Raw genomic sequence first — 72,089 nt, 5'->3', positions numbered from 1 at the left:
AGAACTTGTCTATCAAGAGGGCCGAAAGCCACTGGGGAAGTTGTGATGAATTCTCCTACTGCAACAAAATTCATCAAACCAAAAATCATCAATTAAACCATGAAAATTTAAAGACTGGGTTACACTGAGAGATAGAAATTAAACCCACCATGTTCACTGTTCGGCGTTCACACTAATCGCTTCGAAGGGTTTCAACGAGAAATGGATTTGGAGGCTTGGACAATCTGTTGGATATTGGTTTGGTGGTAAATGGTAATCAATGTAATATATACGATTTGGGCTAATATTTTAAACAAATAAAAGGCCCATCAAAAAGAGGAAAAACCCAGATACCCAACCTAGGCATTTCATCTTCCTTGCTTCTTTTCCCTCTTTCGAGTTCCGATTGCGACTTCAACAATGGCGATTAAGGAACAGTTAACCCTTTTCTATTGGTGCTAGCATGAATTTTGAGGCCCTGGGCCCAAGCCACATTTTTGAGGCCCTAGGTGTTTGCCTAGGTGGCTTGGCCTCATGGCTGGCTCTGAGTAGGTGGAAAGGGTGATTTAGAGAGAGAAGATATAGGGAGTGAAGAAAGAGAAGATGAGGTTTAGAAATGAAAATTGGGTTTGAACGAAATGGGGGGAGGGAGTGGGGGTGGGGGTGGGATGTGGTTGGATATGTAAATTAGATTTTAATTTTATAATATTTGTTAATATTTTAAAGATGAATTAACCCATGATTTATGAAAAGAAAATTTTAAGGTTTGATATTTGAGATGTATGCTTAAAATATAGGTTTTTGGTATTTTTCCCTAATTGGAATGGTAGCGTAAATAGAAAGTTTTAGGTATTCTCTATTGAAATGTGCATCTACGTGGATCAATGCCACTCAATTTATTTTTGGTAAAATAAGGAAATCAAAGTAAATAAGAATGGAGTGTTCTTTGATGACCTAAGATCTATTGTAATTTTCATGTATTAAGAGATGGAGTCCTATTCAAACAGACAATTTGCATGACACATTATGTTTTTACCATAAATATTTATTGTTGATGAAACTTGAAAAATGACAACATTCACGAGTTGTTATAATAGTGTAGCGCCAAACTTTTTTCCTATCGTTGTGATATAATAGAGGAAAGAAAATTAGTGTTGCTCACGATTTAAAGGAATAACAAGCACACGCTCGTGCACACCTATACACACAAGGCACTAGAGATTCATCATAGTTCACGTATTGGACACAAACATGAAAAATTATAATCAGGTGAGACAAGTATATTAAGATTCCTCAACTGGCTTCACAGTCTATTAGTTGAACTCGTGGGATACAATCCCCTGCATCTATCTTCTTCTTCTTCTTCTCTCTCTCTACAAAGAGATTCAACTTAAAGTGGCTCGTAAGTTGGGTTTTGAATATCAGGAGATAGTTTGGTTTTACCATCCAAGCACAAAAAGAAAAAGGAGAGACTTCTGCCATGAAACACTAAAAAAGGACCACCATTTCTATATATATTAGCCCCTATTTAGTTTTGCTAAAAAAAGTTTTTAGTAAATTTTGATAAACGTTGATAAAATAAATAGTTGAAAGTTAATAAAAATTGTAAAATTCATTAATTTGACTTAGATATTTATCAACTTTTTTAGCTAAACCAGCTGTCTCTATTTGCCTTCCATTTGAAAGATTATTTTTATTTTTATTTTTTTTAAGAGAAAATGAATTTTTGAAAAAAAAATATTTTTTGAAGAATATGTGTTTAAAAAGTACAAATTTTTTTTTATTTATATTCAAAATATTTTATTACATGAATATGTGATTGAAAATGAGTTTGAAAAAAAAAAGAGTTTTTATTTAATGAAAGACATACAGGGGTTAATAATACGTTCGACTAGATAAATCCAAAAAAATAAAGAGGAAAAAGATGCATGAATAACGGAAGCAAGATTGCCTTAGCTACGTAAGTTATTAGGAAATAAGGATGACATTATAGGGCATTATATGAAGTACCAATCACAATACAAAAAGAACAAATGATTGACAAATGAAAGAAGAATTCACTATAATATGGAGAAGAATACAAATACACAGTGTTTACAATGTTGTCTAACTTATTTTAATTGTAAAGAACAATCATAGATAGAACATGTCAAAATCATAATTAATACAATTCCTAAAAATAGAAACAATATCAAAAAATGCATCAAAACACGACACGGATCATGGGCTGGAACATAACAACAGTCGAGCTCCATTCTAGCGCTGAGTGAGCGGCGAATTGGCGATGAGTGAGCGCTAGGCTCCTTGCTTTGAGCGCTCGATTGGGAGCTTGGCAAGTAGCAAGTGGAAAAAGGTTGAAATCATTTCTTAGTCTATATTTTGACCTCTTCAAGACGCAATTCAACTGATCAACAGAAACCTAATCGAATTTGGATTAAACTTTAACATATTTCTACCTTGAGCCAAATCCCATGCAATTAATCAAATTTCAAAAAATTCTCCATCTGGAGACAAATTTCAGTGCTTGGCAAAATTGAACTCTTCAATAGGAACTTCAACTAATTCTCTAACGAACAAAATGCTTCACCTCTTCCACAAAATCCAATTAAAAATAAATAAATTCAAACACCACTTAGCAAAATTATCTGAGTTCCCAAAATTTTCTTGAATTATCACCACGAGCAACAACATCACAAATAATTCAAAAATTAGCAAACAAGGTTGAAACATGCCATGAAACAGAATCAACACCACAAAATGCTTTTGTAGAAGGTTTTTCGCTAGCTTCAACACCTTCAACTATACTTAAAACATACACAACTAAATTAGCTTCCACGTACCTTTGTAGAGGCCTAATATTTCATTTGGATCTGCCGCTAGCAATCGAATATGATGGCACTCTAGGTGGTATTGGTAAAGCGGCATTATTCATAAACTTCTGTACTTGATTGAGATGTACTCTTCAGAAATGGCCCCAAACCAAACTCTAATAGCACTATATCAAACTGAATATCCACCAAAGTGTAAACCTCTGCTAATTGATCTTCAAAGATTGTGCACAACCTTACAAGACATATAGTTGGGAATTTCTACCCCTCCAACACAACATAGACAATGTTACGAACTTTCAAGAGTTCATCTTTACCAATGAACTTGTACCCTTTTAATCAATAGTCAAAGAGATAAGATTGTTCTTAAAATCTGGAACGTGTCTCATTGCATCAAGTGTTCTAACCGTCTCATCTAAAATATTAAGTCTAACCATTCCAATACCAGCTATCTTACATGGTTCATTATTGAGCATTACCACAACACCATTTGAAACTGTTTCAAATGTTGTAAACAAATCTCTATTCGGACACATAAGAAAAGTGCAAGCTGTATTAAGAATTCACTTCTCGTCAAATTTAGAGTCGCTGTTAGAAATAACCAAAAATTCTACATCATTTAAACAGTTCCCTACAACATTGGTTTCACCTGAAGTTTCTGATTGCATTCTCTTCTGATTTGCAACCAACTTTTTTTATTTTATTTTGCAATCTATAGCAATTCTTTTTAATGTGCTGCTTCTTCTTACAATAGTCACAAAATTTGATAACTGAAGTTAGACTTCGATCTACCCCTCTCATAACCAACATGAATAACAAGGCTTTCTCTTTAAACCTCAAATCCAACAAGATATTTCGTCTTCTCTTTTGATAACAAAGCATCGTATACTTCTTCAGTCACGAGAATATCACGACTATATAATATTATGTCTCTAAACGATATATATGAAGAGGGCAACAAACACAACAAAATCAAACCCAGATCATCTTCATCATACTTAACCTCCAAAGTTTCCAATTAACGACAATTTCTTTAAAGACAACAAGGATGTACCTTTTATCATATGATGAGAAAACAAAAGCTGCTTCAAATGCAATTTGCTAGTTAAATTTTTCGTCATGCAGAATTGCTCCAACTTTAACCACAATGCGGTTGCAGTTTTCTCATTCAAAACGTTCTAAAAAATATGATTTGGAAGATGAAGATGAATCTGTGATATGGCTTTTCGATCCATACGTTTCTTCTCTTCTATATACCAACTTGAGGATATCTTGTTAAATCCTAACAAAGCACCGTCCAAATTCATCTGAATGAGCACTGCTTGCATCTTCACTTGCCAAAAAGGAAATCTAGTGTTGGGATCCAAAATCATAATATTATGCTTCATAGTTGCCATCACAAGAACAAAAAACCTCAAACAAATCAAACCTTAAACTCTGATACCACTTTTAAAAAATAAGGACTAGATTGCACTGTGCAATATGAAGTAGCAATCACAATATAAGAGGAAAAAATGATTGGCAAAGGAAAGCAGATCACTATATTATGGAGAAAGAATACCAAAATATTGTCTTTATAATATTATCTAACTTGTTCTAACTGTAAAGAAGAGTATACTATTTATGAAGAATATGTTAAAACCTTGTTACAAGTCCTAAAAAGAAAGATAATATCAAAAAGCGTCAAAACATGAAATGGATCACGGACCAGAACATAACTACACTTGAGCTCCAGCAATCGGTGCTGGTTGGCGATGAGTGAGCATCAAGCTCCCTACTTTGAGCGCTTGAGTACGAGCTTGGACCGTAGCGAGCGAAAAAATGTAGGATATATGGTACAGAGTATGAGTGCGAAAATTTTCTAATTCTATATATCGACAATTTAGCAATTATCAAAATCGCAAATTATTGTGAAAAAAGGAGAGATCCTAAGATGCAAGATGAACGTCACTAGCAATGTGAATCGTGTTGTCATTGGTGTGACACGTAGTTGGAAAATTCTGAAAATTAATTGAAAGATGTGTGTGCGTGTTCGAGGAATACTATTTTTTTTTTCCAATTTAATTTTCAAAATCAAATATAAATTTTAATTATACATTTCTCCGAATCCATAATTACTTTAACAACTTATAATTTTATCAAAGCAAATTGAGTAGGATTTTGTGGTCATTCAGTGGCAGAGACAGACATTTTAAGTTAGGGATACAAACTTGCAAAAAGGTTGTGAAAAATATAAAAGTATTTGATATCTCATAATAATTGTTCTCTGCATTCTCAGTCCTAACGTCCTCGATATTAGTTTCAATCGAAACATCTTCAAGATTAATTTCATCAATTTCATTATTTTCATCCCAACACTTGATTCATTACTAAGTCTTTCATCCCTTTCATCTCCAACATCATTTTCATTCATTTTATCTTGAACATTTCTTTCATTAATATTACTCATAACAAGAAAAATGCATATTTATGTTTAAAGAATTTGTCCATAATCAATACAAAAAATCAATTAAAACAATCAATTCAAGTAAACGAACAACAATTTGATAATGCATCCTTGTGGTAATTGGAGTGTATTGAAAGAGGTTTAAGCGTTGGAAGCATCGAAATACATAGATGATTAACTAGAAAAAGTTAAAATGTGTTGTAATTAATCTAGAAACTATCCAGTTTGTAGTTTCCATAAACAATTTTATTTATTTTTTATTTTTAATTCTTAATGAGTTTCCAACACGTCCTATAAAGAATTTCTAATGACGAGAATGATGGTAATTAGTGTTGAATTAATTTCTAAAACGTACTTTTCTTTAGTTTTCCTGCTTAATTAGTGTTTTCTCTAATTATGATAATTTCTTAGCATCTGGTTGAAAAAAATTATAAATAGTTTATAAATTGTCAAACATATTTAGCCATACATTTCAATAAATTCAAAAATACTATTAACTTATCCATTACTCATTTGTATCTACTAGTCAAATTGAACGTGCATTGCACGTTATTCTAAAATTCTTTATAAGTGATGTAAAAGAAATATTTGACACCAATTTTTTGGAGGATTTGATGAGTTTTGGACGAATTATAGAAAATAAAACTTAGCATAAAATGTAAGAGAAAAAAATTGTACTCAAATTATACTCTAAAAACTCAATTTCTATGATTCAAAGTTTTTGTAATGATGAAATATTATAAATGAGCAATGTTTTTATATTACATTTGATATATAAAAATTAATTATTAACACATAAATTTAAACACCCATTAAAATTTATAGATACATAAATATGAATAAATTCATTTATAATAACTCTAAATTCATGTAATTGCAAATTCATCAAGTAAAAATTCATTGAATCTAAATTAATATGAATGTTAACTAATTGAGAATTAACAATACAAATTTGATAAATGACAATAATTTTACAGTATTTACTACATATCGAAAAATGAAAAGTAAAGTATTATTGAAATAATTGAATTGTATGGGTTAAAATCGTCCAAAAAATAATTCTCTCTTGATGTGATATTTTAATATATTATAGATGATGAAATACTATAAATGATCAATTTTTTTATATTACATTTGCTACACAAAAATTAATTGTTAATACATATAAATTTACACACCTTTTAAAATTTCTAGACACATGAATATAAATAAATTTATCTATAATGACTCTAAATTCATGTAATTCAAGATTCATCAAATGAAAATTCATTGAATCTAGATTAATGTGAATGTTAATTAATTAAAAATTAATAACACAAATTTCATAAATGACAATAATTTTATAGTATTTATTACATATTGAAAAACGAAAAGTAAAGTATTATTAAAATAAATAAATTGTAGGGTGGTTAAAATTGTCTAAAAACTGATTTTCACTTAATATGATATTTTAATATATTATATATTATATATATTTCTATCTATTTATCATGTAAACTTTTTTATAAGTTCTTCCCAAATTGAGGCTTAGAAGAATCCAATTCCAGACAAAGGCTGGGTCATTCAATCTATATCTTATATGGCAAGTCTCGGAGTTTATTCGTTATTGGATCTTTAGCTTTTGCAACATTCGTGTTTTTAAAGAACACCAATATTTTTAAATCCCCGCCATTTTTTGTACTTTTTCTTTTTAACCTTTTTATAATTCCCAGAAAACTTTATGTTCAAAATATTATGCAAATATAAATAAAGTTGTGACCCACCCAGTTGCAGTAATTAAATCTTCTAATAATAAACTTGTTATTTTATATATTTTAATTTAAGATCCCATATGCGATGACGCTTTGATAAAAGAAACTGATGAATATATCTCGACCAGACGAAAAAGAAGCGCTAAATCATTATCGTAATCAACAGCATAAGTCTAGAAACGAACTCCAATCATAAATCCTCCATTTTTCCTGGGATTTGATTAATTAGCAGAAATCTGTTGTAAAAAATCCCACATAAAATATCCAAAAGAAACTACCTTAAAACACGCTTATACGCTGATTTTGTCTCCATAAAACCAAGAAAATTCATATTCACTTAATTTGACTCTCCTCTCCCCTCTCCCCTCTCCCCTCTCTAATGAGAACAAGGAGAGAAGCTGTCTGTCCCTTGAGGATACTGGAAAGAGCCAAGCATTAATTGGACTGCACGTTATCAATTTTCTTCTTCCTTTTTTTAATATATGCAGCAGCAATTTTGATTCAAATTTGAATGTTCTTCTATAGGATAATAATTATTTTTATTAGTTGTCTCTTGCATAACAAATTCTGGGATTTTTGTCAAACCGAAGGAAGATCCTCATTAAAATTCCTTCAGGGCTCTATAAATCTTGGCCTCGGCCATGGCTACCGGGGCCTTCTGTGGGGTGGCTCCTTTCTTTTTCCGTAGGAAGATTCCTGGAATTGAGGTACGTCTATTTCTATATTTTCCCAAATTATAGTTCATTGAGACATATTTTCATTATGCAATAATGAGGTTTTGTTATCAATATCCGCACGTTTTCTCTATATTTTCATGCACATAAATAGATGGGTGTACCTAGAAATTTGATAATTATCTTGGTAAATGCATATTTCAATTTTCTTATAAGCATAGGGAAATCAAGCAGAATCTGATTAACATTTTTAAGTTGTATTCAATATTTATTCGTAATTAGTTAGTTTAGTGCATTAGAATTCTGAAAAATCAAGGCCCCCAAACCCAAGTGAAAGAGGAGGGTTGTGGTAAGGTAACACACAACGTAGAACTTTTCCAAATCTTAAGGAATAAAACCCAACACACGCTTGTCCAGCGTGATTATTCATTCTTTTCAATTTCTTCTCGATTTATCGAGGAATGGGAAAATAAGATTTGTGTACCTTTTCGTTTCAAGATATGAATTCTAAGTCGGGGACAATTTTTTCACTGTATATTTGGACAAATTTTTGATGGCATATGTTATAAACGACACATCATGCTAAACATTGACAGGGAAAAGCAGTACCTCATGCAAATAAATCAATTAATGCACCAAAGAATATGAAGGCCATGAACACGGAGCTCAAGAACAAGATTTCTACCTTCAGAGACTTGCTTGATCTGCCTCCTTGTGTTGGCTCTGCTTCAGTAAATGAGGTATTCCAATCCTTCCTCAAGTTTAATCTTCTTCTCGCGACTGAAAATATAGATGAATGCAATGGCTTTAACATCTTGTCTTGTTCGACAGCTGCTGATTTGGACTCTGAAGGATCTCTTCAAATTGTATCCTAGGGTCAAGCCAAATATAACGGTGTCAGAACTTGAGGAAGCCTCAATACATCAGGTTAGCTATTGATCACAACAAATAGAAACCCACATATTTTCGAACATGCCATGAAAGGTTTACAGCACCATCGATATAACATTTTTAGCTTTTAAAATGATCAAAACAGTGTCTCAATTTCTTCTGTGATGCTCTGAAATCACTTGGAAACCTGTGGAAAAATAGCGGAGAATGGATGGTCAACTTGAAATATGATGCATCAATAAAATTAGACCAAATTGGCCTGGAACAAATTGGTATGTTGATTGTTGTCCTCAGACCATCAAGAAAATATTTTTCATATTTGATCTTAAGTTAATAAACAATCTTCCTTTGTTAGCATTGGCAATGCTTGAAGAGATGATTAAGCTGGCAAGAGAGAGGCTGTTTGATATGATGGATGATGATGAAGACATGAGAGACTACGGTTCCCCAACAAATGCATTTGGAAAGGCTTTCTCCAAATCTTATTCAGATAACAAGAATTCCCATTCTAGCTCTCCTGCAACCCCAACCTCAGTCCTTCCAGAAATTAGGAAATTCTCGAGTAAGGGCGAGAAGATGTCTTATTCTCCACCTAGGCTCCTATCATTGAGAGTTCAGGCAGTTGAAAAACTGAACCCCATTGACTTGAAGCGCTTATCGTTGCACATGTTCCATCACACAGATGCTCAAGATCCTAAATGCTCAATCCAGGTAAGGACAGACAAGCAACAGCTAGAGTTACAAGAAAAGTGGCCTTCTGAAGGGAAAGAGGGTGATGTTGAGGTTAATCAAGATTTTGAGATGCTGGATGATATGGAAAAGATTGATGAAATTAACCAAGAATGTGAAATGAAAGATGATGTTACAAAGATTCTGGTTACTAATTCAACTGGGGTGACAGTGAGTAAAGGAAGAAATGGGCTTGGCTCTCCACGTCTTCAAATAGTGGCTGCTCCTGACACTCCGACAAACGAAGATATTAAAATGGTTTCGCCACAACCATCCTCTAACTTGCAATCAAATGATGCAGAGCCAGAAGGAACTTCTCTAACATCACCAACCATGTCACCACCAAATGCAGTATTGTATCAAATATCAGAACCAGCTCCACTGCCTCCTCCACAATCCACATCCCCAGATAAAAAAGAATCAATTCCAGTGGCTCCATCACCACCGCCATCCCCTAACTTGCAGTCAAATGATGCAGAGACAGAAGGAACTTCTCTAACATCACCACCCACGTCACCACCAAATGCAGCAATGTATCAAATACCAGAACCACCTCCACTGCCCCCACCACAGTTGACATCCCCAGATAGAAAAGAATCAATACCAATGGCTCCATCACCACCACCCCTACCACAATTATCACCCATTACATCGAAGAGCATAGTATTGTCAGCACCTCCACCTCCACCACCATTATCACCCATTATGTCGAAAAGCAAAGCCATGTCAGCGCCTCCGCCTCCGCCTCCGCCTCCGCCTCCGCCTCCACCACCACCGATGACTCCAAGAAAAACAGATGCAAACCTTACACCATCACTACAGGTGATATTGGGAAATATGGCATCTCCACCCCCACCGCCCCTACTCCCTGTTATGTCTAAAAATCGGGCATCTCCCCCACCACCACCGCCACCACCCATGTCATTAAAAAATGGTGCACCACCACTGCCACCCATGGCGTCAAAAAATGGTGCACCACTACCCCCACCTCCACCCATGTTGACATTGAAGGGAGTTGTGCCATTAACTGGAGCTGCTCCGCCACCACCTCCAGGGCTTGCTGGTGCCAAAAACCTCCTTCCCAAGAAAGCAACAACAAAATTGCGGAGATCCTCTCAGATGGGTAGTCTGTATCGACTTCTGAAGGGGAAAGTAGAAGGATCAAATCTTGATGGTAAATCACCAGGAAGAAAGGGTAAGATTGGAGCTTCTGCCTCAGGAAAGCAAGGAATGGCTGATGCATTGGCAGAGATGACAAAAAGGTAATCTTTGTAATCGTATAGCCGATTAATTAGTACGCATGTAACTTTGGTAATTAAAAGAAATTATTTCATCCAAAAATCATCGGCATTAATTTTACAGGTCAGCATACTTCCAACAAATTGAAGAGGACGTGAAGAATTATGCCAAGTCAATTAAGGAGGTGAAAGCTGCAATCAATTCATTCCAGACATCTGACATGCATGAGCTCTTAAAATTCCACAACTACGTAGAATCTAACCTCGAGAAGCTGACTGATGAAACACAGGTTTAGTCGAGCAAAATTCTTTGTGATTCTTGTTCTTATTATACTATGTCAGCGATCATGTCCTAAAAATCCTCATGCTTTAGGTACTAGCAAGATTTGAAGATTTTCCTCAAAAGAAGTTGGAAGCATTGAGAATGGCAGCAGCACTATACTCCAAACTAGACTCAACTGTCAATACTTTACAGAACTGGCCAGTAGTGCCCCCTGTTGGTCAACTCATAGACAAGGCAGAGAGTTACTTTAATAAAGTAAGACTTAAGATCGTGGAACCCCATAATGCTATATTGATAATTTAGTTTTAAACGAGAACCTTGTGCTGTTACTAACAAAAGCAATTGCATCCAGATCAAGATAGAAATGGAAGGACTGGAGCGGACTAAAGATGAAGAATCCAAGAAATTCAAGAGTCACAAAATCAATTTCGATTTTGGCATCCTTATACGAATCAAGGAATTGATGGTAGATATTTCTTCAAGTTGCATGGAGCTCGCACTTAAGGTTAGTCTGGACAAAATTAATTCTACAATGTGAACGTACTTTATCGTACTAGTAGAAAAGAGCTCGTTGAACTACACTGAAAACATTTATTGGATATTAACTCAGGAGAAGAGAAATGCCAGTGCAAAAGAAAATCGGGGGGGGGGGGGGGGGGAAAAAAAACATGCAGCAACAAATTTACAGACTTGAGGCATTTGTTATACTGAAGCATTTCTTGGGGAACATTAAGCTAGACTCTGGCTTTCCTCCACCGTGTAGGTGTAGATAAATATTGTATTGTCATTTGTACAATCCGTGTGTTGTCTCTATTCTACAAGTTAGACATAGCATCTGGCAAGACTGAGACCGATATCATTCCACATAATTTCACCACTGAACAAGGATGTTTGTTTTGGTTAGAGTGTAAAGGCTTGGTTTATTGCATCTCAATCTTTGTTTCGGATTCTTTTTTATAATTTTTTAACGAGTTACATGGTAGTCATATTTGCAATTCGAAAGCAAACTAGCATATATAAAATCATAAAATTGAAGGGAAATGATATTATGTAAAATTATGAAAGAAAATATGATTTTCGCACCAGATTTTCGTACATCAGAATGTAGGTTTCTATCTTCTTTATTGAATTCCTCGTTTTCTTTTCTTTGTATCAAATTAATCTTTAGTTTCTGGTATTTCTTATCAGCTATATACCATTAGCAAAGACAGCTAAGACTTAAATAAAAAGAGAGAAACCAAAGTCCAAATCATCTCATTATATATCAAGCAAAAAACCGAACAACTGGTGGGCGCCTTTAAATCAGAGGCAGACGTAAGCAAGTAGCGAAGCGAGAAATTTCCAGCAGTGTGGGACACTTAAGACCGGTTTTTCACAATCACTCCGCCTCGAATATGGGTGATGGGTCCAAGCACTTCTCAGTGTAGCATGTTCACTGCACAAAGAACCCTAGCGTTGGTTTGAATATATAAACAATGCACATAATGAAAAATTTGACCGATCGGAGGAGCACAAAATCTACTGATGTTCAAGTTTTCTTTTTTTCTTTCTTCTTCAGCCTATAAGTTTCGACCACTTCTAGGTAAGAAATATTTGAAAATCAGCCATTCCTACCATTTGAAGCTTCCATAACCTCCGAATAGCCGGTGGCAACGAAATGCATCTTCTGTTGTTCAAATATTGTGAATCTACGTATACATACACAGCGGAAAATTAAAATTATTTCGATTCTGACTGAGGATTCCTTTTTGTTTAGATAGAAATCGTCATAAATATTGTACCTTTGAAAAATTCTGCAAACCTTTTGCTTTTCTTTTCGTTCCAGCAATCTTGGTTCGACACCCACAACTGTCCAATTGTCCAGCCTTCAACGATGATCCACATAAAGAATAAGATTGCAACGACTAGAATTTTCTCCTCTTTTACTAGCAAGAATAATTATGAAAAACCATCTGAATTGAAAACTCTAGTCATGCATTTATATAATCCCAAACGGGCCTAGTTCGATCTGGTCCAATATTTAATTAATCCATTTAATTAAATCCGGTCTGTGAATTAATTCGGGCCTATAAATAATCAAACCAATTAATTAATTTATCCAACGATTGTTAAATCAATTAATTGACAAATTGCAATTTTTCAATTCTCTTTTGTGTGGGACCCATCAAGTTCCTAATCACGATGCCTAATAACGTGAAATATTATTTTGATCTAATCAAAACTAATAAATTAAAACACCCCTTTTAATTTATCATCAATTCACACTCGCCGTCCCAGATTGACATCTAGTAATGTGTCAGAGCAATACATGTGACGGGAAATGTCATGTGGTATGACAAAATCAAACTCGTTCGTTTATCGTGAAACTATAATCCCTTCGTCTATATGATCCGATCAATTACGAGATATGGAATTGTGTCAATCCCGAATATCGATCATATCTTTCACTCCACTATTAAGTCAATATAAGTTGAAAACTCCTTTTCGATTTATGAGTACACCTTGGCCAAGGATTTCATCATCGACTTAATTGAATGAAACGCAGATCATAATCTCCTACTATCTAAGAGTGACGAATCATTTATTGATCAATCACAACCTTCATACGATTCTTGACGTACCCGAACGATGTCGTATTAGCGGCCCTTTGTAGAGCAACATCCAATACCGCAAAGTATGACTGTCCTCATATAAGGTATCATGACGACCTCAAGTCAAATGACCAATTTCACTACCGAACGTTAGAGATTAATCACTGACACTCAGATAGTTATCCATGTGGAATCTCTCGGCGGATCTCTAATGTTTTGTTCTATAACAAAACATCCACGTGTTTATTTAAATGTCACCACACTTTAACTTGTGAGATCAGCTACTTACTTCACAAGTAAAAAATACCACACGTGATGGTCTATCCGTAATAACCATATCTGTATCTCATTATTACTTAAGACCATGGACGATTTAAGATTCAATCAGATATAATTTGTATCTCACAATCACAACTTCTTGTGATTAACAAATTATGAAGTTTTGAATCTACGAACTCTATTATTTATTTAATTGTCTATTAATTAAATAATAGATCTGTCATTAAATTGTATTAATTATATATCGAAAGTATTTATGTCCAAAGTTGATTGGATCTAGGGCATAATACTTACAAACTCTCATTTGCACTAGATCCAATCACTTATGTATCCAATATCATAAGTCTACATGACGATCATGTTTATGCCACGACAACTCTTTGTCAGTGGATCTGCAATATTGTTAAATATGGAAATTTATTTTTTACTTTACGTTATTTTTATGTATTATCTCTCTGATGAGATTATACCGTATTAATACATGCATTGATGAGACCTTAGTTCCTTTACTTTTGCAATGACTCTATTGTTATCACAATACAATGGTATGTGATCAACAATATCAGGAACTGCTCCAAGTTCATTTATGAACATCATGATTCAGATTGCAACTCTTTGCTACTTTTGAAATAATCATGTATTAGGTTTCTACTATTGAATCAACGGTTCCTTCACGTTTGGAACCTTTCCAACAAACCGTTTAAGAGTAAACTAGTTTCTCCATATGAAATCTTTTCAAGATTTCATCTATGTAAATTGGGATGAGTTAAGCAATCTTCTAGATCTACCTCTATAGATCAAGTTGCTTTTCCCATATCATTCATGAATAAATCATTTAACAACCATTATTTCAACGATTGAAACATAGGGATGCTGTTTTCTATAATATTAGGAATATGACAATGCTCCCACTATCTTCTTGTAAACACACAATTCGTCTTCAAATTTGATAAAATCAAACACTTTGACTTTTTCATCAAATCTAAGATTTCAGCTCCAAGAGACTTCTCTTAACCTACAATCACGGTATGCAACTGTTGTAAGCAAAACTCGAATGGACTTCAACAAGGCTACAGGAGAAAGGTTTCACCAAAGACAACACTTAACTTTTACTTCTAGCCTTTCTTTGTATATATATGGATATTTCCATCCATATTGACTTTTTCTTTGTAAACTATTTACAAAAACTTATGAGTTTTATTCCATCAAGAGGCTTGACCAAGGTCCAAACCTTGTTCACATTCGTCGAGTTCATCTCGAGTTTCATGGCCTCTTACTGTCTCTTTTAAGTCAACTCTTGACTTTATTTTAGTGCAACTAGCAGGTTCATTATCCTCGATCAGTAATACCTGATTAGTAATCATGGATTCGCACCTTCTTGAAGGTCGAATGATCCTACTGGATTCACATAGAGCTGACATGTCCTCAGAAGTCTTTACTTCCTGATCAAGAGTATGTCCCATTTCAGATATGGGATCAGACTCGAATTTATCTACTTGGTTAACTATATCTGTGGACTCTTGAACTCTTTCAAGTTCTATTTTGCTCCCATTGTCCTCCTCTAGAATAAATATTTTCTCTAAGAAGACGATATGTCATGAGACGAAAACTTTCTTCATGATAATAGAATTTATATTCAAATGTCTGTTTTGAATATCCCCACAAATACGTATTTATCAGATTTAGTGTCAAACTTATCCGATTTAAGGTGCTTCAAATAAGCGTCATGGCCCCAAACTTTCATATGAAATAAATTGGGACTACTGCCTCTCCATAACTCCTATGGAGTTCTACTAACCAACTTAGGTGTGACATGATTTAGTGTGTTCCACACTACAATCAATGCATGACCCCAAAATAATTTTGGGAGATTTGCATGGCTTTATTAATCGCATTATATCTAATAGTTAACGATTCCTCCTTTTAGATATACCACTATACTGCAGTGTATGTGGAGGAATCCACTGCAAGAGAATCTCATTCTCTCTTAGAGAATCTAGATTTTTATTTTTAAGATACTCTCACTTGATCGAATCTTAATGTGAGGGTATCTTTACCTATTTGTTTCTCTACTTCTAGTTTGAATCCCTTGAACTTTTCAAAAGTTTCATGTTTGAGTTTTCATCAAATATACATGATTATTGATGAACTAAGAGAAACATTACCTGGCATTTATTGACACGAGTCCATATACATCACTATGCATTAGACTAGTAATTATACTGACCTTTCTTCTTTTTTAATTATTCTTACTAACTTAATTATCATTTTTTTCAACGATCCTGTGAACTAATCACAGATATCAAAATTTAGTCGTCGCTATATATTGAGCTCAGATTGTAATCGTTCGACAGAAAATACTTAACTAGTCATTCCACCCATATTTTAGATGATGATTCTCGATATGAATTCATGTTTTCTATTTAACTTATTCTCAGGCTCCCAACTTACCAGGATATTTGACTAATCAAATTGATCTCATCCATTGATTAATCAAATATCTATTAAAATTACGAAAAGATATATATAACCATATTAAGGGATTTAAATAAAATATACAGTGACCAAGTGGAATATAATTTTCCGCATGGTTTTGCTGTGGAATTAAACTTGACACATGGTCTGTTCAATACAATCAAAATGTACTAGTGTCATCTTTAAATATTTCTGAAATAAGAACAAATCACAAATATGAATAATGACTGGATTAACGCTGCAATATTCCAATATAAGGTGTCAGCTTTTATACATTAGCTATTTATCTCTGAACAAATTATAATCATCAAAATATATATTTTGTCATATTGTACTTCTCACCGCAAGTACCTAATTTATATTATCACAAGTGCTCATATGATTTAATTTGCGTACTAAATAATAAATAATACAATAAATATTGAAAATCACAATTTATTCATTATAGTTTATTATTTTATCATAGCAAAAATATACTATATGGACATGCAACCCAACAACTCACACTGTACCCATCTCAAATAACTTTTTTAAATTTTTATTATAATATAATTAGTACTTATTGTTTTAATTTTTACTAATTAAATCAATATGTGAAATATGTCAGTTGTTGTAATTGGAATATATATGGTTTATAGATAATAAAAATTTCAAGGTTGATTCATCCATCCCACAAACATAGACTTGATTTCTTTTTTGTCTGTTCCAACTTATAGTATACTTTACATAATGAAAGTATAAATATTTTTTTTAATTTTCTAATATGCAAATATTTTTTTTAATTTTCTAATATGCCCCTATTTAATGTACCTTGTTATCAATAAATATAAATTAATCTTATTTATATCATTATTTAACATAGGGACATACCAGGAAAAATGTATGAAAAATTTATAATTTCATAAACATTAATTACATTTTCTTCATTTGTGTGAAAGTAAAAATAAACATATTTTTATGAGACGGAGGTAGCTAGTAACATTTATGTTGCTTAAATTATTATTATTATTATTTTTTTTGTTGATTTTCTAAACTTGAAGTTTATTTATTTGCGAAATGCTTAGCATATTTCGTTTGACGCCGTCAGTCAATTGTTTCCAATTTCATTGTCATTGGTCGGTCAATCAAATAGTGTTCATTTGCCACTTTTAATAAAGAGTTCACTATTCCACGGTGTAATGTTAATTCTTTATTGATATTAATCAATCTCAATTTCTACGAACTATGCAACAAAAACGTAGTGTATTACAATCTATGTTATATAAAGTAACAAGTGTGTTATACTATGGGAATTTATGATTTCTAAAATTAATACTTACATTTTATATTACGTACAAAATGTTTTAGAAATTTCTAAGAGAGGGGGTTTTGTCGTTGAGAACTCTAAAACTAGAAAGGTTTTCTGATTCTCATGTAGTTATGGGTTCATTTGTCAATTACGGTGGATTTCATAATAAAAGCAATGAATATACATGATTTGAGGTGATTGAGATTCTTGTATCATTGCATTGTACATATACATTAATTCTTTGAATATGCTTTGTTACTTATTCGAATATGGAATGAACAAAAATGGCAAAATTATTACAATATCGAGTTGATAGAAACATGACTATTATGAAGATTACAAATGATAGTTCCTAAACTCGAGGAAGGATCACAATCTAACAAGCTTCAAGTTATGTATTGAGATTAAGCCAATATCTGAAAATCACATTATTTTAACATGAGATCTTAAGACACATGACAGTCATCCATCTTATTTCGATCTAACTGATATATTGTGCTTACAAGCTTATAAAGTCGGACAACTAATTAGCATCGTGCCAAAAGAAACACCAAACATTGATGAAATATTGCATGAAATTCTGGAAATGGGACATATAACATATCATAAATTATTATAATTATTATTATTAGTAATTTTGCAAAATTTCTAGGAATATTTTGGAGCTTTTAAGAGCTTAGATGTCTAAAACGTAAATTTTTATATTTTACGGGAATAAAGGAACAAGTGAGGTAATTTTTCTTAATTGCACCCTAGCTAAGAGGGTTGGTTTTGTTTGTTTGGAAAAAAGTGGGTTGTTGGGTGGTGAGATAGGGCTAGGGATGTCAAACGGGTCGAGCCGATGACTCGGCTCGTGGGCGGCTTGGGCTCGTCATTTGGGGCTCGATCCCACGAGCCGAGCTGTTTTGACGAACCCACGAGCTCGTCCAAAAATATGAGATTTTAAAAAAAAATGTGCAAAAAAATAAATAAATAAATAAAAATAACAAAAACACGAGCTCGTGGGCTCGGCTCGGCTCACGACCCACGAGCTCACCCTCGAGCAACGAGCTGAGCTCGAGCTCGTCATAGGGCAGATTCAGGGACGAGTAGGTCAATGCTACACCCCGTCCGTCAGCCCCAAATCCCCTTAAAAAATATATATTTAGTAATTTTTTTTTATGTGCAATTTTTTTTTTTTTTTTGGGCTGTATTAGCCCGTGTTCATGCCGTCAACTGGATCCGCCAGTGGTGATGAGGGTCAATCACACGTAAAGGCACGCAATGGAACATGCAAGACAGTCCATACTCGTAGCCAATAATCGAAAGAAGGATGCCACCTAGATGAAGAATCGAAGAATCTAAACGCATTGGATATAAAAGTGGCGAAAAGTTTGACAAAGCTGTGGACAAATGATAATGTGGCCTACGTAACTCAAGCTTTGAATTGGAAACACATTCTAGAATTAAGGAGAAGTCTGCAGAGAACGCTAGTTTAGAGAAATGTAGGCAAATTAGAGAAACGGGAGATAATATTCTAAAATAATTTACGATAGAAAAATGTTAGAAAGTATGTAGAAGGTGACAGAGACTATTTCTACGACTTCATTCTATAATATTAGAGCACCGTAGGATAAAATTATATCCACTATCCATGCTATCAAGGTAGATGTATAAATAGAAGCTCATAGGCTCGTTTGTAACCAATTACAAATTATTTTGAAAACATTGGCAAATATAAGACCATAGAACGTCATGGGATCGCCACATATGACCCTCACTAAAAATAATACCTCCAATCTTGTGGTGCTGTCTCAACTCTAACAAAATTGTCTCTTACATTATCGAGAATTTCATTTGCAGCCTCATTAATTATTTGCAATGTGATCACCCATCATCATTGTCAGTCACACCAATGGTCAACTCATGTCCTACTCTATCATTACCCTATTGGCATTGTTTGCTGCCTAAATCTGATCTTCAATTGCATTTGCATCTATTGTTTCTTTAATAGTCGCCAAAGCATCTTCTATAGTGGGTGGTACCACTACAAAAAATAACCGATTTCGCGACAAAAAAATGTTGTTACAAAAATTAAGATTTTGTTGCAAAAGTAAATTAGCGACGATAATATGTTTGTTGCGGGTATTGTCGCTCTATATGAGTCGCTATATAATTGTAGCAGAAGCTCCAAACCTTTTAAACACTAATAAACTTTTCTCTAACCTTTCATGTGTTGCAGCTATCACCTCAAACCTTTTCAAACGTTACATCTAAGGCCCTTTTGGATAGTTTCCCTTAAGAATTCCGTCAGTTGACTATCAAAATAAACTTTGACCACCTTTTAATCAATTTTAAAATGGCAGAATGGTAATTTCATATATATTACATTAAAAAATAAAAAACCTTAATTAAAAACCCAAAAAAAAAAGTAGAAAAAGAAAAATGGATCTTCTTCTTCCCCATTCAATCATTTTAGTTTTTTCCTCTATGAATTCCTTCCCAAATCCCTACTTTTCCCCAGTTATTTAATTCTTAAGCTCAAAATAGTTCTCATATAAGCGCCCATTTTCAATGGCAGAAGAATTTCAAGAATCTGAAGATATTTTTCATGAAAATATCGAACATAAAGACCGTGAGTACAACAATGTTCCAGTTCATTTGATTTCTGCTGTAATTATCCCTTAAATAAATTACATATTTCTTTCTTGCTTCTACCAAATTCTTCAAAAGTTGAAAACTTGAAATTCAAAAAACCCACTGATTTATCTTTCTCAACGTCATTTTCAAAACCTCTAAACTCAGCAAGATCTTTTTTCTATTCAAACTTTGTTTCTATAAAAAAAAATAAAAATAAATAAATTCCTTTCACATTGTAATAATTTACATTACACTTTACAAAACTCCCATCTTTTGGCAGCCTATAAGCAAATAAAATTTGAAAGTAAAACTGATAAACTCAGATTTTTATTTTTATTTTTTAAAAAGAAGTTGAAGAACAAGAAGAATTCAATTTCGATGGGGTGGGGTAGGAAAGAAGAAGATCCATTTTTCTTTTCTTTTTTTTTTTTAAGTTTTTTAATTGTTTAATGTAATATATAGTAAATTACCATTTGCCCTTCTAAAATTGATTAAAAGGTGGTTAAATTATATTTTGATGGTCAACTGACGGAATTCTTGACAGAAACCATCCAAAAGGGCATCAGATGCAGCGTTTGAAAAGGTTTGTGATGACGGCTGCAACAAATAAAAGGTTAGGGAAAAGTCTGCTGGTATTTAAAATGTTTGGGGATTTTGTTGCAATTATCCCTATTTTTAATAACAAGTAATGTTTGTCGTGAAATATGTTTTACAATGTATTTGATATGTCGCATAATGTATTTAAATATATTCAATATTTATAGTACAATACTTTATGTAACAATTGAGGTTTGTATTTAAATTTATTTCACAACACAAATAGTCTGTCACGCCATCGTTTTTGCATCAAGTATAGTAGTTGCCTAATTTATTTCGTGATTATTTATATACGCCACATATTTTATTTTACGACATATAATATTATTACGCAAAGTATTTTGTGACAATAAACTTTTATTTAGGTGTCAAGTTGTGCTCATAGTTAAACTTATTCTGCAACACAAAGGATTGGTCGCTTCAACGATGTACAATTGTTGCTTAATTGATTCTATTTTTATTTATGTATGTCAGAGATTCTATTTTGAACACATAATTTTCGATTTCTTTCGTCGCAATGGAATTGTTACTATGGTGCACATTTATATGAAAATGTAACTTAACTAAAACTAACTCGTGACTTTATGAAGAGTATGCTTCAATGTACAATTTTGATTAAAAAAAAAAAGAACAAAGATCATACCATTGTCAACCAAATAAATATAGATCAAGGGATTATCTACAAACTTGGTTACCTCCAAAATCAAAACAAGTACAAATAAACTATAGTACTAGTGATTTCAAGGTCGAACTACTTTGAATGATTCAACAAACTAGAAAATTTAAAAATAGAACTAGAAATATGGAAGAAATAACAAAAAAACTCACGAGACACCCAAATAACATTCTTGACTCCAAGATATGCTTGCAACTCACCATCAATATGTTCTTTGATTAAATGAGAATTCCCATAAAAAAAAAAAGCTCCACAAATTTAGTCAAACAAGGACATATAGAAAATAATGTAATATTAGCTTAAAGAAAATATTTCAAATATCTCATATTGAATATTAGCACAAAATCAACAACAATCACAATAAGAAATCAAATATATTTCATTAGTCGATTACTCTAACCTTAAATGTGAATAAAATTTATTATCAATTCTCGGATGATGCGTCGTCAATACTCAAATGTACAGAGGAAAGAAAAAAATGTAGATAGTCATTAAAAAATAAAAATAGAAAAACATTACACCAAATATATATAAAGAATGTTTTACTTACCAATATCACTATCACCATCATCATCTTTATCATCTAGGGCTAGAGCTGGGCATGGTCCAGTTCGGTTCGGTGCTCTTTAGGATCAAACTGAACCGAAAATTTTGGGTATTTTGTAAGTTGAATTATCGGGTCCAAATATAATTATGGAACCGTTCGGGTTCGGTTACGTTCGATCCGATTCGATTCCATACCATAACTACATTTTAAACATTTATAACAAGACTACATAAATACAACTAATAGCATATTCAATCATAATTTTTACAAATTAACGAAGTCCAATTCAAAAACATATAAATAATAAGTTGTCCAATAAGATTAATTTACCAACATATACAAATACCAAAAAATAGATACTAATACTAAAATATTGGCAATTCACATCAATAATTCATTTGCTTCAGCCTTCAAGTTTACATAAAAAAAAATTCTTGAATTAGAAATCATAGAGATAAAATATTTTTAGTATTAGTAATACTTACCAGCTATTTGATTTAATTATAAATTGGGCCAAAAAACTAGAATTAGAAATTGATTAGGTTGGGTCAAGCTAGCTAGGCTAGAGCTTGGGAAATGAAGTATCAATCAATCACCTAATTAGTTAATTTGTTTAGAAAAAATTAAAATAATTTGATTTATTCAATGTAAAGAAAATTAGGAAAATTCAATTCTTATTCGATTTTTAGTCTAGAACCGAGAACCAAATCGTACCCATCGGTTCTCAATTTAGATACTCGTTCGGGTATTTAACTTGAGAAGAACCTTCGAGTTCGGTTTGGGAGTTTTGCCAGCTCTATCTAGGGCTAAACAACGAAACCACCAAATCGCGCAAAATCGAACTGAAACCGCTTTTCTGAAACCGTTGGTTTGGTTCCACGTGGATTCGTCAACGTTTAGATTTTGAACCAAACCAAATCGCTTCGAAGTGATTTGGTTTATATTTCAATATTTTCAAACTGTTTCACACTACCAAACCGTTTATCAAAAAAATCTGAAAATAAATTAGTTTAAATTTTATTTAACCCAATTAAAATTTAACACGTTTCAGTTAAAAAAATACATCCATATTAGACATAATTCTATTGAACTCAATTCGACAGTTTTACATCTCAATTATTTAATTAAATTATATCCAAATACCCGTTAGTCAGCAGAATTATAAGTATAAAATCATTAAATTGGGTAAAGTTTTGAACAATTGCTGCTAAACCATATTCATCGATTCTCTATTACAATTGAGCAGACAATTAAATCTAAATTTTAATTTAAACTTGCATATTTCATTTCCTTCTACTAATAATTTTCTTAAATTTTGCCTAAATTCAAGTCAGGTTATCCAAATTCTTTTATTTTTTAGTAATCTTTTTCTATGTTTTTATTGGTAGTTATATTGTTTTGTTCTAATAATTATCGGGCTTCTTTAGAGTAATTCGCTAATTTTGGATGGAGTAGAAGTACTGAATGATTCTGAAAAGGTCACAGTAGCTAGGTGTTACTATATTTTATTCTTTTATTCATTTGCTTTTATTAGTTATTTTTTATTATTTAACTATAATCAATGAATTCATGTACTATATTTTTATATTTATGAAGAGAGTGAATTGTGTATTACAGTTTAAAATGAATTATGTATTACAGTTTATAATAAATGGATGCCATTAGTATTGACTAAGAGTTTAAAATATTTATATCATGTTATTGCATTATAATAACTATAATTATATAATTTTGATTTATAATTTTTTTAATAATACAACTTATCTTTTAACGTGAAATTTTAGATTAATATTTACGATTTAACTTATTTGATATAAATTTGTTCATTATTAAACCATGGTTTTAAACCGAACCAAACCGAAAAAAATGGTTTGGATTAGTTTGATTTAAAAATTGAAGTCATCTGGTTTGGTTTGAAAAAAATTTCAAACCGGTTTAAATGGTTTGGTTTGAAAATTTGTCTCAATGGTTTGGTTTCAAAATTTGTCTCAAATTGCCGAAATCGAACCATGTTCACTCTACAAATTTCTCATCTTCATTGCAATATTCAATCAATGTATCATCTTCCTCTTCCGAAGTATCATATATAACATTATTCATATTTTTATTTATTGATTCCACATCTATTTGTAGTGCTTCATTTTCAATAATATCTGGATCAACTTCTCCTCTATGACATACTTGAGTGTCAAGATCTTCCTGCTGTATTGATAAGATAATATTTGATGATTTATTTTCCTAAAATATTACTTGCTCGCTATTACCATCATTTTTTAGGAATGCCCCATATGCCTCTATGTTGTACCATTTCCACTACCTTCCATTGTGGGCCTAACAAAAGATCATCCATATAAAATACTTGTTGTGCTTGGATGCCAAGTATATAGGAATCATTCATGTACCATTTACAATTCACATTGATAGGAGTAAGATGGTGATTTACTACTGTTCTTTTTTGTTTTGGATTATTATCATACCAATTACAATAGAATAGAGTGACGCGGTAGTAAAAAAACGTATACCAACTCAATAACATCACACAGTACACCAAAAAAGTTGATATTTTCATCTCCCGGCACCATCATTCCCCTATTTTGTGTTGTACGACAATAATTTTAATATTTAACAAGGAATTGTATCCCATTAGCAATACAACCTAAATAGAAAAATATTCTAAAATCTAGTTTACATGTTACTGCATACAATTCTTTGCTTACAACCGACTATTTTTTATTATATAATCTTGCTATTTGTGCTAATATAAACAAATTAATCAATATATCTTCTGATACGAATGTTATGTTGTATTAATCAAATAAGACATATATTATAACTTACATGTGAAGCAAATCATCCAGAAAACAATTCTTCTTGTTATTTTCCAAATTGTCATGATTTTGTTGTTGCAACAGCTCCATGTGCTCACTACAAAAGGAATATGCAATTAAATACCACAACACATTAGTAATTAATGGCAAAACAATTCAAAAGTTGATTAAGAACTTACTCTAAATATTTCCGAATTTCATTACAATTATTTAGGACATACCAATGTACTTTATCAATTTCCTGTTTTGAAAGTATCTTTGGTTTCGCAGGACCTAATAGTCTAGTATTTTGAGTAAAGACTAACAAGCATATAGATGGTGTCCTACCATCATCATTGCGCTTAGGTCGATTAAATCTTGTTTCAATATCATTTAAATACATCGAGCAAAAATTCAAAGACTCAGCTTTATTCTTAACATACTCTTATATCGACCTAATATTCTGTCATCAAACATTACATGAAATGTTTTTCAAAATAATAATTCAATGAACAAGTATATATGTATGCAATATTAATAATTACCTTTCAATTGGATACATCCATCTAAATGCAACAGGACCTCCTTTGGGTAGGTGAACAGCTGAATGAACCATTATATCAAAAAATGCTAGTGGGAAAATCTTTTATTCATTTTTGAAGTGCTGCCTGCTTGACCAAGTGCCTGATTAAAGGCATTTTTGTGGATCTCTTCAATTTTTCACATTTGTTTGGAATTTTTTATATTGTCCTTAAATATCGTTTGGCTCAATATACATATAAAAATGATAGTTTTATGTTAGGCGGAATACTTATTGGCTTTGAAGTGATGGTCTTTGCTTATTGCTTGGCCAAGTGCCTGATTAAAGGAATTTTTTCTTTTTATATCAACGGCCATAATACTGTCAAAAATTTTAGTTCATTAATCATGTCCTGTACAGCTTATAGTTGGAATATATTTAGGATGGTTAATATAATTTCATGAACATTCTTGAAGATATCTGTGGGTTAGTCATCTTTTAGCTAAATGAGCTTGTCAATGGAAGCTGCAAGACCGCAAATTTCTTTTAGGGGTTGAAAGTTGACATCATTACGTTATTTTGAAGAAATTGTGAATGAAAAAGAGTGGTGCATAATTTTTTGTTTGGTTAATGGTGAAGATAATAGATGGATTTGTCTACAAGTGAAATAGGAATACCCAATTGGGATCAAAGAATAGAATGCGGAAAAAAGCAAGAAAGATGAGAAGAAGTGGTACTATTGTCAGGAAATAAATCATTTTTTTCTAAAAATAAATAAATTTAATTGTCTTCAAGATTTTATTATCAATTTTGTCTTTTGGTAGAGAATGGCTTCTCAAACAAGAATTTGCAAGAATTGAGATACATTTTTTTGGTTAAAAATGATCTCTCTCTCTCTCTCTCTCTCTCGTTTTTTTTATTGGTAGATAATGGCTTCTCGAACAAGAATTGGCAAGAAAAGTAGAGCCACTTTCAGAGGTTTTCTAGTCAAAGACATCATTCAAGGGTCCATTAACCTAGACTATTCTTCAAGCTAATATTTCTTCCTCATTGTCTAAGACTAGTAATGTTCAACTTCCTACTCCATTACCTCAACCTCTACGGGTTCCTGCCCCATTATCTCAGTCACAGCCTCAACTTAATTCATCACAAGCAACCACATTGACACATGAGACCATCCTCAATTCCAACGGTAATAATTTATTTGTATGTTTATGATATAAAATCATCCGAATGTATACATTTAACTGATAGAAATCTCATTCTTTGTTTATATATTCTCATCTTTGAGTAATTTATTTCATAGATTCTCAATCTTTGAAGAGGAAGGGATGTGGTCTTACAAGATGCAAGGGCATTGATGCTATCGTTAGTGCAATTGGAAAAATATCATTGGAGATTTCTAAAAAATTGGGAAGAGCTATTGGAAATCAGCAAGCACGTTTGGCTAGTGAGTGTGACTACGTCGTTCGATCCTTTACTCCACTCTGTTACAAAAGATGGGTCGACATACCCAATGAAGAGAAAAATGAATTTTATGATTGAGTTTTGGTAAGTCATAAACAAATTCATTTTTACAAAATTTTGTAGAATAGTTTTTATTTTCCCATATTTAAATAAATAATATACACATTTCTTTTTGGGTAGGCAAAATTCAATCTTGATTTGACAGTTCAGCATGTCCATAAATGTGTTAACGATACTTTAGCGAGAAGATATCGTGATTATAGATGTAGACTCAAAGAGAAATATTTCAATGGAAAGACATTAGATGATGCAATGAAGAACTGCCCAATTGACATAAAGCAAGTTGATTGGGACTGGTTGTGTCAATATTGGTCTACCCTTGAATCTCAGGTAACTTTTATTAAAATATAGATACTTGTAAGTATTAAGAATAATGTAATTTAAATGTTATCGTAAAATAATTCATATAATTAAAAATAATAAATTATAATAAGAAGTTAATTATATTTATATATAAATTAATTGCAGACACTAGCTACACGTAATTTAGCAAGCCCTAACTACATTAAGTATAATCATCGTGGCGGATCTAAATCATTTGTTGCACGTCTTGAAGAAAAGGTGTTCTTTTGTTTTATGAAGAAAATTTATATTTGTGTAACCTGATATGTATTATTTCAAATAGAGATCAATTACTAAAGACAACGCACAAGAAGAAATAGAACTTTATTATGAGACTCATTACAGTGAGAATAAAGGGTGGATAAACGATGAAGCAAAAACAAGATATGTAAGTATATTAACAATCTATTCGTTGCTATTGACAATTGATATACAATCTGTTATTAATATATATTCTCTCTTCTTTCTCTTTACTTATATATAGGAGAGGATGCTTCAAATTAAAGAGCAACCTATTCAAGTGGGATTTGAGGCCCCCTCCGACCTTGAGATTATGCAGGAAGTTTTAGAAAAATCTAGAGGTTACATTAAAGGACTTGGATATGATCCAAAACCTGCCTTAAGCCACTCTGCTCATTTGACATCAGTTGATACTGAATCAATAGCTTTTCGAGAGCAAATACAAAAGCAGGAGCAAGAATTATTAGATATACATGTCAGAATTTCTCTATTTGAGACACTAATGCATAAGGTCGTATCGAGGCAAGTCAACATGTCTCCACAACAAGCTGAACCAGCAACAATGTTTAGCATACCACCGCTTACTGATAATAAATGAATTATGATTTATTTATTTATTTGCTATCATTGTTAAGACAACTATTTTCCTTTATGGATTGGTTCGACCTAGTATTTCTATTTTTGTAAGTTATTAAATGATTGAAAATTTAATTGTCTAATGCAATTTTCTTAATTTTTTTAGAAATTTTATACAACTTTTATTATGAAAATTTTGTTATTGATAAAAAATAATTAAAATTTTTAAAAATTTGTATTATATATTAAAATTTAGCCAGAAGAAAAACCAAACACTTATTACAAAAAAAAAAATTAATGTTAGAAAAAAAAATGTTAAGACAACAAGCAAAGAATATTACAAAATAAAATAAAATCAACGGATGAGGTAGATCGTAAAAACTTTACAACAACGTACATTTGAGGGCTTTTGTAACTTTCATTGCACGTTGCAGTATGATTCACCTCTACGGCAATATTAGAGTCTACAATATATTGGTGAGTATTGTAAAAAATCTACTATAATATTTTTTGTTCATTGCAAAAAAATTATTTTCTTGTAGCATTTTTCTCCTCCAACTATATAATTTTCAACAACAAATATTTTTATCGCTAAAATGAGATCCTACTGCATCACAAGCATTTTGTTGTAAGAAAAAGATGTTTGTTGCCATAAATTTTCCATCAAAATATTTTGGTGCCTTGCTTCCCCCATATTTTTGGCGACATTCTTTATTATTTGTCGCAACTTCTCACATTTTACGATAACTTTTTATGTCGTCTTATATCTTTTGGTACTTAATTTTCTCATCACAATCTTCGCGACAAACTTTAAAAATGTGTCGCGTTAAGTTACTTATTGCGACAACTTTTTGTATGTCACCCAAAATCTTATCGCGAAATCATAATTTTGTTGTAGTGCACATGTTTCTTATCAAGCTGTAAACTCATAAAGATGTATAAATAGGCGGCAATTATAGTTTCCATAACCTAGTACTTCCCACAATACTTTCAACTTTTACAATGTTAGAATAAACATCCATTGCAAGATTTGCCATCAATATGAACATGTACAAGTAAACAAACTATTCTTGATTTCCAATTAGGAAATGGATACATTTTATTTTGATAGCTTTGCCTAATACTAGACCATAGTACACCAAGACATTTCGAAAAAGATCATCTCTAGACATAATGCTTACAATCCTTTAGCGTAGCCCACTGCGGTTTCCCATGCTGGCTACATCTATTAAATTTTTGTTGCCCTACAATAGATTCTTTAACCACAAATTCTAATTTATTAGAGTTGATCAATATCAACATTTTTCCCCCTTACGGAGAAGACGTTAATGTTGGAAAATTGGAATAAATTACTTGGTTTGACTAACTTTGACCAATTATTTAAGTGGGTCCTGTTAGTTGGATAAATGATTTCTTTGGCCAACTGTATTCTACTCCATGAGTGGAATAGATATATGTATTTATTTCTCAAAACTAATTAAGGGTAAATGAGAAATTAAAGCTAAAAGATAACCATTTGAAGTTGAGATAAATTGGGAATAAAAATTGGTGGGAAATTGGAAAAGTGTCAATCATACATAGGAAAACTAGAAGAATGGAAACCATTTTATATTGCTCAAGTTTGGAACTTGGGTTTGGACCCCAAGAGGCACCACTAGGCTTTGGAGGGAAGGCAACCTACATGCTAGTAGGTTGAGCTAAAACCCACACGCACGTGCCATCGTTCGTTTGATTGATCGGTCAGCCGGCTCGACTCGACACAGGCACGAGCACAAGTCATGGGTCTTGGGCTTGGGCCCAGTTGTGTATGCATTTTTCGGTAAAATTTATATTATTTATTTTTTCTTCCCCGAATTTTCTATGCGCGACACGTGGCTTCTTCTAGAAACTATCGGTTTGTGACAGTTTTAACTGCCTTTCCAAACGGGTTGTGTTTGGAACAGACACAACTTTCGGCTATTGTGTCTTTTGGGAACAACATTTCAACTTCTGTAAATATACATCCAGATTCCCAATTTTGTTCATTCCGAAATTTCTTCTACTTTCCTCTCCTACAAAATATTGTCCTTTTGTCCTGCACTGATCCATATGTTGCATTTCAGTCCCAAATATTAATATTGTGCATTTTTGTCCTCCAATTTCAAGAGATCAATATATTAGTAGGTTCGCTAGGTCTTGTAATTTGGAGTGCTACTATTAAAGTCGAGGTTGTTGTATCTTTGAAGACGAGTGTCAGGAGTCTGTCAGCGCCAATGCGGGGCATTATCGTCTTAAAAAGGAAGAGTCGAACTCTTGCCCCGACCATTATCATTCTAATTTTATTACGCTCATTTTTGTAAGTTGAAATTCTGCCCAACTGTTTATTCACTACTTATTTATATAAATTACTGCACGACATTCTCGAATTTTAATTCAACGATCTTTAGACGATAATGCCGTTTACAGGCTAATTTATATTATGAAATATTGTTAGATTACGGCAAGTAACAACACATTAGTTGTAACCCCCAATAATGTCACAGGAATGGATTTTAAAAGCAAGAATCCTAGGTAAAAGCAAGAAAAATTGTATTTCCGAATGTCTTTGATGCCAAATAAATGATCGTCATAACTATAACTAGAATTGTCATGACCCCTCCAACTATGTCTTGATTTCGACTAGCAATACATCGTGTAGCAACAGAAAATGTTAATTTATCTCACGACTCTGAATTTGACAAAATTCTTGAGTGAAGACGCTCCAACTGTTGAGGAGAAAGAAACAGATCCTAAAAAAATGAGCAGCATTTGATGCATGGAGTCATAGTGACGTCCTGTGTAGGAACTATATCCTCAATTGTCTTGACAACACACTATACTTTGTATACGGTTCAGTCAAGATAGCGAAATTACTGTGGGAATCATTAGAAAAGAAGTACAAAACGGAAGATGTTGTATTGAAGAAATTCGTTGTGGGCAAACTCCTAGATTTGAAAATGATAGATTCTAAAACTGTGATAAATTAAGTCCAAGAGCTGCAAATCATCCTGCATGAGATACATGCAGAAGGTATGAAGCTCAGTGAGTCATTTTAGGTCACTGCGATTATCGAGAAATTACCTCCAATGTGGAAAGATTTAAAAAACTACCTGAAACATAAACGCAAGAAAATAGGACCTGGAAGATCTGATTGTAAGATTAAGAATTGAGGAAGATAATCAAAATTCTAAGAAGAAATCTGAAAACTGCATATGGAAACTAAAGCCAATTTGGTGGAGCTGAATACTAGCAAGAAAAGAAAACACGCTGGTAGTGGCAAGCAAAAAAGTAAGGCCAAGAAATTCAAAGAAGATATCTATAATTGCTGTAAGCCTGATCACATCGTAAAAGATTGCCGACAGAAGAAGCAAAACAAAAGGATCAAAAGGATCGAGTATACTCGACCGAGGAAGACAAATTGTCTAACGGCGTGTCTGAACTAATGCTCTCTTCTGTTATTTTTGAAGCAAACATAGTGGATAATCCAAGAGAATGGTTCGTAGACACTGACGATACTCGACATATTTGTCCTGATAAGGAAATGTTTTCATCTCACACTCCTATCAATGGATAACAATTATTCATGGCTACTCGACAACATAAAAAATTGTTGGTCTAGGTAAAGTAGTATTGAAGATGACATTGAGCAAAGAAGTAACCCTCATTAATGTGTTGCATGTTCCTGATATTCGCAAAAACTTGGTATCCGGAGCTTTGTTAAGCAAAAATGGGTTTAGGCTAGTATTTGAGTCTAATAAGTTTGTACTCATCAAAAATGGCATGTTTGTGAGTTAGGGATACTTAGCCAATGGGCTATTCAAAATGAATGTAATGCCCGTACTTCGTGATTTTGATATTAATAAAAATAAATCTTCTGCTTACTTGATTGAGTCTTTTAATTTATGGCATTATAGATTAGGACATATTAATATTAATACATTACATAAATTAGACAGTTTAAATTTATTGCCTTCGATTTCGTTTGATCAGAATCATCGGTGTGAAACTTGCGTATAGGCTAAATTAGGTAAAACACCGTTTCATTCAGTTGAAATAAACTTAAATCATCTAGAACTAATTCACAGTGATATTTGTAACTTAAAGTTTGTGCAAACTAGATGAGATAAAAAGTTATTTATTACTTTTATAAATGATTGTACTAGGTATTGTTATGTGTATTTGCTAAGAAGCAAAGATGAGACCTTAGAAGCATTTAAGCAATACAAGAATGAGGTTGAAAATCAACTTAGCAAACGAACAAAAGTTGTTCTAGTGACAGAGGTGGAGAATATGGGATGCCGCTTGAAGAATTTTATTCAGATTTTGGGATTATTTATCAAACTACAACTCCATATTCACCTCAGTCGAACGACATTGCTGAACGCAAATGTAACACCCCAAATTTTAAATTTTAATTCCGTGTGAGCTAAATTTAATGTTGGTATATTAGCAAATAAAATAGTCCACGTCTAGCCCTGTTGTCACACTAAAATTCAAAAGTTGAAGTGATAAACACGACCCTCTTATTTCTATAAATGATTTATTTTGCATAAATTTACTTTTTTGAAATTATCGTAAGTTATTTGGATCAAATATTTAAGTATTTCAAAAGTTGATAAAAAAAAATGTCTATCTGATACTCATTTTGTAGCTCGTGCTAAATAACATAAATTGGTTTAAGAAGAACTAAATTTGGACTAGTCATATCTGAGTTATTTTGATAAAAAGAAAATTTTTCTAATCCTATATTTTATTAATAATATATATAATAATAATAATAATTATATGTATATATAAAATAGTAAAATGAAGAATGGGGACGTTTCTTGGAAATTGAAAAACGTGAAATCAATCATTTTTTTTAATTAATATATCAACTTAATATTTTCAACTTTTACACTCAACCGTCCCACCAATGAATATTAATTCTCACACTCACCATGATTGAATTGAAATAAAGAATATGTTAATTAACCTATTGAATTCCCCCTGACGTGTGATGGTTTGTATTCATAGTTAATGGTAAATGAATAATATATATATATATATATAAAATGCGCGAGAAGTGTTTTTTTCCCCTTCATATATGCACCGCCACACGTGAAAACACACTTATTATAAGTAGGTATTATTTATTTCACAAGTCATTTTCAGATTTATTTGGTATCAAATCAAGGTAAGAATTGCGCAAGTAGTGAATTCTTATTTTCTTGGCAGCTTTATAGATTTTGGCATGAAATACTCTAAGGCTTTTGGGTCGATTTTTATGTTAAATTCTTCGGAATGAACCGTTAGATCGAATATGTTAAATCTTGCGGGATGGACCGTTTGGTCAAATATGTAAATCTTACGGGATATAGAAACTCTTTGAACTATAGGGTGTCACAACCAATTTGCTCTAAATCTAAGAAATGTTGGTATACCATGTTATTTTATATTTATATCATGTTGATAAGAATATGTACGTATTTCTTACTGAGTTTTTCTTTTTTTTTTAATACTCACTCTTACAATAATTTTTCAAATTAAAATAAGTCGTGTGGCAGATTGACCGAGTGGTGCTTATGGAATTGACGAGTAAAGAATTTATTTAAAAAAAAAGATTATTGTCAAATTTTTATTGTTAAGACATCCTATGTTTAATACGTGCACGTTGTTTTTAGTACTTTTTATTCTTGAACTTTGCACATTTTATGTTAAATTTAGGTTTCTGTTTTTTAAAATTTGTAATAGTTTAATATCTTGATTTACATGAAATATTTTATTTAAATCGTTAGAATATCTTTATTAATTTATCGACCAAATCAGGTAAAAAATAAAAAAATAAAAAAAGAAGGGAGAATATAAGATAGAAGAGATGTTTGGTAACATATAAAGTCTATATTTTTTTTAAAAAAAATAAAAGAGTGATGGACTTGGGACGTTACAGCAAAAATCGTACTATTAAAGAGATGATGAATGTTATGTTGATCAATTCTGATTTACCTTAGAACTTGTGGGGGAAGCAATTCTCTCAGCTAATCACATCTTAAATAAATTACCACACAAAAGTATGAACAAAACTCCTTATAAGTTATGAAAATGTCATAAACCTTCATACAAATACTTGAAAGTATGGGGATATTTTGTTAAGGTAGAAATACAAAAGCCTAAACAAGTTAAAATAGGGCCAAAAATATCGATTGCATATTCATTGGATATGCTAATAATAGTAGTGTTTATCGATTCCTTGTACGTAAGTTCAACATTTCAAACGTACATGAAAATACTATTATTGAAGCTAGGAATGGTGTATTTGTTAGGGACATTTTTCCTTGTAAGGATAGAAAATAGGTAAGTTCTCAAGAACGAATTTATGATACTGCAATTGGTAATCATCAAAGTAATGAAGAAAATCAAGACGTAGTAAAATGACCAAAACATCTACATCATTTTGTCCAGATTTTCTAACTTATTTGTCAAAAAATGAACCTAGGACATTCAATGAAGCAATGTCAAGTCCAGAAGCTCCATTATAGAAAGATACTATCAATAGTGAAATTGATTCGATTATGCAGAATCATACATGGGAGTTGGTAGATCTCCTACCTGGTAACAAACAATTAGGTTGTAAATGAATTTTCAAAAGAAAATTAAAGACTGATGGATCAATTGATAAATATAAGGCCAGATTGGTAGCAAAAGAGTTCAAACAAAAGGAAGGTCTTGATTTTTTCAATACATACTCTTCAGTAACAAAAATAACGTCTATTTGAGTATTAATTACAATCGCAACAATGCATAATATGGAGATCCATCAGATGGACGTTAAAACAACCTTCTTAAATGGAGAGCTAGAAGAAAAAATTTATATGGAACAATATGAGGGGTTCATTGCTCTTGGATAGGAGAAAAATGTGTTTAGACTTGTTAAGTCGCTATACGAACTAAAACAAACATCAAAGCAGTGGCATGCAAAATTTGACAAAGTTCCAGTGCATATATAATCGTATGTCTCTCTGTTGATGACATGCTAATAATAGATAGTAATCATGATATCATAACAACTACCAAGAAAATGTTGACAAAATATTTTGACATGAAAGATATGGATATTGCACATGTAATATTAGGAATTAAATTCCTAAAGACATCTGATGGACTTGTTTTATCTCAATCTCACTATATTGAGACTTGTACTTAAGAAGTTTTCAAGTATATTGTGAAAATCCAGTTAAAACTCCAGTAGACTTAAATCTACATTTGGCCAAACATAAAGGTGAGCATGTATCTCAATTGGAGTACTCTCGGATAATAGGAAGTCTAATATATATTACCAACTGCACTCGTCAGGATATAGCATATGCAGTGAACAAGCTTAGAAGATTCACAAGCAACCCAAATAATGACCATTGGAAGGCATTGATAAGGGTTCTTAGATATCTACGATACACCTCAAATATTAGGTTACATTATACAAGATATCCAGTTGTATTAGAAGGATACAGTGATACTAATTGGATATCAGATACAAAAGACTCAAAATCCACAGTGGTTATGTCTTTACCATCGGTGGTGCGACCGTATCTTGGAAATCCTCTAAACAAACGTGTATAGCTCGATCCAAAATAGAATATGAATTTATAGCTTTAGAAAAAGCTAGAGGGGAAGCAGAATAACTTCATAATTTTTTTTAGAGGATATTCCATGTTGACCTAAACCTTGCTTGCAAGTAGTATGCATTGTGATAGTCAGTCGGCTATCAGTAACGCACACAGTAATATATATAATGGTAAGTCTCGACATATTAGTCGAAGACATAATACAATTAAGCAGTTGATCTCGAATGATGTTATTTCCATAGATTATGTAAAATCTAGAGAAAATCTCACGGATTTGCTCACTAAAGGTTTACCAAGAGATCAAATGTACTGCCTATCAAGGAAAATGGGATTAAATCCTACTACATAAGGATCTTTGTAATGGTAATCCAACAATGCTAACTGGTGAGCCCGAGAGTTGGTTCAGTGGGACAACTAAGTTATGAAGATTCAAAGAGCACTTCGGAGTTGACTCCTACCCATTCCTGTAATAAGAAAAGTGTTGTCTGAATAAAGTTTTAGGTTAAGTTATACTTTTAATGATTCCTATATCTTGGACTATCCAAATGGAGCATGACAGGTACTCTTAATAGAAAATCACCTATATAAGTATGAAGTGGACCCACTTCCATGAGAATGTTTCAAAGGCTTGAATCCTCTAAAACATTTATGAAATCCAAGAGTTATTCATGGCCAAAATAAACACAACAGTGAGATAAAAAATATTAGAGAGGTTATTGTGTTGATACTATTGTTTTGATTTGCACTAACGGCTGACAGTTCAAGACATCGCATTCACTGATTGGCCGTGTAAATCCGATAGTTATCTACTATGGAAGGTTCAAACCTATAAGGTACCTATCCAAATGCAATAACTTTTTGTCTGATCTCTCGTTAGGCCTGCTTCATCTATTGTATTAATTTCCATTTATGTAGGGGATTGTTGAAAAATTGGAATAAATTAGTTGGTTTGACCAACTTTTGACCAATTATTTAAGTGAGTTCCATTAGTTGGGTAATTGATTTCTTTGGCCAAATGTATTCTTCTCCATGAGTGAAATAAATATATGTATTTACTTCTCAAAACTAATTAAAAGTGAATAAGAAATTAAAATCAAAAGATGAAACTTTTTTTGCACGAGACCCACCCTATGGGTGGGGTTCATTTAGGGGGCTGTTAGCCCCCTTGTTTTCTAGCAATTCCTGAGAGGGATAATAGGTTAGTTTAAAATTTTAGGAAATGTGTTGGTTAGGTTCCCATTTGTAAAAATTACATGAAACTGGATTTTTTAAGTTATCATTTCACAAATTAGGTTTAAAGTTTATTTTTACAAAAATTAAATGTTAATTCAACATTTTAATATTAATAATAATATTTTAAAATTAAATTAATCTATATAGCCACCCTACCTCCATCCCCCACCAAATTTCATTCTCAAACCCTAATTATTTTCCTTTATCCATTTTCTCCCTACATCCCTTCTTTCTCTCTTCTATTTCTTTGCCACACCCAACCACCACTGGAGGTGAACGTCGTGCACGTCATCGTCGGCTCGATCGCAATACCACACGAGTTGTTGTAGCAGCGATGCTCACGACGTTGCTCTAAAAGCGACAATATCATCTCCAACGTCATGACATAGAAGCTTGGGGTCGTTTTCATGCTGTTGTGATTTTCAGCAGCGACGGCGTCATCTTCGACTCTGACTAGATCTATGTTTTTCGCAACCTTGGCTTTCAATAACGATAACGTCATCTTCAGCATCTCTGGCTCTTATTAGATATATTTTGCAGTAGTTTTCGTGCTACCATCGTAGTGGTGACGAGGTGCTGGCAATGGTGATGTGCTAGCAATGATAGTGATGCTACCTGGGATGTAGTGGTGATCCTGCTTGTGGTGGTGGCGACGATCCTGACGATGATTGTAATATTTTTTGGTGGTGTTTGGGTGGTGGTCGTGATTTTGGCTTCGGTGTTGTGGTGGGGGTGATGTTGGTGGTAGTCGTGGTAGCCGTGGCGAGGGTGGTGGTCAAGACGGTAGTGCGGTGGTTGTTGTTAGGGTGTTTGTAACCAATAAATAATATGTAATCAATACAATAGATAATTTGCGACAAATAAATAAAATGTGATCTAAAAGTTTGTTCAATTTTAACCTAAAATAATTTATGACCAATTAATTTGATATTTTGTAACTATGAATAAGTTGTGGCTTATAAAATTTGTAACTTGTAATCAAGAAATAATATGTGACATTAATTTGATAAATTTGTGATCGGGAAATAAAATGTGACCTTTGAAATTCATTATTTGTGACTGTAATGTATGTAATTGTAATTAATACATAATTGTTACATAAATTATATAATAGTGTAACCTTAATGTATTTAATTAATGAAATATCATTTCAATAAATTATTTTATAGATAAATTTAATTAATTAATTATTGAAATAATAAACATTGTTTCTTAGTCTTGAAACGTGTTATACTTCTCTTATATATGAAATTTTCCCTTTCAATTTTTTCTCTTGGTCTAGAAAGCTCAATACTTTAAAAAAAAAAGAAAGAAAAAAAGGGGTAAGTATTATTCATAAAGAGTAGAAAAACGTTCATTTTCTAAAACCTCTAAGTTGCCATTTCCAAATTTTGATAAGCTGCCCTTTTCAAATTTTCACATATGGGCCTTTTCTAAATGCAAACCTCCAATTCTTATGCATCAAAGAATAAATTTCACAGATCAAATCCTCAATCAACTGTGAACAGGTAAAATCACTATGAATTTATTTTCATCTTCGCATATGTCAAGTTCGGATTTCAAAGTGAAATTTGTTTCATTTTTATACCTAAAGTTCTTCATATTCTTATATGTAAAAGACCTAGGGTTTTAAATTTTAATACGTACTGGCTTAACAAATATATTTCACTTTGAATCTGAATTTTTGAACAACGAAATATTATCTCACGATTTAATATTATTCTCTGGGGATTTTAATTTAGTTACTTGATGAGTATATTTTACTCATACTTTAGATACCATCTAAATTTGATATTTAGCTAATTCCTATGAGTTTTAGGGCTTGTTTGCGCTCCATTATTTTATAATAACGCATTTTAGAATAGTAGATTGATGGAGAATGTGGGTTAAAAAAATAAGAAAAAGTTTTGAATTTACCTGTAATATTATTTTATTAAACAATGTGTGATTGAAAAGAGGAGAAAGAAAAATGTATTTTAAAAAGAATGGGAATCAAACAAGTGCTTAGAGTATTTTAATGTGTGTTTTGATATTGTGGTATAGGTTGATGAGATTGAAGGAAATAAGCAAAAGTTCGAGGATTTTTGGAGAAAATGGCTAAGTTGGAAAAAATCAAAGTTCGGTGACTAAAGTGCAAATAATGAAAAATTGTGTTGGACATCACGATGAAGGTTCAAGAGTGCTAGGAGTCAATTGGACAAAGAAATATGTCAAAAGGATGAAATATAATCAAAGTATGATCAACATCAATTTTCCAACCAAAAAATGTTTTGCACCAGTTTTGAGTCTCATATTGAGACCCATTTTTGACACAGCAAATGATCAAATTTGAAAATGATATTTAATACAGAGTTGTAGTCCTTTGAATTAGCTTTAGCATTTTGAATCTCCTCAATTGGATATTTGGAGAAAAAGTTATGATAAAAATATTGAAAGAAGTGCAAATTGCCTTTCACCCGAACCAGGCGCCACAGAACCCACATTACTAAAATTCATTAGCAAATGTGGCGTCGAGGTGCCGCTCATGCAGCAACTAGGGTTTCAAGTCTTTAAACTACTTTCGGACCCAATTCGTCTCCAACTCTTTCCAATGCTCCAAACACTATAAATACAAGATCAAAAAGCTAATTTTCGGATACAATTCAACCCTACAATTCAGAGAATTGAAGGGAGAAAAAAATAGAATTCAAAGGAGGCAAAACATCAAAAGATTGAAGAGGGCAATTCAACTAAAACTCCAAAAAGTTTATCTTTTCCTTCTTTCCTATGTTTTCTCACATAAATTGTATAGATTTTATGATTTCCCTCATGAATTAAACAATTTATCTAGGGTTTGATGTAGCCAAATTCATCGTGATTTCATTTTGTCATAGTTATTTCTATTTATTTTTCATATATGTTTAATTGTGTCATGAAATTAACCTTACAATTGATTGACCAATAATTAAATGAATAGATACTAGTCAATTTCAATGCTTGAGATAAGGAAATTTAAGTATGATCATAGGATTGACAAAATATAGATTTTATGAGTTTCGAGAGAAAATATAGGATCTATGAAGCTTACTCCATAAAAAAATCACGAATTTTATAAATTCTTGAATTTAATTCGGAATAGAGATAATTGAATCAAAATTTAGGATCAATTTCTAGCCGACATTCGAGAGAGTGGAGAGAAATACATTAGGATTATTGCTTTTAAACATGAAAAAATTGACTAGAGTAATTGGACATAATTGAATTATAATTGATAGTTGAGTGAAATCATTCACTGGGCCTTTCCTACATCGATTTATTAAATTATGTTCCTTGAATTCATGAACAAAATATCTTTTAGATTAGATAATACTAATGAATTGTAAACATTCATTCATCAAGATAAAGTGGAAGCTACATAATTATAGTACTTAGTAGAAATTGAATTACAGTCACTGTGGGTTCGACACTCTAACTCTATTAGCGTATTACAAAATATACTTACGGTATAAATCACATTGTAGAAAACTCGTGACAAGTTTTTGGCACCGTTGTCGGGGATTGTATAATTTGATTTTTACAAAATTATTACCAAATAGCTTTTGTTTTAATTTAGATTTTTTTTACTGTGTTAATATTGACCATCCACCCTGATCTCTTTGATATTTTTTCAGGTATTATTCAATAGTATATTTATGATTCTAACATTGGCAAGAGAGCACAACAATTGCAATAAGTGATCTCGACATGGATACAAACTACATGCTTGTAGAAAATATCTTTTGTTAGCTTTGCTATGGGATGCATTACAGTAAGCACTATTTGCATGTACACACTGAGCTCCTGTACAGTAAAGCTTTTAGGGTTCATAAAATATTTAAGATGTCGAAAAAATGATTGACAAATCTGATGAAGACTACATGCCCTTGGGTTATTATTTACCTGTTAATAAGGATGAGGACATCATACTTATGGGAAATGGTCATCCTCTGTTGAACGAGATGGTAATTGCAAAGTACTAATAAACTTGCCAAATGAGTGTAACGCGTGTATTGGAGATTGGAGTTACTAGAATGAATTCAAAAGGTGGAAATACAATCTACTCGAAGGGATTGAAAAGAAAGACTTCTCATTGCCCATGGATCTAGAATGCAGATCGATCAGTCAATCGAAAGAAATTTCAACGATTATAGAAGACTTGAAGTGAATGACAACTTGGTCAAAAGGAACTGAATTAAGAATTAGAAATCAATGAAGATAAAAGCAATGTACATTCGTCTGAATTCAATGATTGTATAGAAATTGATTTTGTGATTAAGTCCGATGTGGAGGTTGAAGTCCACATTGTTGAGTTTGAATTGGATGGAATGGAAAAATATTATTATATTTAAAAGAACAATGTCGAGGTTTGGAAAAATAACGAAGAGTGGAGCAAAGCCAAGAGAAGAAAAATGGATAAGGCATCCAAAACTTTTTTTAGATGCCCATAATCATTTGTCAAAGTCAAGCTAATGACTTTAAAGAAGCGATTCTCCCAATATCTAAAAACAAGATCAAAAACCTAATTTTCGGATAAACTTCAACCCTACAATTCAGAGAATTGAAGGGAGAAAAAGATAGAATTCAAAGGAGACAAAATATCAAAATATTGAAGAAATCAAGTAAGGAGGTGTAGAGAACATCGAGGGAAATTCAATTAAAGCTCCAAAAAGTTTATCTTTCTCTTCTTTCCTATGTTTTCTCATATAAATTGTATAGATTTTATGATTTCCCTCATGAATTAAACAATTTATTTAGGGTTTGACGTAGCCAAACTCGAGATTATGATTAGATTTTGTCATAGTTATTTCTATTTATTTTTCATATATGTTTAATTGTGTCATGAAATTAACCTTACAATTAATTGGCCAGTAATTCAATGAATAGATGCTAGTCAATTTCGACACTTGAGATAGGGGAATTTAGTGATCATAGGATTGATAGAACATATATTTTATGGGCTTCGAGAGAAAGTACAGGTTCTATAAAGCTTACTCCATAATATGAACATGAACTTGATAAATTCTTGATTTTAATTCAGAATGGAGAAATTGGGATTGAAATCTAGGATCAATTTATAGCAGGCACTCGAGAGAAGGGAGAGAAATAAATTAGGAATCTTACTTTTAAAATGGAAAAATTGATGAGAATAACTGGACATAATTAAATTATAATTGATAGTTAGATAAAATCATTTTCTGGGCCTTTCCTATATTGATTTATTCGTATAAATTGCATTCCTTGAATTGATCAACAAAATATATTTTAGATTAGATAATACTATTGAATTGTAAACATTCATTCATCTAGAGAAAGTGAAAGCTACATAATTATAATATTTAGTAGAAATTGAATTACAATCCCTGTGAATTCGACACTCTTAATCTATTACTATATTACAAAAACTTAACATCATACACTTGTGGTATAAATCACGTTATAGAAAACACGTGACATTACTCCTCTTGAACCGAATTTGAATCCATTTTTTATATGAAAATGGCACTCTTTTGATGGCACCTTTTGTAATTCTTCGTAAATGGGGAGGAATGGATTTAATGGGAATTCAAAAAGGTTCTTTTTGTGTTCTTGATTGAATCTTCTTTTTGGAATTTGGAATTTTATATTTGCCAGGCCCTAGTTATCCGATGATCATTTTTTTTTTTTGTGTAAAATTTCCATTACAAATACATAATGTTGTGTTAATCTTTTTTCTCCGTTGATTTTTGGTTGATATATTGCTTCATTATAGAAATGATAATAGAATCTGTGTTAATCGCTTTGTCACTTTTTTAGTGTCATCATTTTTATTTTTTGTTACTTTTTTAGTCTGTCACTTTCTTTTTTCTTTTTGTAGGTTGGGATTCAATAATCTCTCAAAAATGTTGGTATAACGGAAAAATCACATTATATTCTCCCCACGAGATAATAACGGACTTAAATCTATATGTATTCATACATATCAAATCATATATAGCCCTTGTTTGTTTCCCATTATTTACTCAATAAAATGAAAAATATGATTCTCATCCATCACATCAAGCCATCATATTTGAAAATCTATTTCTTGTGTGGGGCCCAAAATGGCTATATTTTTCATTTTCATTATTATATTAATGTGGTTCAAACGGGGCAATAATATATATTAGATGTTTGCTTTGGTCTTTATAACAATAAACATATAGATAAACACGTAATAATCTATTGTTACATGACATGTGATAAAAATATTATGCGTAACGCAAACAAAATGGATAATGTAATCTATCACCACTTTCACGTGTCTATTTTGGGTAAGAATGGTTCTCTAAATTTTATTGCAATCATTGACAGTCAACTGTCAACTATCCCTCGTCAATGATCGTTCTAACTCATAATCTGGGATTTGTCACTCACGTAACCTCTGTTGAGAATCTACTTATACATGCACAGCGGAAAATTAAAATTATTTCGATTCCCATCGAGGATCCCTTTGTGTTTAGATAAAAATCGTGATAAAGATTGTACTTTTGAAGAATTCTGCAAACCTTTTGCTTTTCTTCTCATTCCAACAATCTTGATTCGCCACCACAGCTATCCAATTGTCCAACCTCCAATGGTGATCCACACAGAGAATAAGATTGCAGCTTCTAGGGTTTTCTCTTGTGCCAGCAAGAATAATGAAAAACATATGGACCTCTAACCCTAGCCATGTATTTATATAAACACAAATGGGCTCGACCCGGTCCGGTCCAATATTTAATTAATCCAATTAATTAAACCCGGCCCGTGAATTAATTAATCCAATTAATTAATTCGGGAATATAAATAACAAATCCAATTAATTAATTTATCCAACGATTGTTAAATTAACCAATTGGCAATTTGCAATCTTCTAATTCTCTTTTGTGTACGACCCATTAGGTTCCCGACCATGATGTCTAACGACGTGAAATATTATTTTGATATAATCAAAATTGATAAATTAAAATACCCTTTTAATTTATCGTCAATTCACACTCCCCGTCCCTGATTGACATCTAACAATGTGTCAGGACAATACATGTGACGGGAAATGTCACGTGGTATGACAAAACCAAATTCGTTCGTTTACCATGAAACTATAATCCCCTCGTCAATATGATCCGATCAATTACGATATATGAAATTGTGTCAATCTCGATCATCGATCATATCTTTCACTCCACTATTAAGTCAATATAAGTCGAAAACTCCTTTTCGACTTATGAGTACACTTTGGTCAAGGATTTCATCATCGACTTAATTGAATGAAACGCAGATCATAATCTCCTACTATCTAAGAGTGACGAATCCTTTATTGATCAATCACAACCTTTATATGATTCTTGACGTACCCGAACGATGTCGTAGTAGCGGCCCTTTTCAGAGCAACATCTAACACCGCCAAAGTATGACTGTCCTCATATAAGGTACCATGACGACCTCAAGTCAAAGGACCAATTTCACTACCGAACGTTAGAGATTAGCCACTGACACTCAGATAGTTATCCATGTGGAATCTCTTAGCGGGTCTCCAATGTTTTGTTCTATAACAAAACATCCACGTGTTCATTTAAGTGTCACCATACTTTAACTCGTGAGATCAGTTACTTACTTCACAAGTAAGAAATGTCACACGTGATGGTCTATCCGTAATAACGATATCCGTATCTCGTTATTACTTACGACCACGGATGATTTAATATTCAATCAGATGTAATTTGTATCTCACAATCACAACTCCTTGTGATTAACAAATTACAAATATTTGAATCTACGCAAAGAACCAAAAGGAATAAAAATTGATCTTTAATTCTCATATTATCTTGAGCATAAAGAAACAGAATTTGAATGGTTAATTCAACCATCAAGAAAATCTTTGGAAATAAACTTAAATGACCAAAGAACATTAATCAAAACATTAAAAGAAAGCATTGAAGAAATTAAGATAAATCTTACAAATCTTCAAGAAAATACGAAAAAATCTATGAAAAAACATTCTGCTGTAATTATAGCAGGAGTTAAAAAATGAAAAACCTTTAACAAAGAAAAATCCTAAAATTTCTTTAGGAATTTTTGAAAAAGGGAAAGACATAGATAAAAATAAAATTGAAGGAAATTTTGATATAAAATTTTTAAATTAAAAATGTCAAAATTCAAGAAAAATCTTGAAAACATTTATGAGATTAGCAATAATCTAGGACTTCTAAATATTCTTCTTTCATTTGAAGACACAGAATTACAGTTACTAGCAAGACATAATAAACAATCCAAATTGAAGGAATAAAAATTATTTGCAATTTTGAGAATAATTTTTATAATCTACCAAACATTTCACCAAATTATCAAGGCCAATTATGTAAAACATTGAAGCAAAGCCTTGAAAAATATCACGAATGCCAATACTGCAATAAAATTGTAAAAAATGACAAAGGAACAAACTCAACAAAAGAAGATGAGCCAAGTAGGGTTTCCACCAAAAGCAAAAGCCAAGAGGGCCAATCAGATTAAAAAGATGAAGCATCTGCCTTTTCAAAACAAATGACATCTATCTTTTGAAAAAGAAGCATCTGCTTTTGAAAAACGGGGAAAACATGTAATATGATCCCCCATTTAACTAAATCATGTAATTCGATCCTCCATCTATCTAAAGCATGTGCTTTGGTCCTCCAACTATTTAAATTATATAACATGATCCTCAAACAATCTAACTCCAACTATGTAAATAATATAACATGATCCTCCAACTATTTACATATGTAATTTGATCGTCAGATTATCTAAACCATATAATTTGACTGTCCAACTATTTAAATAATATAATTTAACCTTCAACTATCGAAAACATTTGAATAGTACAGTTCGCTCCTTCAACTATTTACTTTACGCAATTGGGTACTCCAACTATTATAATTATGGAACTTCATCGTCCATCTATCACATTCATGCAATTGGGTGCTCAAACTTTTAGATTATACAAGTCAATCATCTATTAATATAATGCACTTTGATCTTTCAACTTCACGAGTTGTAAAATTAGGTCCTTAATCTATTTGTTTAAATGCAATTGGGTTTTCCAACTATTGTAATCATGGAAGTTCATCCTTTGACTATTAAATTATGCAATTGGGTACTCAATCTATTATAATAATGGAATTCCTTCCTTCATCTACCAGAATCACGCAATTGGTTACAACTTTTTAAATCATGCAATTCGGACCTTCAACAACTAGAATTGTGCAATTGGTTCTCCAACTATTATAGTCATGCAATTCCGTCCTTCGTCTATTCAAATTGTATAATTCAATCCTTCATCTATTTGAGTACTTCATTTCGATCCTTCATCTATTCATTTTCTACAATTGGGTACTCCAACTATGTGAATCAAGCAATTCAGTCCTTCAACAATTAAAATGATGCAACAGCGTACTCCAAGTACTAGAATGTGGTCCTTCATCTATTCATTTTTCCAAATTGGGTACTTCAACTATTAGAATCATGGAATTTTGTCCATCATCTTTACAGTCATGTAATTGAGTCCTATAACTATTCAAATCATGCAATTTGATCCTTCAACTATTAGAATCATACAATACAGTTCAAAACCGGTTTAAAAATCCGGGTTGCCAGCTTGGGTCTATTTTCTCGTTCTAGCGGGTCAGGCCTCAATTAGTTTATTGATTCCCAAGGTAAGTTACCATACCAACCCAAACAAATAAAAATAAACATCTAAACTTGTTAGATATACTGAATATTCAATAAAACCTGAAAAAAAGGCTGTACCTTGATGAAGCCATGTGCGTTTCGCAAACCCGGCTATTCCCATATAATCCCCAACAGAAAACCAGTTGAATTTAGTATATTATGACTTTTTATAAGCAGAAAAATTAAAAAACGACGCATTAGAAGAAATAAAAATTCACCGTGTTCGTGAGCCGGGCCGTAGGGCTTCGGATGATGAAGTGTAAAAAAGGTGTAAATGTTTTCTTTATTTGATTGAAGAAATTTCACCAAATCATATTTCCACCACATAATGTAAATCATTATTTGCATGTAGCAAATCGTTTTAATTTTAGAGGTCATTTTATAATTACACAATTGGCCGACCTGAAAAAACTATCGGGATCATTGATTCAATTGGAGGATCTGGTCCGATTTTGATAGCATACTGATTCGTATGGAATTAGCACGACCCGGTCGAAGCAATTGGATGTCCAACTCGGGCCGATCAATAGAAATACTCCACCCTTGTCATATATTCCATACATCACACCGGGCATCTACCATTATACCCACAATGATTGGCCATACAATTGCTATTCATAATGGTAAGGAACATTTGCCTATTTATATAACAGATCGTATGGTAGGACACAAATTGGGAGAATTTGTAGTATATTTTAATAAAAAGTTGATGAAATGTGTGATTAAAATTATGTGACACATAAAGTATGATTAAAATTAATTGTTAATTTTGATTTGAATTTTAATTAAATTTTTTAATTGAATCAAACATGAGCTAAATTTAAAACCATTTTACTTCAATAAACGTACAAGGCCGTGGCCTGCACGTACAGAATTTTTCTCTAATTAACGATGCAAGAAGTCTAAAGTGATGCAATAGTTAACGTCATTTGAATTCCAGTGAAAACTTAGCAGTAACGCATACAATTTTAAGCTAGCTTTTTCGTTAGATTCACCACAAGTGAAATCATTAGAAACAATAAAAACTACCATAAAAAATTACTTCAATGGCCATTTTGAAACTTTTATAGACTTCAGTGACCGATGCTAAAATTAACCTATTAATACACTATATCGAAGAAAAAAATAATATTTTCTAGCACAGTAATACTAAAGCATTAATCTAAATGACCACACTTGATAAATTCAATTAAATAAATCGTGTAACATTGCATTTAAGTGAATCTATAATTAAACATCATGAAATTAACGGTGTTGAATATCATTAGACTTTTAAGGGATAAACCGAGTAGACAACTCAGCAAAAAATGGTTTAAAGTTTTAACGTGGGATAAATTATAAAACTAGCTTCAAAATAAAGCGAGCCTTTAACAATACATTAAACCTACTTACAAACCAAATTAGCTAACCATTTGCTAAAATGACCAAATTAAACTATTCAAGTCAATAATTAGCCCTACTTACTAACAATCAGCCATTAACATTAAAATGAGAATGAAATTGGAAGTGAAGATGGCGGGTCGGAAAATCACAGAAAACTACTACTAAAAAGCTTAAAAACTTGAAAGAGGTTTTGAGTTCTGAAACTCAAGGATGTAGTAAAGCATATATCCTTTTTCCAATATGGTAATAAGAAAACAAATGGCAAGGGCATCCATACGCACAAGACTATAATCTGGTGCAGGTAATAACCAAGAGGCCCAAAAAGCCAGAGCCACATTCAACATTACTGATATTTTGTTTTCTTCTTGATACCCGTGTGAATTCCTTCCATCGACTGCCTTTTAGAAAGAGTCGATTTCTTTTCCTCTGCATTTCTTTTGTTAATGAACTCTGAGAAAGAAGGAATTGGTGGAAGCTCTGTTTCTTGAGAAAGCAATGGGGCATCAGATCCATTGCTGCCATCGATTTTTTCATCAGCGAGTTGTGTTAATGCTGGTTTTATCTCAGAGGGTGATGGCAAAGTATTTGGTCTCGGACTTTTATCCTCCAATGTAGTACAAGCCCCGGTCCCAAGTCTAGATGTCAAATCATCAGGGCTTGCCGTTGACAACCACCTCACTGTACTTGCCATCTGTGATAGATAAAACCCCTTCCCAGCCTTGCCGTATTTCTTATAGCAGTCGTTTTCAAGTTTAGAAGCAGATGTCACAAAGTCAATCCTGCAAAAGGCCAGCAAATGAATTGGATATACCCTGGTCGATCAAAGTACAGAACTATGGTATATTATAATTTGAACCTTATAGCCCATCAGTAATAAGGGGCGAGATATCATACTTTAAGTTGTTGAAACGATGTTCGTCCTGCTTCAGTGCATTTAATAATCTTTGCTCGCCCGACTCCCGTAATGTTTCAGATATGGCTTTTTTGTCAACCTTATTAACCTATCAACCGGGAAAAAATAAATAAATAAATAAAATAATAATAATAAAAGCAACAAACAACAACAACATTTGTAGCAATGAAAACAATAACTCAATTGACTAAAATTGTGAAAATTGTGTAACAGATGGAAGACGTAAAACCCCTGTATAAATTGACAATATGAACTTACAATTCGGAAAGATAATTGACTTTCTTTCCTTAACACAGGGTAACTAACTACTACAACTAATAGAAGAAGACATTACACAAGATGAAGATCTGTCAATCTTCAATATCACAATATGACGTGGATTTAAATAAAATAAAAGAAACGGAAAAAAAATATTCTGAATCAAATAATATTAGGTAAATAATTGCAGAATATTTTATAGTAAAGATTCTAGTAGATTATGGTAAATAAAATTAAAATACAAGAAGAATAAACATCAAGCAAGGACTGCAAGCAATCATTATATACATATGGAAGGGTTTCAAATCACAATAAGTAGAACTAGAATTTAAGAAAGGACGTTACAAAATATAGGGCTCTTTTGTCCTGAGATTCAACAAAATATTGATTTTGTCAATTCTTTATGCCAAAACTCCATGGTCTCATCTATTCTATTCTTCATCCAGATTGTATTAAAAATCACAAGGGACTTTACCCCTGACAATTAACTCCGTTCTTAAAACTAGAATAAGTGGAGAAAATTAACACAGTTCACCTGCTTGTCTGGACTTTTAATCCTGTAATAGTTCTCTTCTGCACACTGCAACAACTCAATCCTGTCATCTAGTCTAGATTCTAATGATTTACCGGACTGTGCTAAGCTCTTTGCAACTTCTACAGCATCTGAAATCAATTTACTGATTGATGAATAAGATGAAAATTCAGGAGAAATCCAGAACTAGCATTCCAAACCAAACAATATTGCAGACTAGCACATGAATGTCAGATACAAGGGTTTTTAGCAAATAATGAGTGCCTGTTCAAAATATACCATCAGAATCAGATATATCTTCCTCACTTCCACTAGCTTCATCATCACGATTCCAGAATTCCGAGAATTGTTCTTCACCATTGACATCTGAAGCACTGCACAGAAAAATCCTAATTTAATCATCAAAAATAGAATACCAAATCAAAGCCGTAGCTGAATGAAGCCCATTTAGTGAAGGGTCTGAATCCTGAAACCACTTCTTCAGCAAAATTCGACCAATGATAGGCTTGCAAATGCTATTAACTAAGGAAAAGTGCTTGCAATTTTTACGAATATCACTGCAGTGGTCCTTTCCAAGCCAGTTAATGGATAGCTAACATCAAATAATCCGACACAATGGCTAAACTAATACAAGGCAAGATCGGAATACTCCAAGGAATTTCATTTCCTTCTCTCTCTTCCCTTAGAAAAGGCGGGTCAGCAGATGCATTATAACTGATACAGTATTTTTCCCCATCCTTCCATCTTTGTTTAAGTGAATCACATCATAAGAATCAATCAAATTTTTTATATACTAACTGAAATTCAAACAAAAAATATTTGATACCAATTCTGAAATCTTATGCCACCTTGATCATAGAATCGGGTATTTTAATTTGTACAGCAAACCTCTTTCTTTAATTTTCTCCGTAATATTCTATAAATTAAAGCAATACGTACCAGAAAGATCCAATTCTTGTTGTTTATGACTTTTCATGAAGAATGTCAAACATATCAAATTTCAGATCAGATTATTGGATTGGATATTTGATAACGTAGCAAATCGGATATAGATTTAGCAATCAAATATCCGTTGGATTATCAGATCAAATCGGATCCATAAATTATTCTTATCTGATAGGATCAGATATGGGCAGAGCCAACCTATATCCAATCCATTTACAGCCCGATCTAGAATCCATATTTTTCCCGCCATTAAAATATAGCAAAACAAGAAAAAGAATTTTTTATCAACATATAAATATAATCATAAAATCATATTAATTATTAGAACTTTGGTACGCTGTGCTAAATATTTTTCCAGCGATCTTCCTATCAAAAACTAAGTAAATTCTCCAGCCTCGGTGGTAACCTACTTGTTTAAAGTTATGTGTTGCAACAATTCGTGCTTGTAGGGTTTCATTATAAGTTGCTAAAATTATAATATGATAGAAATGATAGGTGGGTAAGTGGGTAGTAGTTGTGGATCCTACGAAATGTGTACTTTAAAATTAAAATTTACCTTTGACCTTTAAATTATAAGCAAATTATAATGCAAGGCAAACAAGCTTTCATTTCCAGAAAAAACTTCCATTTTATATATGGATAAGAAAGTCAAAGTATATACAGCAAGTAAACATTAGTCAAACCATATCACAAGAAAAATGCTATGAATGCAGAAAATAGATGAATAGTCAAATAAAGCAACCCAATAACTTAAATTTTGGTAAAACATCTGTTCGTACACATCGATTTATGGCAACTAAAAATGCTTGGGGCAAATTCCCTAATCACTATGCTTAACTGTACAGCAAAAGCAACGAGCCAATAATGCAGCCAGCTAGATCCCAGTTTAAAAGGAACTGGTATGCATACAACAAAATACGGGATAAACTACCTGCTCATTGATATCCAAGAGGATCCATATCTGGGTCGACTTGCGCAAACAGTTGTAAGGTCCTCCAAATGCTTGGAAACTAATTTAGGGTGTTTGCATGCATCACAAGATTTCGCACATAATGACGAAGTTACCTGCTTTTAGAGAAAGACGTCTATATGGTGTTATCTGACATTCTCATATAGTGTCTTTATGTACAACAGGATCGTTCATCATTCAAGAATAAAATACCTGCTCCCCAAAACTCTCAAGGATCTTTTTCCTACGACAACCAGATTCCTCGCAATATTCAACCATCTAGATGAATTATATGGCTCAGATCAAAATGGAATCAATGGAAAATGGAGATAAGGCCCATCGTTATGGAAGAGGATGAAATTTACCTGGTGGAAATCAGCCAGTGACTTCTTGGAGGGCCCCTCTTGCAAGCTTGAGAACTGTAACTTCTTGCTCTCAGTGTTACCCAAAATAAATTCCTGCAAATGTGTGTGAAGATTTTGGAGTATATATAAAGTGAAAAATTTGAACATCGAAGGAGACAGTAACATAGTGGCAAAGATACAACTAACCATTCTTCTGCGATCATCCACTCCATAATACAGTAGACTCTGGGAGGGAAGTTGATCACGACCAGCTCTACCAGACTCTTGATAGAAGGATTCCATTGACTTGGGGATATTAAAGTGGCAAACAACTCTGACATCCTTCCTGTCTATGCCCTAGAAATATAATGACAAAATATTTGGTTAAAATAGTACTCCTTGAAAAATCTCTACTTTGGAGACACTGAAATTTGTTTTAAACATTCCTTATTTTTGATAGAAATAGCCGCATACCATCCTGCATTTCAACAACCAGCTCGATCACTGTGCATGTACCAAAGTATCTCCAGCAGCTCAGAAACCACATAGACAACAACGATAATCATCACCGAACAATTACAATCAGATTATATGCAATAAAGAGCTTAACAGGATGAAAACGCATGACATTTCAGACAATTTGAAATTATTGCAAACTGTGAAGAAATTTGTTCTGAGGGAATCAGCTGAAACTAGTTACACATTTCTCTAACAGTATTTAAAAAATTGAAAACAAGAGATTGGAAAAAATAAATCCTTAAGCATACAACTGTCAAATGGCAACCACAGAGTACATGAGGTGTTCAAGGATTTCCTTTTGTATTGGTTTGCAAGCAGTTACAAGGCGGGGGCCTCTAAATATGTTTTCAGATACCACTACAGAATTTTTGCCCAATGGAATGAACTTATGAGGACATGTACTTTATTATATTAATTTCAGAACAGTTTGTTTAATGATGAAGTGAATTTATGCAATATCCCAGCTCAAACTTGATCAATGTAATGATTTATATTTGAACACATGGTAGCACTGCAGAAGAGCCAGAAATCTAAAGTCTCTACTAAAAATGTCAAAGCATTGTAATTCATTGGCTTAGGATACCCATATGAGAATCGTAACTGTCAGACATCTATCACAAATATCTACTTCTCCTTCTCCCAGATAAAACAGGATTCAAGATAATGAAAAAGTAGGCATAAGACAAAATAACATGGTTTCGTCAATATAATATGGTCTGACTGAGACCCAACATGCTGAATTCCACTTATTTATCTCACACAAAAGGCCAATCACATATTGTGCAATCTTCAGCTGTTAATAGTAGTCTAGCAATAAGGAAAACAACATTAAACTTACTGCGAGCAAGAACTAAATCTGAGATCAGTATGATTTAATAATATTACAATGATGGTGCAAAAAATGACCCACCAGCTCCGGACCAATATCCGGTTCAATTAATCCTAAAACCTATCTAAATTAAAACCGGTTTTAAAAAACCGGTATTTTTGCCTGTTAATCATTAACTGAATGACCCGAAACCAGGTTTTCCCATTTTCCTGATTGGTTAAAAATATATTGTTTTGGACGAGATCCAATCATCCAAAACAGAGCTCCGCAATTTACTGTTCAATCCTGCATGATATGCTAGAAGTGACAGAAATGGAGTTAAATTTGGAAAGCCTAACAAAGGTGACATTTAGAGGTAGCAAGATATAGTTGTCTGCTACCAGAGCAAGAAATTCCATTCTTTGATAAATAAGCAGCCAAATCATCAGAAGTCTTGCGCTCAAGGCAGTACACAATTGCACAAACATTTCCAAAGGACTTGAGAAAATTACATAAATCAGCATGGGGATTGTCCAACAAATCTTTGTAACGAACTGCAAGAAGAGGTGTTTAAAAAGACAGGTATTAGGTTTAGGTCACCGTTGCTCTGCCTAAATGCATAAAAACCATTTAATCAACTAAAGTGGCAAATTCAGAGAAATTAAATATGAACCATATTTAATCACATATTAATCAATTTGCAGAGCCTGTTCAACCTTTTGTTCTCCTTTCATACTCAATTTTCTTATTTTCTTTTAGATGTGCCCATGGGGGAGGGAAGAGTTTGTGCAATAAGATCTTAGATTTCCCCAAAACCTTTAACAAATGAGGTGCTATATTGTCCAAAGTATAGCCAGTGTGCTATGACAATTAAAAAAAAGGACACGTACACTCATTAAAATAACTCACATAATGCTCCAAATAAAGCAGAAGAGCAACTATGCTGCTGCTCAAAAAGTTCCATAACAAAGAACGGAAGGAAAGCAAATAAATCAAGATAAATAGACCTCACCTTCATAGTAAATATTCGGTCGATTAAACGATGATTTCAGGACAAGAGGGTTTTCCAAACACAAGGACTCTGTCACATCCTGCTGTACTCTGCAGAAACACAATATGAAAATATCTTAATTGGACTGAAATTTTGTGCACAAAGAAGTTCCAGATAAATTTAAACAACAATTAAATATGTTCCATATATATAAAAAGTATTCTACTAAAGAAAGATCATTCAGAGACTTTTCCTTTTGACAGGCCAACAACAATGCTTTTGACAATGATATTTTAACGACATGGATACACAAAAAGATTTTATCTTTGAAGTCTGAGTAAAAGATAAAACTTATGTTTAAGGTGGAGGAGTAAGAGGTTGCAGAACATCGTAGAATCTACATTAATAAGAAAAAGTGTTTAGAAACTTTTGCTAGGATATGGACGGAAAGTTATATTTTCTATGGAGAAAGTTGAACACTCACTTAGGAGCAGCTGTAGCTGTCAAAGCCAACAATGGTATGTTGGGCAGACAATTCCTCAAAGAAGAAAGTTTGCGATAGCTTGGCCTGAGTATAAGAATAATCAATAAAAATAAATAACAGTAATAAAAATAAAAATAAAAATAAAAATTCTAAACTCAAACAAATGGCAGATATGGTGACCTATGATGCACGGACACGGACACATGTGTCCGACTCGATACGTGTTGGATACGTCAACACGTGATTTTTAAAAAAAGTATCGACACGACACATTGATTAATTTTTTTTAAAATCTTCATTTATATAGTATAAATTTAGTTTTATACTTGCCATTACTTTTTTTTTGTTGAAATCTTTTAAATATGAATACCTATTTGTTATTTACTAATAACTTTGAGTTAAAAATATATAATATTTTTAATGAAAAATGAAAAATGTTTATGGTAGAGTTGTCTAGAAAAATATAAATTTTATATAATAACCTCTTGCTCTCCATATTACAAAGTAGGTTACAGATAATTTTAAAAGGAAAGATTGTGTAATAATTACCCAATCAACTAATAAGGAAAATAATCCTATATAATTGGAAAAATATAATAAAAGATTATTTTAAACAATATTTTCATGTTCCATATCTTTAACACCCCCCTCAAATTGCAATCTTGAACTATGACGGTGACAATACTTATGTCCACGAAAAAGAAATCCAAACCAGATCAATCAACTATGAAAATTAGTGACGACGAGAGACCAAGAACAATAAAATAGTGCAAAAACGACCCAAAACAACTCCAAAGCCAATCCAAGCATACTCCAAAGAGCTCATTCCCCAAGAAGAATTTCCAGGGGGGAGTTCCTATATTCTAGTCAACTCTTGTAAATAATTTTTCAATTATAAAAATGAATAAATTAAAAGGCAGTAGAAAAAAAAATGGATAATCATGCTGGTGTAAATTATTTATCTCTTCAGATTAATTTCTCTCTTTTTTTTCCATTTAAATCCAATTTATGTGATCTTTTATTTAATTTTATTATATTTACATAATAAAATACTCTAAAAATATCAACAATTCTCCACATAACAAAATAAAAACTAAATATGCCCTCGCCCAAAAAAGCAGAGAGGAGACGTAATTCGAACACAGCTCGTACATAGGATGGGCGTAGCGAAGGAGGGGAAGCGTGTTCTGATTGCATTGCCTTCTTCTTCGCTATGAGAAACAATGGGTGCTTTTGTCTATGCATATTAAGTTAATTTGAAATTAATTTAATTTTGTCAATTCTTGTGATATATAATTTATTTATTTATTTATTAAAACTCTTTCAACCCTAGTTTAATTCCGGTTCAACCTTTTAACTCTTGATCCTTTAACTTTTCCAGGTCAACATTCGGGGTGTAATACTAGTACATCGAAATGTGCGTTTAAAAGTTGGCCCTCGCGATTGTACAATTTACCAGCAATAAAAAAATTGATATGCATATCCCAATTGCATTTGTACGTACTTTGGTTCAAAAGAGTAAAGAAATGAAGAAAATTAATTAATCTACGTAATTGAGCAATTCAACTTGGTTACCTAATCAGCTAATTATATTCTAATTACAGTAAAATTTCTGTAATATATTAATAATGGAACCAAGATAAATTATTACTTTAGAGAGGTTAATAGTCAATCGACAAAAAACATCAAACCATTTTTGGTCAACATTACAAAAATGTTTTGAATGTCGAACGTTTCTTGAATTATTTAGGTGAAAATGAAATGATGCTGGAATAGCAACAGATTATTGAGGGGGTACTAAGCACATTTATAGAACATGATTTAGATGATATTTGTGTCTCACCAACTATTTGTTCAAAAGAAGCCTTTCAAGCACTTTAAAATTAAATAATTAGTTTCTACAAACCAAATAGAGCACGTGCATTGCAAATAATTAGGAATGAGGTTGAAATAAAGTAATTATATTCACACCACAAATTCTGTTTGATACACCACATTTTAATTAAACGTCCTCATTTTTTATTCATTGTCACCTTATGTCAACAAATTCTTTTCGTCGGATTTTTATTCTTAACCTTCAGTTAATCAACGCATCTTACAAAAATCATATGGATGACTCTCACATGGAACAAGCTCTAATGTTACAATAATGTAATCTTTAGTTATTGGCACAACTTTATGTTGGTTAGATTGTAATCTTTAGAGGAGTCATATTACTATCAACTAGATTGGTCTTTCGTCTTCGATTCCAAATAGAATACTAGGGAACTATACCGAATTTCACAGTTTTATCCTCAGGTATATAAAATTTTGACATCCATTAGAAGCTGATCATGATCACTCAACCCAAATTTTTGGAATCAGAAAAAATGAAGCCCCCTCTCACTCATCAATTTGGTTTTTCCTCAATCCTGTTTCAGGTTGATATATTTTGTCAGCTGCAAGTGGAAAATTCACAGAAGGTTCACTTTGATAGCAGTTGCAAGTGGAACATTAGATGTTATTAGGGAAAAAATGAAGAGAATACAGTTGGCAGCAAATCCTGATTCTAGAAGTGACACATCGATACATATGATTGCAAATACGACAGATTCTTCTTCCACTGAATGTGCCAGTATCAAGAATCCTATGCGTTGGGTTTTGATACCCAATAAATCATGGACGTAGATGTAAAACGATGTCGGATAATTTTGTATAGATAACTCATAAAAATACCTTTAAAATTAGGAGTGTTTTGAAAAATCATATTAAAAAAAATTTATAAATAAAAAATACTTGGTAAAATCAAAAAATGACACATGTCACATTTTTATTAAAAAAATTTGTCACTTTTAAAATTTTAGTATCACTTTTTTTATTAAAAAATTACATACAATATCACTTTAATTAAAAAGTGATGTTCGTCCCTAAAAAAGAGTTACAGAAGTTTCAAAAAAAGATGCAAAAAAGTGCAGACATTAAAAAAGTGACAAAAATTCAAAAAAAAAAAAGTGACAATTAGCCCCGTTTGGTCCCCATTCTCCTTCTCATTCTTTTTTTCTATTTTATTCTCAACCATACAATCTTCCATAAAATAATACTACACGAAAATCAAAAACTTTTCATTTTTTTTCAAACACACATTTTTCAAAACAACACTACTTTAACCGTTAAAATTTGAATAGAATGGGGATGAAACGGGAGCTTACTAAAAATGACAAAAATTCAAAAAAGTGACAAATTTTTTTTTTAAAAATGACGAATTTAAAAAAGTGACACGAATCTCAAAAAGCTACACAGATTCAAAAAAAGTAAGGGCATAGAAATCAAATGTACCATTGAAAATGTTAAATGTTAAGGCGAGGCCGTGGAGCTGTTTACACGTCAGATAAAGGAGCAACGGCTAGAATTTCGAATGAGGGGGCATAGAAATCAAATATACCATTGAAAATGCTAAATGTTAAGTCTAAAATTCAAATAAAGCTCGAAGGCATTAGCAAATGAGCATTGCAAATATGTAAATTATCTTCACTATAGTTTCATACACCCTCCTAAGACCCAATTCAAAAATTGAAGAAAATAAATCAACTGTATAAAGAGAATTTTCTCGAGTAGAACAAAACAACAGGATTTTCACTCTTAGAACATGGTTCCTGTATTCTCGACGTCAACTTCTCCCATACATGTATCTTCATCCTCTTCACTGTCTTCATCTATACTAACCTCCTCATTTTCACAACCCAGCTTAAGCATCTGCTCAGCAAGTAGTTTGTCCTCCCGTTCACTTACTTAAAAAAAACCATCCATATTAGATATGCTACAACAATAAGAGTTGTGATGATCACAAGGATAGCCTTTACAGAAGAAGCAAAGAGAGGATTAATATTTCACCCAAAGTTGAAATATTATAGCAGGTTTTCTAGGGAGCATTGAATGATACTACTAAAATTTTGTTAATTATAGTCTCCAGTTTTGTCCCATACAAAGAATCAAACATGCACAGGAGATTTTTCTATTTGGTCGGGTTTTATTCCTTTTTAATTTATTCATTGAAAAGTCTATATTGTCCTTAATAAAATTATTCTTCTTATATTGCAATATATACCCCAATCTTTCAAACTATTTTTATCTTATATTTATTCTATTTTGAATTTTAGCATATAGGTCCATTTTATGATCTAATATATTGAAATATTCTGCAACATATTGTTCATATTTTTTATTAAGTATATTATAATCTTCAGAAGATACATTTATATTTTCTAATTGAGAAATAATATTTTTATTTCTTCTAACATTCTTTCTAATAAATTATCTAATCCTTTAATTATATACCCTGGCATTCAATCATAAATAATCCCTACGATTCTTTAAGATCTTAAAAAGATTCGTTCTAATTTCAGCAAAAATTAATAGTTTTACCTTAGTTTTGATCTGAACCTTTATTCTTAGAATTGAGTGACCTTCGAGCTCTGAATATGTAAACTGCTTCCTTCAATAGCCTCTCGCCTTCACAGAATCTCTACTATTTCAGTTTTTTGCTCTTATTGTATCATTTCTAAAGAATAAATTTCTAGACTTTGATTAAAGAAAAATCCTTTTTTTTGCTAAAATAAAAAAGAAACTTTCTATTAGATCCTTCAATAATCTATGGGAATAAAGATTTAAAAACTCATATCGATATCAAAATATTGAAATTTTATTTCTACAAAAATTTGTACAAGATTTCTATTTGGTACAAAAGGGTTTCCAAAAAAATTGGTTTTGAACTGAAGATAGCTTGAGAATAGATGTTGATTCTCAATTACAACTTGAAATATTTCAATTCTTCCCTAATACCTCTATTTATACATACATATGAAACTTTATTATTAATCAATTTACATCATTGCGTACATCAGCAATATCGAAAGGCACACTTGTCTTTCTATTATTATCCTTCTTGGACCTATATCTGCACATGCAGCTTCTGTTTTTTATCAAATGAGCATCTTCCTTTCTATTATTGTCCTTTTATCTCTTTGTCTTTACATGCAGTTGAGACAATCTCTTAACAGGCAAGATTCCTTGATAGTGGTAGGACATCCTGAAAATTGATGTATGTCGAATTTTATGATGAAGTCCTTCAAGATTTCTGATTTTTCACGTCCTCCATTTGTAACTAGCATCCAATTTTCATATTGACATAAACGTGAGAATTTTTTATCATACAAATTTTTGGCAATATTGTATATAGCTTTGATTCCAAGTGCTCTTCTATGCCTAATCCATGAATTTGTTATCAATGAAGCTTTTTTTATCATTCTCCATAACATTTATTTAAAAATTGGCTGCTACATACCCAATTGATATTATATGCTCAACTAGATAATAAACAATTTCATCATATTCAGGACTTATTGAATAAAATTTCAGATATATTCTTCGTCATTTGGCAAATTTTGATATTTCTTTTATGAACATATCATCAAATTTTGATATTTCAATCAAATTCTTTCATGGATATATTAAATCCAAAAATCTATAGTCTGCAATTATCTTTATGAATGAAGGGTCTCCTCCTTCCATGGCTGTCACTCTAGGATAAACATTATTTCCCAGAAAGATAAAATATGAATAATTTATTTTTATTTCATATACAATCACGACTATTTTGGCATATTCTTCTTCTTTTGAATCTAAAGGGATCATATCATCTTGATCTATGATACTGATAGTTTTGAAATCATTTTTATCTCCATGTATCATCACTTTTTTAGTTGATGTTATTAGAATTGAATCTACTTTTTTATCAGTTGGTATGATGTAACATTTGGGTCCACTGCTGCTTCCAACTGTCCCTGTTTGGTATTGATTTGAAAAACTTATTTCTGAGCTCTTTGGTATATTTGTCTCAAACAATATATCTTTTAGTTGTACTGCAATAGCTTCAACTTGGTTTTTGAGTTCTATGGTTTCTTTATGTTGCTCAGTGATGATATTCAATAATACTTTTATATTTGAGTTGAACATCTCTGAGATCTGTGTTGCTCCATTATTTATGTTTGCAGCTTCTTCTTTAAGAAAATCTATCATTTTTGTATGTGTAAGATAGATTGATATAAATCCATGACCTTGGCTTTATTCATCAGCAAATTCTACGTTTCTGCTCAGAAAATCTGCACGAAAATTATTGACTCCTTTAATATGAATTATATCAAAATTATAAAATGGTAAATAAGCTTGCCATAAATGGAGCCTTCTGTATTGAGATTCTGATGGTAGTTTATTCCTAGCTAATCCTCCAACTTGAGAATTATCAGTTTCAACAATAAATTTCTTGGATAATAAAAACAATGAGAACTTTTTTATTCATCTAATAATTGCTAGTAATTCTTTTTCATGAGTGATATAATTTATTTCTGCTTGGTTAAAAGATCCACCTGAATATCTACAAATCTCATTTAGATCTATTTTTAATATTGCTGCCCAATATTTATCTGAGGCATTAGTATTAATCAAATTATCTTTTTTCATCTGACAATTTTAATTTTGGTAAATTTTTACATTCTTCTTTTAATGATTTAACTATTTCTGTATGTTCTTCATTACATCATTTAGTATTTATTTTTTTAAGTAAAATTTGTATTTTATACTTTTTCTTAGAAAGATTTTCAATAAATCCTTCTTCATAATTTAAACATTCCAAGAATTTTTGTATTTGTTCTTTGGATTCTAGTTTATCTGAAAAACTTCCTACTTTTTTAGATATATGAATCTGTAATTTTATTCCTCTTTTATCTATTGATAATCTAAGAAAATATATTTCGTATTTTTCTATTATAGATTTCTTTTTAGAAAGTACAATTCATTCTTTTTTTTACATTCATTTATGAATTGAATTAAATAATTTCTATGTTTTTCTTTACTATTACAACATATTAGTATATTATCTATATAAACAATTAGAAATTTATTAAACTTTTTAAATATATTATCAAATTTTCTTTGATATATTTTTGATGCATTTTTTAAACCAAATAACATTACTAATTGATATTGCCAAGTTGAATACTCTAGGACTTGTACGTCTTGAGGACTATTATACCTCGAGGACGTTACAGAATCTTATAATTCCATTCTGAAGGTCTAGTCCTCGGGGTTTATATGGTCTTCAGGATGTTGTTCCCGAGGACTCGATTTTCCTCCCCAAAATTCATAAGTCATCGAAGTGAAGTAATCGAGCACTATCCTTCTAGCCAAACTCTTTACCCGAGCCCATAATAAGTCTTACCTTCTGAAGACTCTAATGTGATTCAAACATCTGAACCCAGGACTCCTACGTCCACAAGAACTCTATGTCAACAACAGTGTCATTGGTCATGCAATTATATTACAAATAATATACTTCTCTCAGGCGGGACTCTATTAGATAAGAACGTCCAACTTATTCAATCCTACTAGGAATGTACTACCTACCGCTATAAATACAGGACCCAGGTCCATTATTTAGGTACGTTCTACATACACAACTTTCAGCATATATTCATCCTTGAATCCCTTTTCTGACTTAAGCATCGGAGGGGCGACGAGCACACACTTCGTTGCCTTTGTTTCAGGTATTTGAAAGGCTTTGTTCTTGTCCATTATCAGTCATCATCCTCGAAATCCACCAGGTACGATTTTTGGTAGTATCACTAACTATTCATATTTTCCTTGAGGTGTACTAAATGCAATATATTGTATACTATTTTCTTCCATTTTTACTTACCAAAGTCCTGATTTACAATAAAATTTAGAACAATATTGTTTTCCTTTTGCAAGGTTTATTAAAACTTCTTTATTTGATAAAAAAATATCTATCAAATTTAGTATATTTATTTAATTCTTTATAATTTATAAACATTCTAGCTTTTCCTCTAACTTGTTAAGAATGTTTCATAATCATAAAAGTTGGACTACTATGAGATCCGTTACTAGGTCTAATAAGTTTCTGTTCTAATAATTCTTTTATCTGATTTTTGAATTCTTATCTATCTTCTAAGGTATACATCATTGGTCTGACTCTTATTATAACACTTTCTATTAATTCTATTTTGCCTTTAGGGTGATGTGGTTTCGAAAATAATAATGAATTTTCTCCACAAACTTTTTCTAATTGTTCAATAATTTTTTTAATACTCATTTCTATTCCTGTTTTTAGGACTTTTTTTATACAATATTCTTTTATTTTTTATTTCATTATATATTATTAGTTTTTTCTCCCATTTATCACCACGCTGGTTGGCTGAACTCAATGAGGTCTAAATTTTCTTGAAATTTTTAATAAGTGTGAGCAAGATGTTTGTAATATTATTATATAATTATTTTGTTTATAATATTGAAATTGTTGTATAAAGTCATTTTCTAACAATATATCACACTCTAATTTATCATTTTTATATATTTTATTTATTGTAACTTGTTTACTTCTAATAATTATATCAACTTTATCAACACTATTAATTATTTGAGTGTTTTCTCCTGTGACTCCAGTTATTTTTATCTTACTATTACTATTTCATGATTTCATCAAAAAACTTTTAAACATTGTTATATTACTTATTGTGTCTATTAAAAAACATGTTGTTATGTTTGTTTCTATAATAGTAACTTGTATATATACAGTTAATGAAAAACTTATCTGATTATTCATTTAATTCTTTTTGCATCATATAGTTTATTTATTATGAACTATGTATAGTCCTTCTCTTTTTATACTATAATTTTCTAATCCATTCAAAAAACTCATTCCTAAAAGTATATAAGAGTTTATATCCACACTCTTATCTATATAATATGGTATTAAAAGGTTTATTCATCCTATTTTTATTGGTATTTTAACTTCTATATCTGTAATATGTACTTATCTATCAAAATTTACATATCTGTATGGTTCAGTTTTATGAGTTATGAAACCTTTATTTTCGATTGAAGTTATATGACATTCACTGACTCCTGTATCTATTAGTATGTTTGTTCCATTTATATATTTTCTTTCATTAAAAGATTCCCCTTCTATTTTCATATTTCTAGCATTCCTGTAAAGTTTTGTTTCTCTTATATTATTAAATTCTTCTGCGTGATTTTTATTAGGTATTCTAGGACTTTTTGATATTTTAATCAATTTTCCATTTTTAAATGTTATATTATTAGAGTATTCTTCTTCATTTAATTCAGTTATTTCAGATTTATTTCTTGTTATACTAAATTCAATATCTTCTGAAATTAAACTTATCTATTTATTTGGTTCTATTATTTTGCTAATATCTTTGCATTCTTTATGTACTTCAATAAATGGTTTATTGGAATAAATATTTCTATAATTAGAATTGGTAAATGTGTATCAAACTCTATATTTTATAGTCATAATTTAATCACCTGATTGCATGATATCATTTCTATATATCTTAAAATGTAATCCTAAAATTTCATTAAAATTTTTATATTTTAATGAGACACAATATTTTGGGTAGCATGTAAACATTATTTTTTGATATGCCAAATTTCCTTCTATTATTCCTAAATGACTATCTTTTAGACTTATTATTCTTTTATCATGTAAGATTATAGTTAAGAGTGAGTCTATCACTTCTCTGAATAATGATTTAAACTTTATTTGTCTTTCTGCTAAATAAACATATTAATTTTTTTTACTTTATTTTTTATTAATCTTTGTTAATAGTTTTTCAACTGTATTTTTTGTTAAAAGATTTAGGGCTTGTTTGAGCCACATTATTTTCAAAAAAAAAATATATTCTTCAACAATGATTTAATATCATTTCAACAATACATTCTTCAATAAAATAATATTACACACAAATATAAAATTTTTACTTACTTTTAACCACACATTTTTCATTGATTTGACATGAATAATGCATTTTTCCTAGAATGTGGCTCAAATATGAGCTTAATTTATGTTTTCCATAAGTTAGTCTAACATCTATAGTTTTCTCAATTTTATGATATTTATTTATTGCTATCATTTTCTTTTCCAAATTCTATGTAAGACTTCTCATTTTCTTATTTTTAAATTTAAAGATAATTTTTGCATTTTCCTAAATTTGTTATTATCAAATGTGACTTTTAATCCATAACCTTCTATTTCTTCATATTCTTGTATATTTATATTATTATTTTCTATTTCCTCTATTTCTTTATTCATATCGTAATCATTATCCTCTGTTTCACTTATATATATTTCTTGATTATAATATCGTTAAATATCTGATATTTCACTTAATTCATCTTTTATTTTCAAATATTCTTTTTGTAATATTTTAACTTTCTTCTTATCACAATCAGAGATTATATGACATATTTTTCCACACTTCCAACATTTACATTGGTTTTTATTTTTCTATTGACCATATGAGTTATTTTTTCCTTTATAATATCTTCTTCTAAATTTTATATATATATTTTTATTAAAATTTCTAAATTTTTAAAACTTTTTATTGTTATATTTTCTTTTATTAATCATTCTTACAAGATTACATCTCCATTGTATAGGGTTTTTCATATTTTCACAACATATTCTAGTTAATTTTCCTGATTTTTTCAATAATTGTCTTTGTTGACATATATATGTAAGTCTTCAAATAAAAATTTTATTCTTGAACCTAAAGTTTTAGGTATTCCAATATTATCTATAACATATTTTTCAAATTCTATTTTAAAATATATTCTCCATGAATCCAATAACTTATTATAGTACATGTCTTGATATGCTTATTGATTTTCATTACTATAAAATTGAACATAATAATAATTTTTGAATTCACAACTATATTATTTAATTTTACACATATCACATATTGTTAAATTTATTAATTTAATTCTTGCATTATTTTTTCTCTTATTGATTCTCCTTTAGCATTTCTTATCCAATTTTCTCCTAAAAATTTATCTGAAATATATTCTACTAATTTTTTTATACATTGTTTATCTGATTTTTATTATTTCTATTTTTATATTTCTTTTGATTAATATTTTTGTATAATTACTTATTCTGTCCCACCAATTCTAACATCTCCTTCAAATGATGCTATTAAAAAATCTATTCTTCTTTTTCAATTTGTCATCTTTGTTATATGAAAAGAATAATATCATTGAATCTGTACAAGTTAATAATACATTTTTAATATCTATTTTACAATTTAAATCTAAATTTGTTCCTCCATGGTTAATAGGTTTATCATAATTATCATTTAATTCAAACATAGCTCTATATTTATTTTCTTTAGGTGGTTCTCTATCTCTTACTTTATCATAAAATTGTTTATATGATTTATTATATATAGGTGCGTCACTTTCATCTGATTCTTAGAATTCTTGTTTAGAGGTTCATATTGAATTAGGTCCTCCTCCAGTATTCATTAAACCTTGATATTCACTTATATTATCTAAACTTAATTGATAAAAAAATTTCTATACGTAAATCTAATTCCTCATTCATCTTTATTTTCTTGTTTTTCTTCTATTTTTAATTTTTTTTTTTTTTGTAATTTCATCATCCATACTCCCTGTTTCTATCACTATATTTTCTTTTTCAATATGTTTCTTTCCTATTCGGGTCATTTCTTTCTCTATAAATTTTTTATCTATTTTCTTTTCTTTATTTTTATTATTTTCTTTTAATTCTCTAATTTCAATTTTTAATATATTTATATCATTTATTGTTTCTTTTACTTCATTTCTTAAATCTTGAATATCATTTATTAACATCTTTATTAATGATTCTAATTATTCCATATATTAACTTACTGACATATTAAAATTTTCTAATCATCTTTCTAACATATAAGTTAATTTACATCTTTTATCTTCATTTTCATCTATTATTTTTCCAAAACTTTCTTTAGCTACATCTGTATTTATTAATTCTTCTTTTACTATCTTAAAGTATTTACTTCGTAATCTTAATTTTTCACATTTTAATTTTATTAGCTGTTTTTCTTTTTTTATTTTTATTTCATCTGGTATTAATATTATATCTTGTATTTTTCTTGTATCTTATTAATCTTTGCAAGTAATCTATTTAATTTTAAACCTGTATGATCATTTACACTCATACTTCTCTTTATAATATAGATTAAATTCTTTATCTTCATATTCCTTAATAATTTTTTCATATATATATATATATATTTTATTGATCCTATTATTAATTTTTCTAATATTTGTTCTTTTATTTCTTTAGGCAACTCTTTGATTATTATTAATGTCATTATTTTTAATTTATTAGGAATAGTTTCTAAAAAACATATAACTTCCTTTTTCTTCTTCTAATTTATAATAATTATCTATTTTTCTTATTTTAATTTCCATGATTTCTATGGCTCTAATACCAATTTAGGGGGTGCTACTTTGAGCGAACAAAAATCAAGCTCATGTTTGAGCCACATTCTCGAAAAAAATACATTATTCATGTCAAATCAATGAGAAATGTGTGATTAAAAAATAAGGAAAAGTTTTATATTTACGTGTAATATTATTTTATTAAAGAATATTTAGTTAAAATGATATCAAATTACTGTTAAAAAATGTATTTTTTTGAAAATAATGTGACTTAAACAAGCCCCAAATAAATCTCTATTAATTAAATAAATCAGTATAAGCAATAAATCTATCTCAATTCAAATAATGATTAATTTTAAGGACTAGAATGGAATATTTTTATATTGTAGTGATTTGTATGAAATATTTATATTAGGGTATTTTAGGTACTTTTTATTAGTTGAATTGGTCAAAGGCCAAAATGGAAAAGTAGCCTTTTTATTTAGGCAATTTTCATGTATTTCCCAACATGCACTATAGTTCAAATAATAAAAATCAAGAGAAAAAGTAGTGATTCTTACAGCTCTAGGTGCCTCTTTAACTGTAAGTTTTCCCTTGTGATGTCCAATTTCTTCCATGCAAGCTTCAATAGCCTTGTTAAGAATAACAATACCTTGCTCCTATTTTACAAAAAAAAAAATAATAATAATAAAATAAAATAAAAGGAAAAAAAAGAAAAAAAAACCATCTAGTATATTTAGATATACATACATAGCTTCAGAGAAACAAAGGGTCTTTACCCATATTTTCATTTGCTTCTTCTTGCTGGAACCACGAGGTTGGCTTCTTCCGGCCAGAGGTGGTTACGGCTGTGGAGGAGTTGCGATGGATGGTGGAGTTGCCATAGACTTGTGAGAAAGCCACAATAGTCAACAGAGATGGAGAGATACGTCGATATATGCTCACTAGGCTGCTAGTCTGAATACAGTGGTGACGTCGACATCAATAATGTTTACTCTTTTTGGCCTGTTACATAATGAAAATGGGAAAAGGTTGAAGAAACACCATCATGTTTCTCTCTTTACGTTTGGAGGTTCGAGACTTTTAGACGTACTAATTGCGTTTTAAATTTTTTAATTAGTTTTAAATGGTATTTATTCAATTTTGTAGCTTTTGGACTGTATTGGGCCTAATTTCCTCATTTTGTATCGACACTTTAGTGATTACTTAACCCAAAAATAATTTAGGCTACTAGAAATAGCTTAATTAAGTTGATGTTGCTCCTAGCCCAACACTTAGATGACCCATGTTGTGATCTTCGATGATATGGTGACCCAATTAATTGGTAAGTTGTGGGCTTATTCTTGGCCCAAGTTGGTGACCCAATGCGTACTTTGCGACGTGCGCGTGCCGGGACCGGGACCGGGTCCGGGTCCGGGGAATGGTGCTAGTGGTGCGAAACACCACTCTAGTGGTGACTAGCCTTTGGCTAGTTTGCTAGCTTTTGGCTAGCTAAAGTTAGCAAAGTGGTAGGTAACATATTAAATTATATATTATTTACACAACCCACTATATAAACAAGACTATTTTCTTGTAAACTTTCGATGTGGGACTCCTTTCCATATAAAAACCACTTAAAATGGGCTTATCAACATATGGGCCTATATTGGAGACTTTTCCAATTCACTTAAATTAATTGCAATGACCCATATCATTAAATATTACATTTAATATTTTAAACCCAAATCAGATTCAATTAATTCCAACACAACCTTGATTCTTGTGGTGTTTGTTCGGTTGATTTCTGAGTCTAGAATCAAAGATTTCTTGAGGAGTTTCTGTTGAATTGCAAGACTAAACCAGAGAAAGAAAATTAACCAGAGAAAGGAGAAGAAAGAAATTTGAAGAAGAAATTCATATTTCAATGATGAATCACACCCATTTTTACATCAGATACAAGTCATATTTATATTGGGAATTGAACGTCTAAAAAACAAATTAAATTAACTAAACAAACTGAAAATAAAATGAAAAATAGAATAACTAACTTGAATTATAACTAACTAACTATAACGACTAACTTCTTTTCCCAGCTGGTTTTTCTTTCACTTTTGACTTCTCTTCATTCCTTTTTATTTCCATTTTGTCAATATGAGATGCAAGACTCCAACACCCCCTCAAGATGAGCATGTATGTTAATAAGGTTCATGATTCATCTTGCGAAGATGAAAAGGCTAAGAGCCAAAATGTTTTGTGAAAATTTTAATGACATTCTCATTTAATTTTTTCTGAACAAGATGACAATCAATTTGGATGTGCTTCGTCCTCTCATGATGGACTGGGTTAGTAGCTATGGATAAAGCATATTTGCTATTAGTATAGATTGAAACTAGCTAGGGAGGAGCAATGTGCAGATCTTCTAGAGCATAAAGAAGCCATTAAACTTCACACGTAGTGGATACAAGAGCCTTATATTCTGCCTCCACTGAAGAACGACTGACGGTAACTTGTTTATTTGATTTCCATGAAATAGAGAATTACCAAGAAAAATTGTAAAACCAGTGACACTTCAGTGAGTGCCAACACATCCTGCCCAATCACTACCCGAAAAGGCCTTAAGGTGTAAATCCAAAGAAGAATGGAAGAATAAACCCTGCACTGGGGTGGCTTTTAGATACCTCAATACTTGAGATGCTGCTTGGAAACGGCTGACAGCTAGGGATTTAAGGAACTGGATGAGAACTTGAACAAAAAAGCTAGGTCAGGCCTTGTGATAGTTAAGTATAACAATTAAACTACTTGTACAAAATAGTTTGATAAAAATAGTTGACAAAGTGTGTGTTGGCAAGATCAAAGCCAATGTATTTTATTGCTTTCAAAAACTGTTTTTGAATTGAGTGGTCTTGATTTTGGCAACAACTACTTTGTTAGTCTTTTTTGTAAACCTACTTTGTAATCATAGCATCACTCTAAGTATAATAGCCTACCAACAAGTCAACGATAGCTAGAAGGATCTTCATACAAGTTTGAATCAGATGCAGAAAGTTTAAAAGTATATGGAGAAAGCAGCTGGTTTGGAACCAAGAAAACCAGTGTCTTGAAGGATATCAAGGGCGTATTTCCTTTAGCATAAAGAGATGCCAGTTCTTGACCTTGCAACCGCTAATCCAAGAAAATATTTGTGCTGGCCAAGATCTTGGATAGTGAACTTATCATGTAAAAAGGACATTAATTTCTGGATTTTAAAAAATGTTAAATTATGGTAAAAAGGACATCAATTTCTGGACATCAACTTTTCATTCTTTTTTATTTCCATGTTGTCATTATGAGATGCAAGACTCCAACAGTTTCCGTACACTATGCTGTGTGGGATCTTTCCGACGAATAGAAGGCTTTATCCGGATTTCAGGCTCATATGGGGAGGTTAAGAGTAGGGTCACTTGATTCCTTTTATTTATTTTTTATTATTATTATTATTATTTTGGATATCCAAGTATCATCTTACAGTGACTAAATCCTGAAATCTACACCTTGGCCCTTCAAGCTGCAGACAGATTAAGAGTAGGGTCACTTGATTCTTTATTAGAAGAGGAGGGAGATGATTCTTGAGTTTCATTCTTTTACGTTGTTAGTAATTTATATTACAAGATGTTCTTGTAAGTGGCGAAAAAGCCCATTTGTAGCTATAAATCCTTCCTCGTAATTTGACTAGTTTTAGAAGTTCAATCCCTTTGCCATTGGAGATACAGGACACTCCTTTCAAATGAATATACTATGGCCAAGAAAGTCGATTCTTAGAAAGTAAGATGGAGGGAGGTCATGGATCAATCTATATGCCATCCAACTCCATTGACCCCTCATAGTGTAATTTACAGTATTCGTAGAGCAATTGAATCCAATATTTTACATAAATTGGATTCATATGGTTCTCCTACGTGTTTTACTTGGTTCGAGGCAGCGTAGTCTTGTTTCTGTTGAAAATTATAAACCTTAAGAGCAATCAATTTAAATAAAGTAAATAAGCAATCAAGAACACGCAAGATTTATAGAGGTTCGCATCAATGTGAAATTATGTCTTCTCTAGTCGCTATAGTAATTCACTACAATGAAAAAAATTTACAAGAGAATGTCAATCCTATCACTTCTAACCTCTTTTTCTCTCTATTTGATTATAATACAATTAAGTCTAAAAACTGGTTCCTATTTATAAGATAAATTAGGACAAATTCAAATTTTACAAGAATTCCTATTTCTTCATAGAATTTTATATGAATACAAGTTTCTAAACAATCCTTAATTAAATTTTTTTGTCCAGGAGGGAGCCACTGCCCCCTTCCAACCTACATGACGACTCAGCATTAATTAAATTTCACGATTTAACGGTTTCTTTTCTTTCTTATCATAAAATATATATGTTATGATTTCTTTTATTAAGTTACACATATTTCTGATATTGTCGGGGCCCGAGGCGAAGTACAAAAATTAGGCTCCAAATATCAACGTAACTGCAAAATTCAATGGTTTATTATGCAACATATTATTAACTTAAAACTTAACATTAAAACAACAAACAAATATATCAATCATCTCATAATTAATGAAAAAACTATTTTCTTTTTCCTTCTTTTAATATTTAAAAAAAAAACTTTTGGGCCAAAATAGACCCCTTATGATTTTAGGCTTGAGGCAAAGACCTCATTTGTCTGGCCACATGACCCGCCGTGCGTTAAATGTCATTAGCTATGCTAGCAGGTTTTTTTTATAAGGTATACCTCGGTTATATGTTTGTCGCCTCACGATTATTTGCAATTGTTCATGACGATCATCAATCATCGATTTGTGTAAGTCCACTGATTTTCTTTTTAATTAAAAAAAATTATATATATATATTAAGTTGTATCTCCGTCAATCCAACGAGGATACTTGTGGCACTGCCAAAGATTTGATGCATAGTCATTTGTCATATGATCGATGATTAGTAAGGTGAACACGTAACCGTGTTAATTGACGTTTATACTAAAAAAATGTTAAATCCTAACCTTAAGGGTCCCTCATCACCCCTGCCCTGGAGTATCGTAAGGGAGGTAAATCGCAGGTTATGCCTCCAAGGATACAAGGTGGAAGGCTGCTTGTACACTTTCACTTACCCAAGAGCCAAATCCATATTTCAGGATTCGAACTCTTGACGCAGCAGCCTCAAGCAAAGCTG

General features: G+C 31.5%; 2 protein-coding genes and 1 long non-coding RNA gene across 4 annotated transcripts; 1 reads left to right on the top strand and 2 right to left on the bottom strand.

Annotated features, from left to right (window-relative positions):
* Positions 1-7,161: 7,161 nt before the first annotated feature.
* On the top strand, positions 7,162-10,832 carry LOC111370642 (arp2/3 complex-activating protein rickA-like). Its single transcript, XM_022992460.1, has 6 exons — positions 7,162-7,711; positions 8,275-8,418; positions 8,510-8,605; positions 8,715-8,841; positions 8,925-10,560; positions 10,661-10,832. Exons 1-6 carry the CDS (start codon positions 7,646-7,648, stop codon positions 10,830-10,832), a joined length of 2,241 nt encoding a protein of 746 aa, XP_022848228.1. The 5' UTR covers positions 7,162-7,645.
* A 36,954-nt stretch (positions 10,833-47,786) lies between these two features.
* LOC111370640 (ATP-dependent DNA helicase Q-like 3) lies at positions 47,787-53,228 on the bottom strand. Of its 2 annotated transcripts, none has more exons than XM_022992458.1 (9): positions 52,274-53,228; positions 52,007-52,156; positions 51,821-51,913; positions 51,669-51,734; positions 51,438-51,574; positions 49,841-49,935; positions 49,565-49,692; positions 48,753-48,859; positions 47,787-48,637 (listed from the first exon to the last, which is right to left on the bottom strand). In XM_022992458.1, the coding sequence occupies exons 1-9, from the start codon at positions 52,274-52,276 to the stop codon at positions 48,202-48,204; spliced, it is 1,215 nt and encodes a 404-aa protein (XP_022848226.1). In that variant the 5' UTR covers positions 52,277-53,228; the 3' UTR covers positions 47,787-48,201. The 2 variants fall into 2 exon arrangements, with proteins under 2 accessions (XP_022848226.1, XP_022848227.1); XM_022992459.1 differs by having other exon boundaries at positions 51,438-51,571.
* A 150-nt stretch (positions 53,229-53,378) lies between these two features.
* On the bottom strand, positions 53,379-54,221 carry LOC111370641. Its single transcript, XR_002698462.1, has 3 exons — positions 54,139-54,221; positions 53,639-53,680; positions 53,379-53,444 (listed from the first exon to the last, which is right to left on the bottom strand). It is a non-coding gene; the product is annotated as an uncharacterized LOC111370641 (long non-coding RNA).
* Between the last annotated feature and the right edge of the window lie 17,868 nt (positions 54,222-72,089).

Source organism: Olea europaea, chromosome 21 (genome assembly GCF_002742605.1).
Source record: "Olea europaea var. sylvestris chromosome 21, O_europaea_v1, whole genome shotgun sequence".
NCBI lineage: Eukaryota > Viridiplantae > Streptophyta > Magnoliopsida > Lamiales > Oleaceae > Olea > Olea europaea.
This window is presented reverse-complemented; position numbering and strand designations above follow the sequence as displayed.

Coding starts and splice junctions, on each gene's coding strand:
- LOC111370642 (XM_022992460.1), top strand. CDS start 7,646: ATGGCTACCGGGGCCTTCTGTGGGGTGGCTCCTTTCTTTTTCCGTAGG. Junction 8,606..8,714: donor AGGAAGCCTCAATACATCAG/GTTAGCTATTGA, acceptor TGATCAAAACAG/TGTCTCAATTTCTTCTGTGA. Junction 8,842..8,924: donor AATTGGCCTGGAACAAATTG/GTATGTTGATTG, acceptor TTCCTTTGTTAG/CATTGGCAATGCTTGAAGAG.
- LOC111370640 (XM_022992458.1), bottom strand. Junction 49,936..51,437: donor TCTTGGATATCAATGAGCAG/GTAGTTTATCCC, acceptor TTTTCTGTGCAG/TGCTTCAGATGTCAATGGTG. Junction 48,860..49,564: donor TTAAAAGTCCAGACAAGCAG/GTGAACTGTGTT, acceptor CCCGGTTGATAG/GTTAATAAGGTTGACAAAAA.